The following is a 52,402-nucleotide window of genomic DNA, read 5'->3' as shown; positions in this document are numbered from 1 at the left end:
TTTTGAAGACGTTGGAAGCCCACGGACATGAGAATTGAAAATTCCAGGCTGTCGGGGACATGAGCTCGTGCCAAACTCGCACCAACGCAAGTAGGTTTTGTCGACTCAGATCATCTGCTGCATCGTTTTTCGTAGAATTGTCCCTGGCCTCCCAGTCGGAACCCAACGCCGGCGATGTAACTTCTCTCGAGAAAAATCGTCTTGACCGTGTTCCGCAGCGATACTCGATGCTCGATCCAGATGAAACGCATCGGAGCCTGAACGCTCGCGCGCTTCTAACCCATCTGCTTCCTAGCGGAGAGAATTCACGCACTCGTAATGAAAACTAGTCATGTACCAGTGTATCGATGGACATCACACATCCGGAAGTTGGAGAATCGCGGAGAACGGCGAGCTTGCTGCAGATATCTCTGTCGACAACGGACTCTGGACCCCGGCTCGAACTTCTCCGAGGATCCGTCGAGCTATACGGCGCTAATCTGTACTTGCTCATGAGAGACTCCCCAGAAAAACGCATCCCCGAAAATAAGCCTCTCCCATCCGCTTCTCCACGCCCACGAATTGATTTCACAGCGTAAATACTCAATGTTTCCCGCTCCATTACCCGATTTTCCTATGTTCGATGAATACGCAACGTAATTATTGCTTAGCGCTGACCAACACGCACAACGGATATCCGATCGACCCGAACAAAGCCGCGAGAGGCTCAGCCATCGACCCTCGAGCTCCATCGGCGACTACGAGAGGAAAGTAGGGAAAACGATAAGTAGCCGTTATTCCACATCTTCCGGGCTAGGAGAGCGTCTCTGAGGATTGAGCAAAGACAGGGAGCAGGAGTCTGGAAGGAGGCTCTTTCAGCCGCTCCGCTTCCGTCTCCGAGTCCGTTTTGAGCGAGTTCTATCCGGAATCGGTTCAAACCATTCACTTCACGGTTCTCGACCGAAATTCACGATTAGCATTCACTCGAATCTGAGTCGTTATTGGGAACCGCAGGGGATCCCGGGATATGCGAATATTCCGGGGGCGAGGATATTCGGGGCGCTTCCCTCAAGCAGCGACCGTTTTCCTCGGAGCACGCCCGCAGCGGTGCGTTCACCGAGTCGAAACGTCTCTAAGACCAGGCAACCTCAGATGGGAATCGCGTAGCTAATCTAGAACCCACATGCACGGTCCAATTCTGAGCATCGTACGATTCGAGGTCCGAATCTACACGATTGATTACAACAGGATCAATCGAGTTCCCCCACTGAGGCGTGGGGTTCGCGACGGATCGCAGAGAGCGGCCCTCGACGGCCAAGCAAACACATTTCATCAACTACTTTGATATATGATACTTGGATATATCCATGAAAACCCTAGTGTTTGGCTCTGCTGGTCGATGCTCGTTATCCAACATCGTCCAGCACACACTGTCTCGCTTCCCGGGATGCTCGACCGCTTGCCATAATGATGTTTCTAATCAGCGATGCACGGACCGGTTCCCGTGTCTGTGTCCGCGACTCAGCTCTGGTGACCGGCAACGAAGTCCGAGTATCGCACCGAAGTCACAAAAAAAAGTCGACTTCGGAGTCGCCTTCGAAGCTCCTCCTTCGCTTCAGCGCTCCGCCTACAAAACCTACTGTGGCTTCAATCTATCCGATGACAAAGAATCATAGTAGGGCGCACGGTAGTGATGTAGTCTAAAACCCCGTCAGCGTCAAGTGAAGTCAAGCTTTAGTGGAAACATTAGTGTAAGAGCAGAACATATTAAGCAAATTGTGTCGCCCGTTAAGTGACAACGAACACTCCGAGTAACAGTTCGAAAGAAATTACTGGGTGAGTCAATGAGCGACCTCCTGTGACAGTGTCAGTTTCGCCGATTGGAATGTTTCCATGCTCAGTTTTCGTGATCGGTCCCCGAAACTTAATGGATATCACTGCGTATTTCTCTCTAATTCTCTCCTTCCATCCAGCTTCCTCGTCCAGAGGAGAATGGAACCGTATCCACAATGTACTATACCATTATACGATGCACCGGCAGACGTCAAATTCCCGACATGGTCGAATCCTCCGATGGAGACATCTTCTGTTGCTGAGCATTCTCGTAGCTCGGGATCCGCGAAACGAAAGAAGCATGGTCCGTGTCCACGAAACGTGTTCTTCCTTTCTAGAGCAGTACTGTATGCGTACGGAAGATGTATTTCCTCTTACTACATGGGTTCCTCTGAGGACTCGGAGCGCTGCGATTTCGGAGGAAGTTTCCTCGACCCGAGTCGCGGGCAGTCGATTGTGACTAGAGGCGCGGGGACAGGGGAGGGAGGGAATGGCTTCGACTCAGTTTAATGGTAGATTCGAAATCTTCAAAACCATCCCGTTTCCATCTGGAGCGGCGTCTTTGATCCCCTCAAGAGGTTTGAATTTTCTAGCTGACTTGGGAGACTCAACCAGCGGTAAACGCCCCCGGACGGCATACACTTCTTCGCAACTGGTCGAGCTAGAAAAAGTAGGAAATGGATTTTTCAGAGATCTGAGCGTGTAAAATACCGCACCGTCATATATTGGATATCCGTGAAATGCGACGCGTGCCTTTTGCAGGAATTCCGCTTCAGTCGATATCTCTGTCGCCCTCGGCGTATAGAACTCGCGGCTTCGCTGAAACTCTCGGAGCGTCAAATCAAAATATGGTTCCAGAATAGACGCATGAAATACAAGAAAGAATTACGAGCGAAAGGTTAGCTTCCCGTCCAAAAGCCTCTGAAAATCATCTCGAGATCGAGGTTCCCCCTTTGACTGAAGAGCCTGGAAAAAATGCTCTCCCAATCCGCATTTCCAGGAATCACCGAGCCTAATAGTCCAATGCACATATCACCCCCGCTATCTCCGTCGGACGAGCGCAGACACAGATGTACCCACAAGCACACGCGTCCAGTGACGCCTCCGAGCTCGTCAACGCCTGCTCTGGAACCCTCGCATGCAGGCGGCCCGGGATCCGCCAATTGGTCGGTCGCGGCGCAAGATGAAGTTGCCGAGAAAGTCTCGGAAGATTTCGAGCCTGCATTGAACATCTGTAAGACTGACAATCTGGATTCATTCGCAAATGAAACCTTCTTCCCCAGGTACAAACCGCCCAACACTTCTGAGCTTCAGAGTGCTTTTACTACCGAAAGCAGTTTCCGACAACCGACCTCTGACAGCATTCGCCATGGTAGGATGATTGTAGTTTTACGTTAGTTTTGTGTTCTACGAGCTTGCGGTGGAACTCGATCCTTACCCGAAAAGAACAATTTTATTCCAGTGCTCCTCGAGAAAGAAATCCGGGATCGCGTTCTACAACGATCCTACGAACGGGATGAGCTCAACCTCTATGACAATCCACCCGAAGCAGCACCCTTCGAATATCCCGAAATGGCTGCGGCTAGTCAGCCATGGCTTCCACAACAGATTTCAGTATCACGATACCCGGGTTTTTACGAGACATCTCACGTGAATCATTGGGAGCAACAGCAACAGAATAATTTATGAACATCGCCTTCGTTGTCCAGGCGGGGGAGCTGCAAAAATAAATTCCCAGATTATGGCGAATTTGGTGTGCAGCACTTATTACTATCAGATCCCATCGAATTCTGTTGACTCGACTCTTGACGATTCAGGAGTGATTTCTGGCGTATATTTCTTCTTTCGGTGGATTCCAAGCGCGATCGAGTCGCAGTCGCTGTCCAAGATATGAGATACCTACATCTAATCAGTCGGCTCTGGATATACTAAGCGAAAGCCGAGCAGTAGCCATGATGAGCGGAAATCTCTAGGTTTTTAACAATTGACGCTCGACGCAAATGAGCAGCTTGATCGATTCAATACGGACAATCATCGTCACCGGGCATCTGATTCGCAGCATCTCGATCAAGACGACAAGATTCGTGTTGCCAAAACCACATATCGGCGCCTCGTTGCCGCCGAGCTCTAAGCGTCCGTCTGTAGACGCCTGGCAGTAGTAGCGGCGGACTCCCTGAAATGATGCTCCGATGAAGTTCCGGCCGGAGTTGAAGGCGGCAGAGAATGGATCTCAGACGACGATTTCTCAACGAGCATCGGATACGATTCAAGAGACGAAATATCCTCAGCTGTCGTGCATATACGCCGTCTTAGCTTCGCTCATATAGTTTTCCGATAGAGTCCGCTGGCCTCTCTGGTCTCCCGATGCTGGAACTCTCACTGTCTAGGACTGCTCTGATGTTTTGGCGTCGTGACCACTCCTTTTTTCCACCATGCTTTCTATGCTTTGCTGCGGTTCCGTGCGAGAAGAGCAACTCGGTCATTACCGAGTTCGGAAGAGCCCCGTAAAGAACAATCTTCTTTCGCGACCCTCCTGGACCGTCAGTTGTCCGTTTGCAGCGTGAACTATTCAGCCAAGCCTCTAACAGAGCCTCTCCTCGCATACTTGGGAGAACAAGGAGCAATAGGATCGGATAGACATGCTACGGCGAAATTCCGGCTTTTCGAATGTTCGACACTGGAGATGTCCGAGCTCCAAATGATACTCTCATCAGCCTCAAGTCTCAGACGGGAGTAGGACCGTCTCAGGACTCAAAAAGAACAAAGAAACCAAATTGGTAAGGGATTGTTTGCGATACATCATCGTCCTGCGATTTCCGGGCTCCGAAAACAACAGATGATCGAGCGCATGACGTCAAGCAGGGCGTTCGTAGTCAACCTTCTCGAACGTTCTAGAGCCCGTTCCCAGGGGACGGCGCGGCGCAGGAGGAGCCAGTGGAAATCTGCGTCATATTTTTCCACAGGGAGCTCGAAATATTCCATAGGGTATCGGCAGTACGCCTGTCTCCGACACTGATTGTGAGTACAGCGATTCTACGACGCTATCGGATCGTACTTCCTCGCTAGGCGACTACAGTGAAGAGTTCAATGATAATTTCTTTAATACGGTTGGATCTTTATTTTCTCTCTGATATTATAAAGTGTAAGCAACGAAGTAAGGAAAAAGATGATCAACTTTTCAAGTCGGTCGACTTAAGATCATGTCGGGTGTCATGAAACCAACTGTTCCATGGTGCTTGCAGAGTCGTCGTCGTCGTTATTGAAGATATGTCGTCTATCTGCACTACAAACATATCACTCCAATAGGATATTAGATTGAGGGAGATATTCCGTGTACAGATTCTGTTCCGGTTAAGAGTGGATGAGATTTTCAAGCTCTCTTGCAGTTATGAAGCATTCAGAGTCGCACAAAGGAAGCATCGTCGGGGAATTGAATTTCATCCTTGTCGAATACAAGTGTTGAATGGAGCGGCTACATGACGCCTAGCGGACAAATGATAGGAGGGTGGTTTTAAATCGAATAGCACATGAAGTAATGATTGGGATCCACAGTTTCCGGCGGAAGCAAGGGGCTGTCTGGTGCCAGAGCTTCGAAACCGAGATACATTAAGGTCCTGATGATGACCATGCGATCCTGGCGATCCTTCGCGAGAGACACGATTACTTCAGTCGCTTTGAGCTGCTCCTCTGCGAACTCCAACAGCTCGGTGACGGCCTCCTTTGAGCCTTCCGGTAGGCCTTCTTCTGGTAGCGGCAGCACCAGTTTACGGTCAAGCAGCATCGCTTCCAAAACATGGGCTGAGTTTCGTACACGGAACGTTATCCATAAAGGACCTGCAGAATTCTCCTTCTCAAGGTTCAGCGCTGATTGAGAGCCTGAAACGACGATCGGGTGTGCTGACTTCGCACTCCCCACGCACTGTCCACCCGACTGGTCATTAGCGGACCGCTTGATTGGTGCATGGGGGGCATCAGGAGCACCACAGAGGCCCCGCACCCAGCGAAACGCAGTAGTGGTTCGACAGGGTAGCGAGAGAGCGACCGAAGCACTGGGGCACGAATTCCCCTCCGTTTTCACCACTTGAAGTCGCACGTTGATCCAGACGATTCACACCGAAAGGGCTTCTAACGGAAGTCTCTTTGTTACTACTTAAAAGCACCATTTTCACGATCCCGAAGATTGAATCAACACTGGTGAACAAAGAACAGCAAAAATTATCCTCAGTCGAAGCTAGGATTGACGTTTCCTCTGTGGTAGGTCGCTTGCTTGGTTGGCTGCTAGCTGCTTTTGTTCGCTCTTCGTTCGTTCCTTCAAGGACGTCGGACACTGAGTGACTCGAGAACGACTTCGCGACGCTCTAAATAAGCCTCTCGATAAGGCCTACCGAGATGACGTCACCTCCCTCTCCTACTCTAACACGCCATCTAGCAGCGGAACGGGCTGAGTATACCACACACTCGCTCGAACTCGAGGCTCGAGTGTCTCATTAACTTTCGGGCTCAAACAGGATTCCGCTGATCTTTGGATGGAAAAGACTGGAAAGAGCCTTTCCGAATCATCGAGAACGAGCCGATGCGTCAGATACCGCGATGAGATTCCCTCGGATCGATGATGAGAGATTGTTTTGACTGGCGACTGCTCCGCTCTTTCGCCCGCGGGCAAAGGCCTCTCGCCCTCTATCCGCCTTTCTGAGTGATATGGTCAGCGTACTTGCATCCCTCCGGGATTCGGGTGCCCTCTATCGCGTCTCGCTTATTTTTGCGCTTGCGCGCTACTCGCTGATGATGATCGCAGCCTTCAGGGGCAGATCGCCATCGCTCGAACAGACTCTACGCTTTGGACTCTAGAATCAGGCGATTCCTGGCAATCCGCGTCTCTTCTATCGAGTTTCGCTTATGCACTGCCAATGGAATGTCTGACGCGGACTCCAAGATATCTCCGCTCCAGCTTCATTCTGCCAGTTCAATCAAGATTTATCAGGCTTGGACTTGGTCGAGTCGTCCCTTATCGAAAGACACGCGAGAGCGAAGTTGATTGATCTCCGGCTTATAATGGGGGGAGTTTGGAGGACACGACTGAGAACCAGGGGTCATTCGACAAAGACTTCAATATTGTGGGTTCCAATCAGGATGCTCATGTCGAGATCTTGAAATGACTTATCACGGGAGACTTTGGGATCTTAATCGACCAGTGGCCCTTTCAGTCTTAGGTTCGGAACAGGGTTGCTGACTTCTCACAGATTGAAATCTCAGGTGTCTCAATGTTGCGTCTCTGAAGCAGCAAATATATTCGGATACAGTTCGAATACGCGGAATCGTGCTCGCTTACCCGACTGCTCGCGTCAATCGCGCCCAACCGCGAGAGACAGACCGGTGCGATCTCCAGCAGCAGCGACCCAGAGAAAGGAGGGACCAATAGAATATATGCTGAATGCGATGGAGTCCCGCGGGTGATGTACTATGATGACGTACCGAGTACGTTGAGCTAGTCCCCCTTCCCATTAGGCCTCTGCCCCATTGGGACGAGATATCTTCCGACCCGGCCAGATTTCGAGCCCATCCGTCCCGACGGGATTCACAAAAGCAAATCAAATTGTGAGGACCAATTCTCATTGATTTTCGAGGGGACTCGGGAAGATTCCAGTGATACATGCTCCTCCACCACCGTTGAGAATACGGAGAAGGCTTCGGTCGGTGGAAGAGTCGTCCCCTTCAATTAGCACTGAATATCGATCATTGAGAATTTCCTCGTGATTCCGACGGACACGGGGGAAGGAGGTGCTCACTCACTCCAGGTTGCGGAGGTCGCGATGGAGTTCGACATAATTCATCATATAAATACTCAATGAGCTGCTTAAGTGAAGTGCGAAGAATACCAGTTTTCGGCGCCGTGAAATTCCGGGTCTCAAATCACGGCTCTCCGCGTCTACGCTCGGTGCTTCAGGCCTACCCCTTCGAGGACATGGGTAGTGTTTCATGAGTTTCGCAGCAGTGTCGAGATGGCTCGACTAGGTTCATGTAGAGGCGCTGCACCGTTGGGAGGCTGGCATCCGATATCAATAATGATTGCTATCTAACAACCTCAAATCAGGCTTCATGAGTCACGAGTGACCGGCTATCTCGCATCTCAAACTTGATTCGCTCATGTACCTTCTCTCGGTTTCTGCTCCTTGGTGCGCTAGATCTCTTGATCCGTTCATTGCTCTCGAAAATACCGAGAACACGTTCAGTTGAGGACTTCCTCCTTCGCTCGTCTACCCAACCCGGAACGGGTTGGCGACCATCCTCGAGGGTCCGATCGGTGAATTCAGGGGCTCCGTCGAGCCCTACTTCCCGCTCCTTGATCTGCGCATGAAACCCAACTGCATCAACGAGTTCCTCACCGCAGACGGTCATTCGAATCCTCAATGAGTAGACCTGATGAACCTCGGATGCGAGAGCGCACCTTACTCGGACGAATTATATTCTTGTGAACTTCGTAGTCGACAGCCCGGTATATTTCGCAGATGAGGACAATTTTTGAGAAAAAGGTTCTCCAGACGAGCTGCGTCAAAACCATTGAGAATCTCGATTCGGAAAGTAGGAAGCTCGCTACAATCACGATGCGTCGCATGCCCTTCGGGCGTAACATTCCCAATCAGACAGTACTTCTCCTTGGAACTTCCACAGTGCGTCTCCAAGTGGCTTCTCATCGCCAAGATTTCCACGTTTCTGCCTCAATCTTGGCCAGTTCAGCCGGCAATTCAGTTCGGATACACTCTAATTAAGGAGGATTCGGATGTTCAGTCCATTCCACCCGAATAGAAAATTAAGCAAGGAAACGTTGATCGACGAACGAAGAGTTCCCATGGGGCGAGGCGGAGTGAGCGCTCGAGGATGTAACTGCGATGATACGATCATATGGATGCCTCTCTATGAGCGTATAGCGATCGGTCTCGTATTCCGTGTTTTTCGTTTGAATATGACCGACGGGAGGGATCGTTCCTCGACGTAAAGAGCGGAAATACGTCGGGTCCATGCTGTGGAAAATCCACGCCTTCAAAGTCCTGACGGTGTGAGATACGAAAACACGTTCGGAGTCGCTCAAGGCCGTGGCCTTCGTCAGGGATGAACGACGTTCGCCTTCCACTGAATTTCCCGGGATTCGCAAATCTCTGGGATGCTAACGCTTTCACGCTGCTAGCCTTCTTTTTTCACACACGTGTCGTTGCGCGCACATCCTCAGCGTGACGCGGCACCTCACGTCGACTCTCCCTTCGGTAGGTCCCGGCATTTATCGATCATCCATACGCTTATATGAACAATTCATCGTCTTCCACTCACACTGATTTTCATTAATCATTATTCCATCGTCTCTTATATCTGTAGCATTTCTCTGGAGCCCGCGGGTTCACAGAGTTACCGCTTTGGAACATTCCGTTTGTTCGCCCTCTGGCGGAAGAGAGCGGCACTGCCCTGACAGCTCGCCAAGCTCGGCAGCGAACTCGATTCGTTACACATGCGTCTGATGGTGCTCTCGGACAGCTCCCGGGGCAAGCTAATGAGAAGGCGATCCGCGACGTTTAGCGGAATTCTCACATATATACAATGAAGGCCCCGGAGTGCCACGACATCGCGAAATCGCAATAAAAAATCTTCAGCCATAGCGTCATGGACTGCGGACTCCGTGCCGGTCCTCGAGAAGATACCGAGGGAGCATCTCCTCGTGAGCAATTGAATGACCAGACCTCCCACCTGATATCAAGACGGATGAATGCGCGTATTGATTTACTACATTCCGGGGTGTCAGACTACGAGTATTCCAAGGAGATGAAGTCCAGTAGGCCTTACAGAGATCGACTCCAGAGACAGCAATCGATGACTGGAGGGGGCTTTATTCTCTAATCGGAAACCTTCCATTCATGACTAGGTTGGGATTTCAAAAGGGAGCTCTCGTATGGCCGAGAAGCAGCGGAGTACAAAGTAAACGATACCCAGTTTGGCAGAGATCACTCAGCTCAGCTCACAGGTCCTCCAGTTTCGATGGCCGGGGTGGGTGAGAACTCCCCTGATAATTCTTCTGTTCCATGGAGGCGATTCGGAGTTCGTGAGACTTTCGGTGGCGGCGCCCTTCCCAGATTTCGGATGAATGGAATACCGCCCCCCATAGATGCTGCTGTCCATCAGTCTCCTTTCCACCATACGTGCAGTTCCGCCTCAACGTTCCTCATAGGTTATCTCCCCGATCCCTGGTGTCGACTCCTTCGACGCGCACAACTGGAATCTAATACGGTGAACGCATTCACGTGGCCTTCGACTTCCGGGACTCGAGATTCCACACAGTATTCTTCCCCAGGTCCTTGCCGCTACCTGCGCAATTATCCGTGAAGCACTCACCCAGAACCTCAACACCAGGCAAGAGGTTCGTCTCGAGCCCGCCAAAATATCCTCTCCCCGGAGGAGATTCCATGGGCTAGGCTCCGGATTTGCTCTCGATCGCGAAATACTATTGGCCCATCACTAAGATCTTCATGAATCACGGCTGTCTATGAAAAAGAGGGGATTTCGAAGAGGCGAATTGTGAGAGGGCAGCATTTTCATCTCCTTGATTTCATCATTGAATCCGGGAGAAAGCCCACGGAATGCAATCGATTCCTCATCGAGGAGGAGAAGGAGGGTCCCAAGAGCATCTCAGGAACTTCGACGTGAGAGGGGACCGAGCCAGAAGATCCATTCCAGGCAGCGCCAGCGTTCCGGCTAGGGAGCGAGCGTTCCATCGCGCCGAATCTGATGAAATCATCATTCTGCACCGGCACAGCACGATGAATCAGATTCGCTCTCCACTCCTTCAGGACAATCGATTCAGAATATTCATGCGAAGGAAAACTTCCCGGATCGCCTGTCATCGGAATCAGTCTCCTTTCACTCAGTGAGCGAGAACTACTGACCAATTCTACTGCAAGACGTGACTTAAGCGAAGAATATTGGGGCTGGAGGTTCTGCCGATCACGATCCGCGACCCTTTTCCAGTTGATCAACTTATCGTTATCTCGAATCCGGGAGATCCGTCTGCCGGCGACAATGCCGGATGCGGCGTTGACGGCATGAGACCCTAGAGACTTCCAGGTGCAAACCCTGATGGCAAGCTGTCGCCTCGGACACATCATGGTGGAAAAAGGAACCACGCGATTGACAGCTATACACGCGAAGTCTCGGCCACGACTGAATCCATGAGAAGAATGTCTCCAAAGCATCCATGATTTTCGTGATGAGTGATGAGATCTCTGCACGATCTAGCAGCGAACAGCCCTGATCGTACTCATGAGTAAGTAAGAAAAATGTCGGCGGATACCGGAATAATTTTCCATTTCGATTAGGGAACTCCATTGAGAGAGCACTTCTCACCGAGCATCCGACGGTAATGCGCTAATCATTCAAGTGGCAAGTAACGCAACTCTCTCAAAAACCCGCGTAGTTCTTTATTTTCATCATCTTTGTAATCTGAGAATACTTTGCTCTCTTGGAAAACAGAATAGAAATAAAACGAACATTGTGTTAGAATGTACAAGATGTGGACGTCGGAACTTGATAGATCTACTTTCGACTTGATTTCGACACGGTGGTCAGGGAGTACGCTACCCGCAGAAGACTATTGCATTACTGTATCATCGATCGCGAAAAGAGCCGATTGCCGAATTGCGCTGAGAATCGAGTTCCACTGAAATGATAAGAAATCATCAACAACGAGCTAAGAGCGACGGAGGCGGTAGACGTGGATGCGAGATATCTCTCAACATACCCCGAAACTTACACCGTACACGATCAACTTAGAAGCCCGCTCGAATGCTCTGGATTATTTGGAAGATGGCAGAACCGCACACGACGAAGATGAAAAGTCCCAACAGCCAAGGACCCACAGGCGGTCTCTCCTCCACTGCCTTGGATGACTTCTGAACGTTGCCTCTTTGCGTGATATTCTTAGCGTGCTTTTCAGAAGCAGCTCGCATGCGGGGAGTAGCCACCATCTGCGGAAAAAGAATAAGTAGGATTTTGGAAGACCGACTGATCTCCGCACCGCGGGAGCCGTTCAGCACTTATTCTGAGACAAGCCGGGGTCTCGAGTTGAGCTTCCGGATCTGCGAAATGAACGAGGACAATGGGGCATCCGGAGCTATCTCTCGACGACAATCAATCCGCATCGCATTACGACTTCCGATTCGAAGATTCTCCAAGCTCAATGAAAGTGGTGTCTTCTATCTGAGCACCAAGTACGGAAATCGGCTTGCCGTACAATATTTCGCATCAGGAAGGACTCCGATAGGAATGATTCTCTATCTACTAATCTACGGATTCCAGCAGCATAGACCATATGTCAAAGATTAAGCCGAGCGGAAAAAGTGGAACATCTGTCCCGATGGCACACTTGCCGCCTGCGGCGATCTGGAGCCTCTCCTCAGCGAGAGCGAGAACTCAGTACTTACTGTAAAGCTAAAGTAGAGTTTGGCCCCAAGTGAGACAGTGAGCGACTAGTCGTAGCTGTTCGTGTTCCGCACTGGTTCTGCCGCCGCAGTGACCAACTACGTTCCGATGGACAATGTGGATGCTGAGGCGGCAGACACGTCAACGGTGAGCCGGCACCTCAATGAACGCATCGTCGTTCGGCTTGTGGCGCTGAAATTCGAAATCGCTGCGGAAGCGGCTCCGAGCCACAACGATGATGGAACCGTGCCGAATTTCCCTTGAAAGCCAGATCGTGAGCAAGCGTCGGGGGTCGAGACTAAGAACTCTCCTGACAATGTGAATCGTCATGCGTGAGTTGGTGCTGGAAGACATGCTAGCGAAATCCGTGAATCCCCGCTCTCAAGAAAGTCGCGCGACTCGCGGGAACCGGTCGGGGAGACCTGGACCACCTTCGAGCCCTGGGAATCATGGGAATCATCATATTCTTCAGAGAATTCACGTCATCGGAGCGCCCCAAGCTCTGCCGGAAGTACGTGAAAGTACGTGCATCTTCCATGCGGTCCGTATTCTTGGCAGCGGTACACGATGACTGATAACTCAACGCCAGATGGACTAGAGCCTGCGACTCTACGCCGACTTCGAAAAGCCGGACAACTCGCTGCCGAGAGCCCATCTAGGCAACTTGATGCCAGCTCCGGAAGTTCGCCGCGCGAAGATTATTAATTAGTTCGGAGTTCGAGGTCTCATGATCAGGCCCCAGGCCCCTAGGCTTCCCCCTCTCTCGAGTTTTCCTCCGATTCCGTCAATAGAGCGGCTTGGAATCAGCCCCTAAGTATAATTCAGCAGGGGAGCTGGCCTCTGAGTGTTTTATTTCTCCGCAAGCAAAACCATAGATTTCAACACGCCCCTTCAATGCGCCGCTCCTGTGCTCGAAATTCACGAGAATCGGTCACCGGAGAGCGTCGCGAGTTTTTACCGCATTCCGTTCCTTCAGATGAGTCACCAAGGAGCTCGACCATTGAGAAGAGAGATCTTCAGATCGACTCCTAGCGGGAGCTTACATCTCGAAAAACTCAATGTACTACTCTGGATGAGCTCCAGAACGCGTGGAACTCAATCGGACCCGTGGCCCAAGGCAGTGGCGGATAAAGGAGAGGGGGGGCGATCGGGCCGTGTCCCCTCTTCCGTGTCAGCGAATCCCCCCATACTCCCCTTTTTGGAGAAGTACGCGGAGTCCTTAGTCCACCTCCAGAAAAAACAATGACCGCCTTTCCCGTTGAATACCCTGGCTACCCTACTGGCCCAAGGTTGTGATTGAATCTAGTGAATCGCGATGTCGTGTCTAACTAAGAACGGAGTCGACCTGACGACGTTCACCTCTATGAGTTACCGATCTGCTCGGCTATCCGCTAACCCTCTGAAGTTCAGGGCGACCAGAATAGATATGGCCCCCTGATCTCATGAGGAGTTTCCCACACTCCGTCCTCCTCAGTAGGTCCCGACCATAGATTTGTGTATACCAATATGAGTACATGCTTCGTGTATAATTTGGGTGCTAGTTTTTCCGGATAAGAACCACTTCAGAACGATCCTCCCAGTTTCGTGGGTCGCTTGGAGACCTCTCGCCCCCCGAAAAACGGATTTCGCTATCCAATACGGAACTTTTCGATCACTTACTCAGGAGGTCAGGGCTAGAGGGTGCCTTTCGTACGACAGAGAAAAGGATTTGGCTTTCAGCAGACGAGATTCCGTCATGATATCATCTAGGGACAAGGTTAGCGCACGCTAAACGAAGTCAAGCTCAATAGACTCCACCTCGAACCGCCCCCTCTCTCTTATTCAGAAATCCTTGCTTTCGAATTCGAAGGCGATTGTTCCTACCGAAGTGTCCGGTACGGCCAATTCAGTGTAGTCCTGAATGCGGAAGACCCGAGAGAAGTTTCACCGAAATTATGTCCTGGAGCCTCGCAAACGGAGCACCTTCACGCTAGCGAGCACTCTCTCTTAATCTCTCGAGAAATCCAGAATTCGCGTTTTTTTTTCTTCGTATTCTAGCTTCGTTTCCGGAGTTCCAGTGGCTTGTGCTCGTTTGCAAACGACTCGTTCCTCCGACCATCGGGGTCGAAGTAAGGGGAAGCTCCTCGTGAGGAACCCCAAGCCTCTAAGGGACCTGTCGAAAAGCTCCGTCGCCTCTGAAGCTCGTTGTGTCCGGAAATCGCTCCGGAGTCAGAATGGTGCGCGGCAAACCTCGGAAACATCGCTGCGGCCGTCATTACGACGTGCAAACGTGCGAGGAGCCTCGCGAGTCACTCGATAGGCTATCGCCTCCAACCTCACGACTCGCAAGAATAGGTTCGTTATGTAGTTATGACCGATTCGATCAGCAAGGGAGGGGGCAGGACCAGGATAGAGGAATCCAACTATTTTTTCCGGAAGTCCATTATCGGGTCCGCCGAAGCCCAGTCGGTTAGTAAAGGAGATGCGATAGGCCTGGCCGGGACTAAGATCAGAGTTCCTTATGAAAGAGTTTCCGCCACATTCGGGTCCGTCGACAACGAGGCTCTACTGTGATTGGGATGAGCAAATGAATAGTCCCGCTACAGACATGGAAAAAATAAGTCAATCTATTGGCGGTCCTTCCATAGCTATGTGTTTCGGGACAGGCAGCGGCGTTACTGGGGGGAGAGCCGGGGGGAGCGGGGGCCGACCGCCCCATGCACCACATTCCGGGCCGGTTCTGGGGGCGCCATTTTCGGTAGGAGATGGGAGCGCGATTTCCGGGAGATGTCCTCAGGTGTCAGCTAGAGTTGCAAGGTTTGCGACTCGTAAGTGAGATGTTTGACGTATGCGAGGAAAACACTTGCTGGTCACGTGTCGGAGGGGACGAATCGACACCCTTGCCCTTCCCGATTCGAACAGTTTCCTCGAAAATAAACAGTGTCCAAACAACTTCTGAGTTTGTTCGGTCTCTTCCTTTCCATCTCCGCCTTGTGTAGCTTAAACGTAATGTGAGTGAGGGTTCTCCACGTTAGTTTAGACTCGTTCCCATCGGGGATGAACTCCGCTCTCTGAAGCGATTCTGAAAGATCATTTGTCGTTTTCAAGATCATAAGTGAGCCTTAAGTGGACCCATCATCAATTATTTTGAGCAAGAAGTAAAGGACCTTGTCTTAAGCCTGACCTTCACGTGAATCGAATTTCATGCCTCTTGAATGAGCTAAGACAACTTTCGATAGGCAAGGGGGCGCCATCTCGGATCACCGCCCCGGGCGCTAACTTCCCTAGTTACACCACTGGGGACAGATAAGCGTAGCTGCAAGAGGTGATCCCCACAGCTCTTTCGAATGACAACTCACTCTTGAATGGCCAAGATTCAGGATACCGTTCGGATGGAGGGGAAAACTGGTTTTAATAAATCCAGATGGTCCATCTTCACGGATCAGTTTTCTGTCACAGTCATAGGAGCGAGGGGACAGAGGGTCCACCATTGAAGTTACATGCAGTTATATTCACGATATCATGACGTTAGACAAGACAAACGACTCTCTGCTATTTCCCGCAGTACCTTCGCAGAAACTGATTGATTTTATATCGGGGAAAATCAGAGTCTCAGCCAGCATAAAAATCTTAGATCAGCTCGGAGTTCGCGGACCGATTAGCCGACGTGAGAGTCTCTGTTGCACTCAATCCTCAAGTTCAGTCTCGAGTAAACTTCCTCGTGGAATCCCTCGTGATTTCGTTGAGTTCAAGGGGGACGATGAGAATGTCTCTAGCGTTGAGCACAAGATGCAACGGTGATAGCCCTTGGAGCACAATGAACACCAGAGACATGTTCTCTAACACTCGTAATCAAAGCCTGTCTCTCCAAAAATGCGGAAGTACCCCCTTCCGCCTCATCGCAAAATCGGAATCGGCACAGAACATCGGGTTGACGAGTGGAATGCTGACAACGGAATAGTTTCCAAATGAAGAGGATTGTCCCTCGAACTGTTCATGTCTCCGCATGGTGAGACAAACCCGTGGTATCGACGATAACATTTTCCGGAAGAACAATAACACTCAGTCAGCATAAACTATTACCACGTGGTTCCAGGTCATGACTCTCCTTACCGGAGCCCAAATACCCGACGTCGAATAACAAGGATGTATGATAACATGGATAAACTTCATAGCGAGAGAACAAGATAAGAGACATCTCTAGAAGATGATAAAACAACAACAAGTCGAGATCGGGTAGAATCCGATTCCCCCCTCGTTGTGTTTGGATGCGAGGCGAGGAGCTGATGCGCGAGCCGGAGTCTCCCTGGTCTCATTCCTGTCGTTCCAATCTCCCTGGTATACAAAGTTTCGTCATCTGCTCAATGATCTTGATCCACACAAATCTCTCGACAGCCTCAGGTGCTGGTCCGGGAAGGAGTTCGAGCGGATAGATGAGAGCTTGAACGAGCCGGATGGTCCAGCGACGACGACATTCAGAAATGAGATGGTCTGGGAATTCAAGAAGATGGGAGTGGGTTAGAGCGAGCACCGAAGCCGAGACTTTTGGGACGAGGCATGCAGAATAGTCAAGTTGAAAACTTCAATGCCTACCTTGCGTAGCAGAGGTCGTTCTGGCCCTCGCCTTGACATTCTCGTGAAATGTGGCCGCCCTGACCACACACGTAGCATCTCCGGTCTAGCGGACATTCCCGGGAGAAGTGTCCGAATCGTCCGCAAGTGTAACATTTTTGACCACTACGATTCATTGACCCGCCGACGCGGAGTTTCATGCTCTGGAAGGGTTTTGATCAATGATGAGCCACAAATCGCACACGGAGAGATCTGACTCAACGAATCACTGTACGGCGCTCAGGAAACGATCAGGGGCCGGACGCCCCCGAAGCATCTGGAAAGTCAGATTCTGCCGGAAGATTAGACTGTCACCGACTTCAACTTGACCGACTCTCGCATCGGAACCTCTAGGTTAGCCGTACGCGACGGTCCATGCCTCGGTCATTTCCGAGAGGCTCGGAGCAGGCGTTGGAGACTTCATGGAGGCAGACATTCGCGAAGCTTTTTCTCGCAGGGAGAGTTGGGGTAGGGAAGAATCCGATCCGAGGGTTTCGAAAGACGGAAAGATTGCGCGTTGTCTCGGGAATATAGGAATGGGGCTCCGCATCAGTAACAGCTCGCACAACGAACGTCCCTCATGAGGATATTCGGAATCGTCCCCAAGAAGAATGGATGCTTCACTGAATGCACAGCTTGCTATAATTCCGCGAAAGTTCGACTATCAAGAGCGAGTAAAACTCTGAAATAATAATTGATTATTGCTCCATTTTGTTCGAGTGACATACATATTATCCGAGGGAGCAAATGACGGAAAATGTGGGGGACCCGCTAACCCGAGTTCCTGGTTTCCCGGCGAACGATCCGAACCTGATGGCGAGACGAATTATCCAAGCCCCATCCAATTATCCATATTCGGAAGCGCTCTTCGGGGGAAGAGGAGGCAGTCCCCGTTTTCGGGCGAGTCAGCAAAATAAATGGAATCTTCAAGATTAGCTCCTTTTCAAACTAGAATTCCTAGTTGAAATCCTGGGGGAGGGCTACGATTCGGGCGTGGAACGCCGGGGAGGGGCGAGATCCACTCCAGCGCCATCCTCACCCAAGGAAGACGACGGGAACCCACTCTACCTCGTTGAGTCGTCGCGACGTCGAGCCTTGATACGGGAGCTTCAAATCAACTGCCATCAGCATCTTCTTGCCGACTGCAGCATGGATCCGCACATGTGATTGGAGTATCTCAAGGAAGAACTCCAGAAGGAAATCTGACGGCGATCGTATCATGCGGCTGAAGCTCCACATTAGATTTGAAGAAAACGAATAGTGGAGCAGGTCTCGGATCTTAACGAACTCTTTATTGGATTTGGGTATTTTTCGGGGCCACCATCATAGTGGCAATAATCATATTAATTGTCAGGAGGTGTGTCGTCTCAAAGAACTTTTATCAACAGGGGGATGCTAGAAGATAGATAACATCATGGACTGACAGCGCCTCCACCACCACAGCTATCTGAGTCGTAAACATCGGCATCGTCGTCGGTAGAATAAATTCCATTGTCGGTTGGTTTAAATTCGTCTAAGTAAGTCGCCAGCTCAGTTTCCTTTGTAACTAATGCTATTGCGTTCGCTCCGACTACAGCTGAATTTAACCCCACCAAGACCTTCTCCAACAAGCGCGACAAACAAACAGCAGCCCCAGGGACTCGAATATGTGTCTCATGTCAATAGCGACTACCGATTGAGGTCTATACTGAGAAAACAAGTAACAATGCAATAATGTTAGTATCGCAGGCGAACGACATTGTTTGAGGAAGTGCTCGCTCCGGAATGAGTTCGGATCTCGGAGCTGATTGAAGCCGCTGATCTGAAGATGCATATCAATAACCTCATTGAGAATTCAAGATCGCTATAAGATTCGGATCGTGCACTACGTTCTCACTTGCGACTGGCGTCAGTGTAGGGTCGCAACTTTCCAATCGGCTGGAGGGCTCGGCCGCTCGCGATCTTAAGCATCGCTCCGAGAGTGAGAGGTCATATAGCTGTTCGACTCGACTGCTTGATTTGACAAAGTCGCTGCTGCACTTATACCGTGCAGCACACTGTACGGCGGAGTAGACTTCCGAATCTCGGAAATATCTCCCTCAGTCCTGACTGTCCAGTTGAACACGAACCGATATCAGGAGCTTTTGCAATTTCATCTTGGATCTCATCGGAATTCTTCAACCCTTCACGGTGATCATCGGAGCAGCTTACGGATTTGCGAACTCAGCAGAGCGGGGAGTCGTGAGGTGAATAAGGGGAGATCAAAAAAATTCCGACTCGAGGAATTCAGTCCCCAACTCTGTCAGTCGTTCAGAATTCGGATCCGAAAAAAGCTGTCGTACGGCCTTGAGTGCGATGGACGAGCACCGAAGGTACGGCGCGACGTCTGAGTCTTCCCACGCCGGGATCACTCAGATTTCGCTGCTTCAATTTCCGAATGCGGATACATGTATGTTCGCCAGGTTTACAGAATGAGTTTCCCGACTTCCAGTATTTGCCGCACTGACTCACAGCTCAAGCATTCATTTTCTCGAATATAGTAGTATATGTATTTATATATATTAGGTCCATAATATATAATATGCAGCTGCTAAAACAAGTAACAAGCCGTTCCGATGCTTGTTATCCTGCTCGGTACTTATCCGGCGTGCTCGCTGCTTGCTGCCTACCTCCTCGTCTGCCCGCCCACTCCACGGCTCAAGGCTGGATAAGCTCCGTCGTTTGCAGGGAGGGGGGTCGCGGACCGGAGCCTCCAATAGGCGAAATTCTGTATCCTCTCAAATCTCCGTGAAATCATAGATTACCTCTGAGTAACATCTCCGAAGATGTCCGCGTTACCCCCCCCCCCTCCTGTGAGATTGTTCACAGTAACAATGAGCGACAAGGAAGGAAAAACTCCGATGGAGTTGAATTCTCAGCGGCAGGCAGCAGAAAGGGAGACGAGCGAGCTCGCCGGAAAAGTCGAAGCCTGTTGCTCGGAGCAGCCTCCTCGATTCTCGGTACCTTCTCTCAAGTTGTCAAATTGTCTGTGCTGAATGGTTGTTGATCGATAAAACAATATCTCAATGACCGATCGCTTCACCGTTAGCCAGATTGATTGAATCTCGAATCACTCGCTGGTTGGCTGATTGCTTGAATTCTCGAATAAAAGATTGCTTGTTGTGTTCGAATGAGGAGAGAGGGGGTGTATGAGTATGCTGTTGACTCCGGTCTTCCTCCTTCTCCTCGGACGCGGTGATTCGTTTTATTCGTGACTCTAAAAAACAAAAAGAAACGAAACAAATTAATTTCCAATAATCTCACACAGATAATGATGATATGGCCAAGATAATGATGATCTTTGCGAGGATATGCAACAATCAAAACTCTCGAGAGGGTGGGTTATAGACCGTGCAACCTCGCAGGCATGGTGTCACGGTCAAGCCGGTGCCCCGATGGACTGAGTGAAAAGTCTGGCTCACGAAGAAAACTAGAGCTGAATTAAGTTCCCCGAAGAATAGAATACGATACATGAAAGTCCCGAGATCAAAGGAGACGCTCCGTGGAGAGAAGCGGAAGCATGATCTCAGCCGCGGATGCTCGATTAGAATATTCGAGAGCTCGGCGAAAGAAAGTCCCGAATGAATCGGTAATTCAGAATGTCGTGGATTCGGGATCTCGGATCCCCGCTCCGCGTATCATGTTATGGTCTAGACGGAACTGCTAGGAGTGTTCCTTCCGTGATTCCAAAGGGTAACAATAATCTCCTGAGTTCAGGCGGGTTAGAGATCTCGGATGCTGGAAGCGTTCGCCCGATGGCTCGTTCATTACGAGAAATGATCTCCCTTGTCTTCGGGGGGGAACTTCCGATTTCAGCCCGATGCGCTGCTTGACTAGCTCAGGATGCGTGGCGTCAGCGTAAATGGTGACCGGTGACCAAGTTCGAATTAATGTTCCATCTTCAGCTCTCGGGATATCCCGGACAAAGGTTGGCGAACATGTACAGATGAAATTTTCGAGCTCGCTTCCCGGAAACGCTTAGACTCGGCGCTGGCTTCCTCTCAGTGGGAATTCCCTCTGTCCACCTCCAAACTCGACACGGACGATTCAAGATCAGCGTCACAGTACGCAGTGATTGAGCAAGACTCAGATTCATCAGCGTCAGAGCCAACAAAAGTTCACTTTCAGAGCAACGACTTCAATGAGCTGACGTTAGGTAGAAACGAGCGGACTTATGACAGCATTGATCGACTGGGAGCTTCCCCCGCCACTCGGTCGGATCTCCTCAGCGCTTTCCGAGGGACTCGCTTCGCTTTCCAGGAACGCTCATCTCTTGATTGACCGGATCCAGGAAAGGTTCAGAGCGAACTCAAATTCCAAGGGTGGCATTTAGATCGGGAACGAGTGATTTCCAAATGCGCTTAGCGTAAATGGGCGGTGTTTCAGTACAGCGGGTCTAAGCGGCACTATTGACTAGCGCCTATGACCTGGGGAAGGCGTCGCGACTCACCTCAGATTGGTTGCGGTTCTGGCCTTCTTCAGGGCAATCCCTAAAGATGTGACCTGGTTTTCCGCAGCGGTAGCAGCTCTTGTCTACTTCAGGACATTCGCGAGCGATGTGCCCAGTCTTGCCGCAGTTGTAACACGACATTTCGCCTGTTGGAAGAGAGAGATTCCTGGGTGAACATTAGAGCTTTAAAATCTGATCGAAGTAGAGCTTGCTTTGAGTCGTATCCATCTGGAGTGCGTTCTCCTAGGCGGGAAGGTCGAGCTCGAGGCAAGAAAATGGGTTAATGCACCCGAACTCATATAAATCTCCTCACCTTGTTGGCAATCCTTTGCAATGTGTCCAGTTCCGTTGCAACGGTAGCAGCGGTCTTCGGTTTCCTTGCAGTCCCTCGCGAAGTGTCCTAGCCGGTTGCATTTGTAGCACTTTTCGCGGAACCCGCCACGAAAACCTCCTCTGCCGCCGCCGCGTCCGCCTCGACCACCTCCTCGGGGTCCTCTACGTTCGCCGTCATCGGGCAGCGAGCATTCGCGGGCGAAATGGCCCGTGCGATGGCACCTATAGCATTCGCTTCCGCTGCTCATACTGAATGTATGGATATTTTTATGCCGTTCTTCGCGTGTATTCTCTCCTTCGCTGGCTCGCTCGTGTTCTTCTTCTACTTGCGGCTTTTATTCACCGACGGTGATTTCAGGTGCTGCCACTCCTGCCGCAGGCAACTCCTCTCCAACACCTGCTCCTCCGCCTGCCTGCCTGTCCTCCCTCAACAACTCCACACGCCTGAAAGGGGTAGACGTCAATCATCCATGCCGATGAAAGTAACTAACCCAACGCTTCGTTGTGGGCTGCGCCGAACCGCCTCGAAGAGCCTCCGAATCCGATCGGGAGAATTTCGAGAGCGTGATTATCCGGACTATCCTCGGCAGGAACACGCCCTTACGGAGCGTCTAGTGAACGGGACCGCATCAGTTGTACCCAATGAGCCAAAGAATATGCACTTCTACGAGTGAAGGCGGAAGTGATGTGCTAAATATGGTTGAAGCCTCTCAGCAGGCCGTAAATGGGGCCGAGCCTTTCGACGCGGATCTTGCGGCCTAATGACACGGTCTCGATCATATGGTTGCTTCAGGGATAGCTTGATGCTGTCACAAGTCGTATGCGAATCTCTGACCTCGAACGTGCTCCGAACTCTGACCCTTCGGCCCTCAGTATTCCGCCATGGTGGAATGGGGACTGGGACGATCTCTTTGAAATTCGACAATTTTCTTATCAACACACCACAAGCACTGAGCGCCTTGAGCGTCAGATCACAACAGCAACAACACCGGTGACGTCACGGCATCCAACGACTGCGGTTGACGCGCGCCGCTATTATCCAACAAGAAGCAGGAGGAGCAGCGCTAGCGGTCGAGGTAGCAACCCAAACTTCTGTCAAGCTGATGACAACGATGGAATATGGAATTGGGTCTGCGAGGCGCTCTCCGAGCTCTAAAACTCTCCCGAAGTGGTTCCCGAAGCACGGAATGTGCTGTCGCCCCTTGAGGGAGTAGTGTATGAAGCCGCTCGCATATAGAGCGGGGTCAAAGAATCAAGGGAAAGAACACCAAAAGGAGCAGTGATTCTAGGCAACTCTCCGCAAGGTTCCTTCGGCAACAGATAGAGAGCTCAGTTCTGGTTGTCGTTTGATCAGATTCGTTTCCGGAGAAACTCGTTACCTTCTCACGGCGACTACTCGCTACGCCGTTCAGCGATATGGCAATATGGGAATCTCACTCACCGAGGTAGACCCTACGAGAGTGTCCGCAGCCAGAGCGTACCACGTGGTCACAGCCAAAGTCTGGCCATTCGGATCACAATGTGGTACCAACTCGGAACCGTCGAGCGCGGTAAATATACCAAATGCTCGGGAATTTGCAAGAACCCAATGGCTGGATAAATCTTCAGCACCGGGGTTGGGCGAGAGTCAGGCGCGGAGAGAGCAGCTTCGAGGAGCTCTACTTCAAAGCTTGATCCCAGATACCTCTTCAGGGCCATTCCGACGCATGGGGTCTCTTGGGAGATCGAGACTATTTCACTCGGAAGATTTCCCTCGACTTCTTCCATGTATACGGAGTTTGTATCGAGCGTCCAGAGGGGACGCTCATTTCAGTTCTGTCTCCCTCAGAGGGCAGCCGGGTCTCTTGCTTCCGTCCATTGAGCCAGTTGTGAGCGCTCGAGCATAATTTCGACATTTCGCTTCTACGAAATCGTTCTCAGACATGACGTGGGCACACTCCGCACCCCGGGTCGCGCGAACCGTCATTTCTGAGCGAAAACTCAATCGACCTATCGAACCACGGAAGAGGCTTCTGAGGTTATGAGTACCACAACTTGGTGTCTTTCGAAGAGTCGGCAACACTGATCGTCTTGCAGGTAAGATATGGAGGCTTGCGATTGGTCGTACCTCGGCCAATCAGAAGACTGCAGACAGCCCTCACTGTCCACACTGCTCAGATGGAAAGGTCATGCCAGACCGAAAGTTGGGCCCGTGAGGGTGTACACACCATTGTTTCTGTATGTTTTTTCTTGGTCGGAATACAGTCAAGTTTGAGGCATGAATGCTTTCGGGGGAAGGAATGCAGAAGGCCCGCGAGACGAGGTTCAGAGAAAATTGAACCTGTCGACGAGGGAGTGAAGAAAATGATGCCGATGATCTCTGCCGGAGATTCGCGCGCAACGCGGCGACCGCTACCATTTTCCCCGCTTCGCTTTCCCTGCTTCCGTGGGCTGCGATCAGACTGAATGGAGCTGAATCCTTCTTGATCACGGCTTCGGGGAGCTCCACTCTGACTTTCGCGGACCCGTCCACGAGACAGCTGAAGAATGCTCGCGTGCCACCGATTTACCTATGCAGAACTGACTTGGCTCCGGAGGGTTTTCGAGCCGTTCCTCCCGCTTCCTGTCCCACAGAGTGCGATTCCATGAGAAAATTCCGAGATGCTGACGAGTCAGGCCGATTGGAGCTGCATGTGAGAGGATGTAGTGTCCTTGCCGGCCGAGGAGGTTTCAGATAGACAGTTGAGCGCTGAGAGACGATGCCGGTTTTGAAAGTGATTTGTGACTACGCCTCTCCCGATCTCGTCGACGTCGACCGCATGTACAAACTCGAAGAATGCACTGCGGGGAGTCATGCATACGTCTGAGCCGCCGTCGACGTCTGGGCTGCTGCCGTTTTAGGTCATGTTATGGGGTCATGTCGTGAGTCTATCGTCTATGCTAAAGAGAAGCTCGCATTCCATCATGTATAGCGTCCCCCGTCGCTTCTTGGCGACGACTTGAGAGCGCTGGGCTCTCACCAGCCCATGCGCTCGCTATGAGTGCGCTCGCTGAGAATCAGCTCGCGCTCACTGTAGCCTCAGTGAGTTTCTCTTCCCTCGTTTCGATAATCATTCCCCGTTCTCCCTCCTTCACCCCGTCGTCCTCAGTCTCCCGTTCTCCCTTCTTCGCCCCGTCGTCCTTAGTCTCCCGTTTCCCCGTTACCCAGCTTCACCCTCATCCCTTTTCCCGCTTACCGGTTTCTTGTTCCTGCACTCTCCAATTTCCCCTCGAGCCGGATTCCTATACTCCGGCTCCTGTTTCCCCAATCCCCTGATTCCACAGGCCCCACACTCTCTCGTTTTTCCATTTCCACCGTTCCCCTATTTCCCGATTTCATCTTTTCCCGTTCCACCTGTTCTCCGCTGCCCCTATCTCCCAAGTCCCGTTCTCCATTCCCTGCTTCCTGGCTCCCCTGTCCTTCCGAAATTCCTGTTACCCCCGGTTCTTCTTTTTCCCAGTTCCCCACTTTCCTGCTTCAATTTTCCCGTTCCTCCGCCCCCCTGGCTTCCTCTTTTCCCCTTCTCTGCCTTCCGCTTCCCCGCTCGTCTCCCATACCAGTGTCCTGCTCGGCGCTCTACGGCGATCGTGGGTGTCGCACCTGCTGCTGCATGCGTCTGCTTTCCCATCAAGTGCCTCTTCATAGCATACGTAGTACATACAATGAGCCGAGGAAATAATCCTCTCCCGTATTCCCTTCCCGCCTTCTCCGTGTCCTTCCCGTTTGCTCATTTCTAGTGAACCCGCTTTTTCCCTGCACTTCTAGTTTCCCGCTCCCCGTTCTCTCTCCGTCGCTCGGTATCCCTTCTCCTATTTTCCAAGTTTTCCCGCTCCTCTTCCTTGGTCTCCTGAAGCTGGGAACCCGCTTGACCAGAAAGACCCACAGACGTTTCCAAAATTATTGACTAGGAATGATGATACTACCACGACCAATACATCCAATTTAGATCGTTTGAGATGATCCATTTCTCTTTCTAAGTGTTTTCGAATACACCCATCGAGTAAAGATATGATCACGGCTTGTGACAGCACAGCCCGCTATATTTAGACTTTCAGCTTCAAGCTCCCCGGAAAGCAAATTCATGATCAGATGCAAAAAGCATCGAGCTTTATTCAATGACCGAGTGGATCCGACCTTCCCGTAGCGCCGCCTCAACAACATCGATCATATTCTTCAATCAATGAAGTAGGCGCTTCATTTTCGCACACCGAACTCTTTGAGAGCTCGGGATGAGTGGGCGCGGGAGTTCTGGAGAGGGAACGATCGCATCGGTGAGAGACCAATGAGTCTAGGCTGACCAGTACCCAAAGATCTCTTTGGAAAAATCAAGTCGTCACTAAAATTCCTTAACGGAGCAGGCGCGAATATCCATTCTTCCAGCATCGCTACGTTCGACAAAGTGTCGCTGCCTTTCGATATTAGGAGCATATTCCAGTCACTTAGCGATATTGCGTCATGCAGCGCACTCCTCGATATGTTGAATAAGTGGAGTTGCTGACTGTCCGTGAACATCATCGAAAACGATGGCTCTCATGTTACTATGCGCTGAGAAGTATGGGAGACTCTGATCGTTTCAATTCCCGAGGGAAGCAGAGCCCGTTCGGGCCTTCCCACCCGAGCATCCTTGGAGTTTATCTTCGGGAGATAGAACTACATACATGTATGTACATGTCTACATGTTACAACTCTGGAGTTTCAAAAACTGCGCCGAGCTCGACTTCGACCGCCATTTGCCAATATGGCGACCCCCGTGCCGGAGGAAGAGACCACCTACCGAAAAAAAACAAGCGACGGACGATATACATGAAGGCTCGGTGGTGGGGATTTCCTTCTGAAAGGGCTCATAAGGGCGGTAGGAACTCGAAACCTTGTCCATTACGTCAGGGAGCGGGCTGCTAGTCGCCCTCCGAAGGAGCAGAAAATGTCTAATTTCGAATGCTGGTTGAGCGATCGACTGGATGCTCTGAGAGTCGACTCCGAAGTCTTCAGCAGCTACATACAAGGGATCCTTGAAGGAGATGAGAAACACGATGAGAAAACTGAGTCGATCCAAGGTAATCTCCGGAGGACATGAGACGCGTTCCCTGGCGCCGTGATTCGAGAAGTCCACTGCCCGAATCGACAGAATGCGAGTATCTTTCTTTCAGACATACTCGAGAGTGCCTCCACGGAGAGCGTTGACATAGCTGGAGTCACGCAGGAGATTATCCGCATGTACAACGAACAATCAGGTATTCTTGAAGGCTCCACAAAAATGCAAGAAACTACGGGGTAGCTCTACCAGAATGACGTGCCTTAGAAATCGTATTCCCGCCGATGGTAGCCCTCGAGGAATTTAATCGAGCGAGGGCCTAAGATTGAGAGTGGCTCACGATTGCGGGAGCTTCTCATTCTTTGACGTCTGATCTCGCGGAGGAGACCGGCTTCCGAAAAACCCCCTCCCCTGGCCGAGGAGCTCGATTCGTGTCAGTCTCTCAACCAGCGGAGGCATGCGCATTGCCCACGTGCACATAGGTGTCTCCGATGCTCAATAGAGAACGAGCTCATGTGACAGCGACTGCTGTTCTACGGGGGCTCCGGCTGGAGACAGGCTTCACCGATTCCACGCTCCGAGGTCAGCCCGGAGAGGCTTTGAACCGAGAGGAGGCTTTTAAAAAAGAGAGGCTTTCATCTTTCTGAAATCCGTTCCTGGATGGCTTGTATCAGAAAGCGGTCTGTATATCAGGGGAGCATCTGTAGGAAAGTACGATGGAGACGGTGGGTGGGCGGTAGGACCTTCAGCCCATACGCTCGATTCGAGAAGACCGCTGAATGATGTCATTCTCTCTGACGATATAAGTCTGCTCCTCGAAGGTCTCGAAAGCTCGATCGGAACTTCACAAGCTCTGGACGCAGCCACCGAGGACGGTCAAGAAGGTACTTTCGAAGACAAAGTGCGAACGATTTTTTCAAAGCAAAACGCGAAAGCGAGCGAGTCAGCCAATAAGCGGAAGGTTAGTCAGTAACATATTCCAGAGCGGAGCGGGAGGAATTGCGATCTTCTGTGCTAACTTCGGCCTATGCTCAGCTCCCAAGTTCAATTTTCACACAGTCTTATCCCGCAGGCGTCTAGCACTGAGGAAAGGGAGAAATTGAGATCCTCGATATTGAGTCAGTACGCTGAGGTTGAAGTGGCGAGCGCTGAAAATGCAGAAGAAGACATAATCAGTGAGATCTACGTTGCCTTGTTGTAAATATTTAGTTGACAGAACGGTCGAAGGCGGAACCAGAATGGATACATACCATGCTCTCAAGCCTCAGAGAAGTATACAATGATGTAATGTCCCCGCAGAAGCCTCAGCGGGTCAGCTCGCGACTCCGGCATTGAACCCCAAAGACAAACGGAAGAACCCTCCATCGAGTTCAGACCCCCTGCTCATGAAGAACACGAATGCTCAACAGGTTCTGGATGCGGAGAAGTTGAAAAGAGAGAGAAGCAAGCAAGAATCCGAAGCCAAGAAAGTGAGTTTGTCATGAGTCTCCAGTCATTACATTCTCCGGAACTCCCATGCGCCGCAGGGCTTCTCCCTGATGTGCTTTCCCATCGAGGAATCTTAAAGAGCCTCATCTCTCTCTCCTGTGAAAGGTAAAAGACAAAACGGATCGTGAGAATCAAAAGAAGAAAGAAGCCGAGCGGAGAGAGAAAGAGAAGCAACGCACGCAGAAAGGAGAGCGCAGAAGATAATCGCAAGAGATTGGAACCGCGCCATTCCTGGCCCCCTTGGGCACGATTTAGTGAGATGACTTCTTCGGAAGGGGGGAGTTTTGAGTTTGGAATAAATACATAATTTATTGAAAGTACTGTGCTCATCAGAGAGTTGCGTGGCTTCGAGCCCACTTTATATCCGAACAGACTGACTATCTAGAGTTTGAAGGAAGAAGCACTATTGGCATGTTCGTCAACGAGGTGGGGAGCTCTCTTTGGAGGCGGGTATCCCCCTATTTGATAAAAGCGCTATGTCTCTCTGACGCCGGACCAATTTTTACTCCACCTCCGAACAGACCTCAAATTTTCCCGATCGATTCGCAATCGCTCCAGTGGTGTCGAGATATAATTTTCGAACTGCTTAGCCGCATGTTTTCCGCGAAAACGTGTTTCTCCAGTAATCGTTATTTTTCACGAAATGTAGAGCCGCTCCACTATGATGTCATCATCACGCTCATTTCGAGGGAACTTTCGATGATGATAATAAGTGGAGGAAACTTCGTCCTGTTGCATAAACTTTTTGGCTCTCGAGTTGTATGATTTTGAGATGGAGGGAGAGCGGGTTTCCAATGAATCCTAATCCAGTGCACAGAACACACACCTTGCACCTCTTGATCGAATTCCATACACTCCTCTTGAAAGTGGTCTCCCCCAGGGGCCCTACAATCGCCGCTAAATCGATGCTGACGGAAACCAACTTCCGACCACCCGTACCGTTTGCTTTCGGCTCCAATCTCATGACTCTTTCGCGTATCTTTTCTCCGACGGGAATCGTTGTCAATGACTTGACCTCTACGTGACGATTTAACAAATTCTCGATGAGTTTTTGCCCAATACGGCGCTTCCTGCGTGGCCAAAAATAGAGCTGGCAAAGACGAGCGAACCAGTCCGCTTCTTCGTAGCCGGCGTGAAGAGCCTGCGAGGTGTCGGCTTCCGTCAAACTCTCCATTTCAACCCGGATACTCCCTTTGAACCGAGCAGGTAGATTCGAAAAACAACGCCGAGCCGTGGCTTAACGCATTGATTTAGCACCTCTGAAGACAAGCTTCTATATTTTCTGTATTTGGAATTATTCCCCGCTATAAACCACAAGCATACTTTTTCCTTTCTCGAACCTGGAAAAATATACTCCAGGGAAGCTAACCCTTCCTTGCAATCCATTTGATGAAACTTTGTCCAGACTCAATGAAATTAAATCTCTATTGCTTGCCTACGCTTCTCCTCAAGCAACGAAAAGAAACGCATGATGTGCTCCCGGCTAGTGGAGCATAAAAGCACTGGACTCCAAGGAGGGTCCAAGGGAATCACTTTGACGTCGATGGGGGTCGGCTTCCCTTCGACTTACACATGGGAAAGCGAATTCCCGCGGAAACCGGTTGCTGTCGCTGATCATGGGCGATGCTCCGGCTGTGGTACAATGACAGTCGGGAGTGCGGACGACATCGTGGCCGAGCAGGATCTCCTCGCAGAAAATCCCAGGCTGCCGACCAAGCTATTTCGTATTGGGCTCGTTTATGGCGTTATTCATGGGGTAATCCCCCGAATCCCCGATTTTTGATTCCCCGATTTTCGAATCCCCGATTTTCGATTCCCCGATTTCCGATTTCCCGATTTTTGATTCCCCGACTTTCTTGGCCGCTGATTCGGAGGAGTCTTCGAGCGGCCTCTAGAGATATCATCACCGACGCACAAATGAAGATGCGCGCTGATCGGTCACTCTTGCTTTACATCGCGCGTCTCACGAGAACGTCACACCCTCTCCAGCGGGAGCTACCGACGATCGAACGGGATAGAGAATCAGCTGTCAGGAGGAACATCAGGAGATGACAGCGTAACACGGAAAATGAGCTCGAATCCAATGAGATCTCGCTCATCGAATACGTCCACCGAGTGGGTTTCAATTTGTTCTCGCAGGCATGAGATACGGTAGCGGAGACTTTGTGACAGGAGTATAGCATGACAATTCGAGTAATTTAAAAACCATTGAGATGAGGAATAAATTAAATCCTGTTGGTCGAGGATGTCTCCAAAGGTCGGAGACACCCAAGTCCATGGCACGGATCGAATTCATGTAATATAGAGAGACCGATCAGCGCAGTCATTTGTGCGACGGTGATGATATCTCTTGACGCTTGAAAACTCCGCCAAATCAGCGGCCAAGAAAGTCGGGGAATCGAGAATCGGGGAATCGAAAACCGGGGAATCGAAAATCGGGGAATCGGGGTAGAACAGATCGGCGAGCGATCCCCGTCCCGGCGGCCCCCAAAGGAGCTCCCGCTTGAGCTTCGGAAGCGAGAACCTGGTCAAAAATTTATTATGAAGAGACTCCGATCCAAAGGATAATCTGTTACGTTCCACCTACTTCGTCGTGATCGTGATTTCCGAATCGACAGGTGCTTTTCCCGATCGATGGTCTCAGGCTCTACCGACAAGATCATTCTGAAGAAACTCAATGCTTTATTGATCGAATCGTATGCTGCAATTCGTTCATAGGGTGCGCTTGAATTACGGAATCTCCCCGGAGCCGATAGAACTCAATAAATTCAAGTATCAGAGGTCGCGAGAGAGCCCTCGGATATTCCCGTAGAGCTTGAGGTTGACTCAGTCGCGGTTTCGCTTGACTCTTCCGAAGCATCGGTGGTGTTCGCGACCCAAGATGCGCATGGCAACCTATAATGAATGCTCAAAAAATATTCTACTCACATAGCAGTGGTGAGCGGTCTCCGAGCTTTAGTTCTCGACCCGCCGCCTCAGGCTCTCCGTTCTACTATTGAATTTTGTCGATACCAAAGAACTTAATCTTTCTGAATCTAATTGAGGACTCGGGCGGATGCCGCATGCCGCGTGATGAGCGACGGTGTTCGAGACAGTATTTACCATTTGAAAACGGCACTGTCCGGAACGGGGTCGGGGCCGCGAATTTCGATTTCTCGAATCGCCATCGCCAGAGTCTTACAGGTCGTCCGACGGATCCTGAATATTGAAGGTTTCTCGAGGCATGAGCCGGGTGTCATCTTATTCGGGACGGTCAATCAGTCGACAAAGTTTCTCCACTCACACTATGAGGCTCAGATCCAGCAACAATGCTGCGGCGGGAACGAAAGGACAGCCGAACCAAAACAATGTGGAGGAGCATACCATCACATCCTGGAAAACGCGCCGAATCGCTTTAGCTCGTAGGAAAGCTACTCGATCGCCGCAACATACCGCCTCGAAATTATCAGAACCTACCATTCCAGCCATTTCTGCTCCGATGGGAGACCAAGGCCAAAGGTTCGAATAAATGCGGAGGACCAAAAACCATAGACCAATCGATCCCCATATCGCTGCATAAACTGGCCATGACCACGTATTGATTTCAAGACCAGCTTTGAAACAAACTGTGATTACGACATAGGTGTAGCACATGTTCCCCAACATCAGATAGCCTCCATCCTTGCCGTTGTCCCAAGCAACGTCTTGCGTCATCATGAACATGGAGAGGAAATACAGCACCAACTGCAATCATTGAGAACAGAGACCTCGAGCTCGGCTTCGTCGGACTCAAATACGCAATGGCAGGTACCGGGAGTTCCTCGCGATCCGCCTATCGAGAGCTGAAGCTCCGAATCGTGCAATTCGAAGATGATCGGCCTTTCTCGAGTGTGCGGGTTTTGTGGAAACCTCGGAGGCTCGACTTGGGAGGATCATTATCAGCCTGGATGGTCGTAATCGAATCCGCAGAAGATAAGATCAGAGCTTACTGAATGATAAACGGAATTCCCGATCCAAACCCAGAAGGTTTTCTTATTGAAGTCAATTTCATGCTGCTCCCGGCGATATAACTCTGGAAAGTCCATCATTGATACGGCACTACACGTTCTGTCGAATAATCCGATCGCCAGTGGAGGCAGTGCCGTGAAAAGAACGTTGTACATAGCGATCGTCCATCTCTCGAACAGCGTCTGACCAGACCATCCCGAGTAGAGGGCGAACCACATCTCGATTAGGTACAGGCAAACGTTCTTGTGGAACGAGAACAGTATCAATTTGCAGAGTCGGGCATTATTCCAGGCACCGTGCACGAAAAGAAGTCGGCGCAGGAAACGGAACTGGAACGGATCGAGAAAGGCTCAGAGTGGTAGAGGGAACGAATAACGGCTGCGGCGCATTCAGGAGCGACCAGGCCCCGAGCGATCGCGCCTCCCCAGACTCTATTCGATGGCTCTCTTTCTTCCGAAAGAGGTTCAAGTCTTGGAATGGTTGAATTCGGAACCGGGAACTCGGCGCTCACCTGGGCAATCGAATAGTCTGACGAGCAGGCTGCTTGGAGACCTTCGATGCCAGAAATACCAACGCCGACATGAGCTGCTTGTATCATGGCCACATCGTTCGCTCCATCCCCAATCGCCAGCGTTATAGCATCCGTTTCCCGTCGGACCATGTTTACGATTTCGGCCTTCTGTATGGGCGATACGCGACAGCAGATGAGGCACTTGACAGCCAGGGAGAGTTCCACGAAATCCGCGAGCACGTCCTCATGCAATGCATGGGTAAGCGTTTTCCCATCGATCACCACGCCGATGGGGTGTCCGTGACGCAGCGGATCTCTCCGTTCCGTCAAACAATTGCGAATTTCCTCCCGAGTGGCTTCTAAGGTGTCCTCATTGATGAGCACCAAATCGATATCGTTCGTCAACAGTCGCATGGAGTATCCAATGTTGATCGCGGTCTCCTGCTTGTCTCCAGTCAGGACCCAGACTTTAATGTGAGCGCGGAGAAGATCGGCTATAGTTTCAGGAACGCCGTCCTGTAAACGGTCCTCGATGGCCGACGCGCCGAACAGAATCAGGTTTTGCTCGATGCGGTCGGCTATGACGGCGACCTTTTCTTCCCGGTTTAAGATGGCTGCGCTTGCCTTGTTGTATTCGTGCCTCCACGTTTCGTATGCTTCGCTGTCGACTTCCGTCGCGGCGAAACATAGGGTGCGCAGTCCTTGCGTCGCAAACATTCCGAGATCGGACAATACGGCGTCAGTCAACGATGAGTCATTGCGATCCGATAATCGCTCGAAGATCATTGTCTCGGCTCCTTTGCACATCAGGATGATGCGACCCTCGGGCGTGCGAACAACTATGCTCATTCGTTTCCTGCTCGATGTGAAATCTATTACGTTCAAAATTTCGTACGTGCTCTTTTCGCCGAGAATTTCCACCGTGCACTCAGCGGGCTTCCGAGTGGTGAAGACGAAACCCACTTCCGCCGCACCCTTCACCAGTGCAGCCTCATCCGGAGACGACGCTTGGTATGCGAGTTCGCCTGTGCTCGAGTCGGTCTCCGGGACCACCACCGTGTGACATAGTGCCATTATGGTGAAGAAGCTTCTGACCTGTTCGGAGAGCTGGTCCTTTCTCTGGAGAATCGATTCTATCTCCTTCGGATCCATGCCGGTTTCAATGTCTCCGAAAATCTGACCACCGATGGAGCAACGCTTGAACTTCATAACGTTGCAGGTCAGAGTACCGGTTTTGTCCGAGAAGACGTATCTGACCGCTCCGAGTTCCTCGTTGAGGTTGGAGGTCCTCGCTTTTGCCGGAGTGTCGGTTGCTTCATGATACATCTCGATATCTTGATTTATGTAGCCAGCTTGAAGGTAACGCACACCTTCTAACGTGACTTGTAACGATATTGGAATGAGATTGTTGTATAGAATGGTGAATGTCAGAAAGTTGAAACCGAAGTTCACTGGCGTCCCGTCCCTCCACGGTATGAAAGAGAGGAACTCATTTCCCCTGATCCAAATTTCAGCTGCGATCGCCGATATCAGAGATATAGTGATGAGAATAATGAACATCATGATAATCTGCTCATTTGTCAATTTATCCACCGTCGATCGTTTCAACGGCGGTGCCATCGAGTTCTGCGAAGCAACGAAAAGTTCTGATCAAGCTCCCGACAGGCGCGATTCGTCTCGGTGAAGTGACGCGAAGCCCGGAAGAGATTATTAAAGTCAGAGATTTTGATGTCGAATCTACACTCCCAAATGTCGGATATGGTGCTCAAGCAAAGCAGAGATTCTTCCGGACTCACCATCATCAGTTTTGACTCGTGTCCAGTGTAGATCACGAAACCAAAAACCCAGCTCGTATTCTTGAGCGTGGCTCCCCGCAAGAGGATGGCATCATTATCGACAGGTACCGCTCTCTCGGTGAATTCGTCGTCCAATTGGAAATTTCCACTGAATTCATATAGATGTCGATTGGGCTTTTCGCAATTAACGACTCCGCTGACTTCTCCGAGGTCTCGAGTGTCCATCCAGATCGGGAGATCTTTCGGTGCCTGCCGGACTTTCAGGTTGGTTTCACCGTCGAGATTCGCTGTTTCCACATAGCACATGCGGTCGGGTTCGCTCGATGATAGCAAGATCTGGAAGATTCGATTGTCGCCGAGATCATGCTCTCTCGTCGACGACAACAAGCCGGCAGGACCAAGCTACCGGCCACGTACCATGTCTGCGGGGAAAGTATTCCCTGAGGTGATTTTCAGAAAGTCTCCGACGGCGACCTTCATCCACATGATGTCAACCCATACTGCTGGCCCATCCTTGGTTGCGCGTCTCAGAGCTTTGACCTCGCTCCGATTGACTCCACGATCTTCTAAATGTCGCTTGAAATCTTCGAAAATCTCCCTGATTGCAGAAACGATCAAGATGATGACGAGGGGCACAGCTGTTGCGAATCGACCCGTGGGAGAGACGCCAGGGATTTGCTTGAAACAGATACTCGTTCAGTGACAATGAGGGGTATTCAGAATGATTCAGCACTCCCAACACGGTCGTTTTTAGAAGGTCTCGCAATATGGAGCCGATGCCGAAGTACTCACTTGCATCAGAGCGACGAACAGGAAGAACACGTTCGCGTATCGCCGGAACTGCTCGTATAGGAACTTTGGTAGGAACGTGTAGATCGAGTACTTTGCTCTTGATATCGCATTACTTTTGAAGCCGCGTCTCTTCCTTGTCGCATTGATAGGGATGGTGCGGAACTGAGCATCGCACCTCTCTGAGCTGGGTTTCTCTTTGTCTAGGACGCGGGAAGCATTTTTTACCTTCATTCCCTCGGCGGAAGTCCGGGGTCATGTGCCCCTAATGAGGGAAGGAAGTCTCCTTTTCGATCCCCCCTGACTTTCACGGAACCAAGCTCCATCTACCTACACCCGACCTCCAAGCGGCCGAATATCATGAGGAATACCAGACTACCCAAAAAAGTTCTCCATCATTAGAGTATGCGATCGCACGTGTCCGATCGTCACGAAGAGCGACAAACCAGATTTGGCATCGCTAGATCATCCCTCTCAGCAAAGGGCGGGGAGGCAAAGGTGATGGAGTTGATGAGGGCTTCCTTGCCTCATTCCAAATACCGCGCTTTTCAGTCTGAATGAGACTCCGCATCGTGACGGGCTGTTTGTGTGTATGAGACAAAAAACTGAGCGCGAAGACTCTGGTCGATCTGTCCAATCGCTCCTTCCAGAGAGAGTGATAATTTTAAGGTTTTCTGAACTCATTTGATTCCTAGCTAGAGCGACGGACGCAATGTCCCGATCGGTGGCCAGGCCGTGGAACTTAAGTGTGTCGTGGAGCTAGATAAATCATTCCAACCACGTCAGACGGGGAAGCGTCTGAGGGTCGTTTGCTGTGCGGGAGCTTGGAGACTCGGCTTCGGAGCAAAAGAAGCTCCGCAGAAGTCTGGGCGGAATCTGGGTATTATAGAGGCGCGATCCGTTCACTGATTTCAATCATGCCCATCGCCTCGCTTGTGAAGCGGGACGAATATGCATGGGACGATCTCGTCTCCCGGCTCAGTCGCCTGACCGCAGAGAGCTTCTCCTGGGAGAATATGCCTCGCTCCGTGACAGAAGATTCTCTCGGAAATCCATCGATTCTCAGACGCTACGATCGAAGGCTCTGACGCGTTGGGTCCGGATTCGAGCGGCAAGCACACCGATGGAAGGATCAATCGATCGGTCTCCCGATAGAACCAGGGTATCCACTATCCACGTCGGAAAAAGTGAATCATTGAGGTCATCGCCCTCCGCCCTCGAGATATCGTGATTGAGAGAGCCTCTGTTCACCTGAGTGATAAGCGACTCCTTTCATGACTTCGAGCAAACAGTGCGATGCTCCACTTCCAGCCACCGGAGAACTCGCGACACGTAGGATTCTAGATCTCGACCGTTTTTGAAGAACTCGTCTCTGCATGAGTCCGATCGCCGTCAACAATAATGAGTTCTTTCCAACCACGACACGCTTCAGCCTAATATGGTCCCCGAAAAATCACGCTTACCGCTCATCTTTTTCGTCGACAAGAAGCGAGCTTCTCGCGATCGAGGCCGGAAATCCCAATTCTCATGTTGAGAGAGGGACAGGGAGCTCAGTTTATCACTCACAATCAGTCACACGCCGGCGCCGATATCGCGTCCTCGTACGGAGGATCTACCATGTAAGACCGCGTTTCTAGGGGAATTGAGCCCCAGTATCGGGAATGAGGCCGTAGATGTGCTCTCCGGATCTTCCCTCGGGTACGCCGTACATTCATGCCGTTATATCGGCTTGACGACTCCGTTATCACGGCCCCGTTAACGGTCGTTAAATGACGGATGCTACTATGTAATGAAAGATTTCGATTGGTCAAGTGCAATATCGCTGGGTGAATGATCGAGATTTTGATTTTCTATTCCACAGTAATGCGTCGCAGAGCCCGGAAGTTGCCTTGGGTCTCGGTTGCTCATTCTGAATTTGCTCTCCTCTTATTCATAGACAAGAGAAATGCGTCATTTTACCATCGCCATTGCCATTCAGCCCGCAAGATTGGCTTGCCGGCCCCCCTATCGCGGCTTCACAAAGTCCACATCAATTCAGGTGCGCAAGACGCGGAAGGTGGCCCGCAAGGTGACTGTTGCCCCCGACGAGGTCGGAGCGGAGTGTCAGATCGATCTTCCAGGTTGAGAATTGTCGTACGGCCAAGATTCGGGGGCTCTTCCTCGGAGCTACATTGGTGGCAGCTCGCGGCATTGCGGCGTCGCGGTTTGCGGCTCGCTCCAATCGTCTAGGTCTAGGTCTAGTCACTCGAGTAATTTCCAAAGGCGGAGGAATCCTCTCTGGCGCACTCTACGGCCCGCCCGCCAGGGATCGAGTCCACCCCAAAGTGGCCCGTCGAACTCATGACCTGGTACACCCCTCATCTGTGATCTGGGTGACGGGTGACTGATTGGAAAAAATTAAGGGAGTTTCTTCTTGCTGTTTATTTCTCTGCCCATGTCCGGGGCACCCTATAGACTTGAAAACGGCCGAACCGATCGACTTTGGAAGCGCGTTCTGGGGGATCCATCTTTATGGTTACCTTGGTGGTTATAGAGGGGTCGGTTTTTAGAAGCGATGGGTCCTCCTACCTAAAAAAAATTATTTGAAAGGTCCACCCACGAAAAATTACAAATTTGGAAAAAAGTGGAGAATCGGGAATTCGCGAAATTCCCGAACGCGTGAACCGATCGCCGTGAAAAGTTAGGGGTGGGTTCTCGGAAGCTGTGAGAAGGTCATAAGAGGATTGGTTTCCTGATTCGAAGCGTTCTCCTACCTCAAAAAAGTTGTTCAAGTGGTCCACCCTGACAAAATCAAACATATGGAAAAAAAGAAAAGACCGATCGGGAATCGGCAGGACCGATCACCATAAAAATTCGGGGGTGGATTCTTGAGAGCTCCTAATCAGGTTATCAGGGGTCGCCGCCATCATGAGCTGGTGTCTTCTATCAATAAACAAACCTCGATGAAAGTTGCTGTAGCCGTTAGTAGGCCTTCCAGGCCAGGGTCCATATAGAATGAAACAGGAGAACGGGTGTCTAGGGAACGGAAAATCGGGAGAACAGGGAAGTGAGGAACAGGGGGAAAGGGGGAGCGGGGTAGTGGTGAGTGGTGAAGCGCACCCGGAGCGAGCGCACTCAGAGCGAGCGCATCCGGAGCAAGCGCACGCAGAGCAAGCGTTCAGAAAGTCCGTTACGATTATCCCCCAACGACCGCCGTTATTTTTTTTTAAACCTAGTTCGGCTCTGTTTCCACGATCCACGCGCCTACTGAGGTTTGATCTCGTGTCGCTGGGGATAAATTCCGCGTTCAGAATTCAGGGCGCGAAGCGCCCTCACGGCTGGTGTAGATATATTAATGGAATTCCCATCCAGCTCTCGCTTAGTCTGTTCCAGGTTGGTTCCAGTTCCAGGTGGATTGCTCGTACCATGGGAGCTCGTCTAACGGGGCCTCTTTACAACGAACGATTCCAGTCTAATACATTTGGTGCAGCGAATTATGATTGCGGATCGCGATTTGCGACGAAGGAATTCCCCCGCTCCCACGCGGCTCCAGCTCCATGCTCCATTTTACTGTAATGTAGGCTGTAGGTTATTCCCCTCCGAAAGAGATGCGGAAGAATGTCCCTATTCCCTATGCCGATTCATCGCGGCTCGCGGCTAGACGGTGGACGGTGGGGCGGCGGGGCACTATGGGTGCCGCGTGCCGCGTGCCGCACCATGTACTATGTAGTATGTACCATCTCCGAATTCCCATTAACTATGTGAAAGATTAAGGGAGTTCCATTTGTCGGGAAATTGCATGGCTCCCGAAATTCGTCTCGGTCGGCTGTCAGTTGGTCTGTGCCTAAATCGGGAATAATCATGGGTCGTCAGTCGTCAGTTCGTCAGTCGTCATTCGTCTTAAATCATGAATGAAGGATATATTTATTTTGAGCATGTGGTTCGTAGTTCGTAGTGTGGTGCTGTGGTAACGTGCGGCGTGCGGCCATCAGGATCAGCTAATGATGACTACATTAACATAACGCTAGACGGTAGTACAGTAAAAGCTCGTTATAACGACCCCCATTACAACGAATTTCTCGGTACAAGGAACAAGGAATTTCTCCTCCTTTGGCCAGCCCGCCATAGGGAAAGTTTTGAGCGGCATTCGTCACAGCGAAAACTCGGTACAACGAACCAGTGTCGTCGGTCCCTCCGTGTTCGTAGTAACGAGCTTTTACTGTAATCGCCGACGTCGACAGCAACGTCGTTTTCTTCCATCGGGGCTATCGAGTATCACACAGTCACACGACACACAGCACGCGTCGAGTCTGCTGAGCAGACTCTGCTCGCACTGGCACATCTAGAATACAGCATACAGCATACACAGCCCCTCGGCACTCGAAAGTCGGCATCTCGACCTCGGCAATTCACCCTGGAGACCTGGGTCGTGAATCGTGAAGACAGGGGGAGGTGAGTTCTCAACTCATACGTCAGGCGTCAAGTCTCGCGTCATTCATTCGAACATATTGATTCGTTAGCCCATTAGCTAAGCTGAGTACGTGCATTGTGTGTGCGTGGTAGTTGCCTTGCCGATCGTCAACAACCAAAAAGCAACCAGTAGCTGCGATAGGTGGTTGTATGTTGTATATTGTATGTAGCTGGTATTCGGTACTTTGACTTTGAGGCTTTGAGGTGGGAGGCTGGTGCCTGGTGCCTGGGGCTGGGGCATTAGAGACGTGCTGGGGCAGAGTCCGCTACTGACTGAGCAGACGGAAAGGAGAAATTCGACAACACAGGGCACACTTTCCATTTCCATTGGACTTTCCTTTGTCCACCTACATTTAGGTTTAGGCACCTGCCCTTCACGAGAGTAGAGCTTTTCGCCCCTCCACCAATCATTCCCGTATTGATAGTCCAAAGCAGATTATACCTCATTGAGCAGATCACAAAAAGGAGTAACGTAACATGGACATGGACCCGAATCCGTCGCTCGAGGGGACCTTGCACTGTCTCTCACCATCTTCACTTCGAGGTAGGCTGATCTCGACTGGCTGCCCGCCGGTAGATAGTCTCGTGTTCCTACCCGATTCTGAGGGGAAAATCCTAGGGAGTGGCGCGGGCGAGTTCAGGTCATTATTGATTGAGAAGTTGTTATGCCGTTCCAGAGGAATTGGAGGATCGATCCGCCAATGGTGAGCTGCACATTCCAGAATTCCCCGCGAAATCGTCGTTCGTGATAGTTTTATCCAGAAGCATCTGAATATGAGATTTTTGAAAATTCCATACGATACCGAATCGTCGAATGCAGGCCTCGAGATCCGGGACGGGAGCGATACGGAGTTCGAGGGAAGTTTACTCACCTACAGTGAGTTCCTGGTCTTCGAGAAACCATGGTGTTCTTACATACGTCGAATACTACTCATTGTAGGCTATGCGGACGACCTGAGTTATCCTTTACTATAGTTCATAGATATTTTTTCGTAGCCGCCTCGAACTCCGAGTCTGAGTCGGACTCCGAAGAGAGCCAGAGTTCACCACGGCAGAGTGAGTCTCCCGTCTCCCTGACCAACAAGTTTTCTTGTTGAGCGATTTGCTTCGTTCCCGCCGTCAAACACCCGCATTTACGCCTTTCAGGATCATTTTCACTGTTTAGCTTTTCGGAAGAATCCGTCAGCTCCGCTCGGGAAGTGGAGTCCGTTCCTGGTGAGCTACTCTCGATCCTAAGCTACTGTGCGGGAGCTCAGAACACAAAACTTGTCCATTAAAGACAGAATCCGTTATTCAATTCTCTCAGATACGATGTTTACAGCCTTCGAAGTCCGCACCGTCGAGATGAATGAGAGCCCCAAAGTCCTCCGAATGAAAGTGTGCAAAAAGATCACGGTCGGCGTAGTCAGACCCCCAGATTCTGGCAGCAGCCAGGACCAAGACGGTAAGCTTGAGTTTCGACTCTCCGTGCCAATAGGTGGTCATTGCGCGTTCAATGATTATCAGAATTTTTTCGCTCTTTCGCGAAATTTGATCGCCCGTAGCCCTTCCAATCTATCTCAAACCTAATCTCCTCACAATTCCACGATATATGCGGCCTTTGCCTGCGTTTGGTTTATTTGGTAAATTAATAAATTCATTCTCAACGCTAAAAGAAAGAACGTGTCCCATATGCGCGCTTCGTCAGGAGCATACTAAAGATTCCACTCAGCTGTTTCTTGGCGTCGGACTGGCTCTCATGTTCTTGGTATGGGACGAAAACCAGGTCGTGATCGTGGTTGAACATGAAGATGTAATCGATAATAATCGAACACCGTGGGATCCGGACACTCTGGAGAAACTCCGCAGGAGTTTCCAGTGAGAATTTTCGCCGCACCGACCTCCGTCACGAGCAGTCGATTCCTCCACGATCCACGAACCTCCAGGCCTCCAGCTGGGGGAGGGACGACTCCTCAATTTGGAAAGGTTGACCGCAGGGCGCAGGGATTGTCGAAAAGGAATGAGTGCCTGTTGTCTCGCAGTATCGCTCTATACTGCGAGAAAGTACGCTCAACTTCACATGATACTAGAGGCGCGAACTTCAGGCATATCAGATCCTCGACTGGTAGCTCCGGGCCATCTTCGCTCGCCCGTCCTCGGAGGAGATCGCGAACACGACACAACTCAGCAAAACCGGTGTTCTTGCCGAAAACTTCCTCAAATTCACGGTATATGGGCTGGAGTTCCCGCGGCAGTGTCTGGAGACTCTCTCGAACATTTTCGATCACTCTCGTAGCTTCCTCTACGGGCAGTCCGTGCGCTTCGAGAGCTGTGATGGCGTCCGGAATCCCGGAGAAATGCGATGCGATTGCAGCAAGTCCAGTCTGCACAGAGGCGTCGACGAATAGACGCTGAGCTTCTCCGATAGCGGCTGCATCCTCCTCACGGAGCTCGTCACAAACGAAGCTCTTCAGACGCTGGAAATTCTCTGCGTAGTATTAAACCGCTCTCAGACAGGTTCCCCAGCGAGGGAGATGCGGGAGGGACTCTTCAAAAGTACCATCTTCATGCTCGCCATCAATCGATCTACTTTCGGAAAAAGCAAGCGGACCTGTTCGGACACTCTATGCAGGCCGTGTGTCACGCAGGTAACATGTAACCGAGGGAATAGCACTTCCGAACCGACTGCAGCTTTGGTCATGTACCGAGCAGCGTCGGTCACGAAGACCAGTAAGTTCTCGTAGAGAACGCCGTCTGTCCACAGTAGTTCAAGGGATTTCACGAACAATTGCGGAATCTCCGCGGCATTGGTTTTCTCCAAGGCCTCGCACACGAGAAGATAACGTCGACCGAAGCTCATCTTGTCTAGTTTACCCACAACCACGTTGGCTACGCTACGGCCAGCTTTATCCGAAGCTTCGTCAATAGAGATCCAAATCTTAGATGATCCAATTGATTCGCGGATTTCCCGGACAACGCCGTCATACACCACTGGCATGTACGATCGCTGTAGTGTGAAGCGGTCCTGCACTTTCACTCCGATATACTTCTCGAGAAAGTTTTTCAACACAGGATGAGAGACTTTATGTAGTGGAATGTCCGCAGCCATGAATGCAGAGCAAAGATCCATGCTGAATTGATTTTTCGGACCTCCGCTCATCATCTCAGTCGGGAGCTGCTGCTGCGTTTCGATCATGGGAACCGCTTCAGCCTGACGACTCAGGGCGTCCCAGTGCTTCGTTGTCTTTATATGCTGCTCAATCGTAAATTTCCGCGCATCTGGGAATGATTTTGAACACAGCTTGCAGAACATGAGGTCGTTATCGGCTGAGAATGCAGGCGCTCCGAAGATACGGATGAGATCGGTATAGGAGGGCTTCACTTTCGGCATCTTGAGGTATGAAGAGGTTGAGCAGACAAAACATCAAGGTACACTGTGAGTTGCAGATCACAGGGATTCCGACTGTGACACTCAATTGGATCACGATTGCTGCGGACTTTGGCGATTTTCGGTTCATGAGAAGACAATCATCCGACGATAAGCCACAACGTGCACAAATGATTTCTCTGGAATGTTTTGCGTCAGTCGACATCACAGGTGAGAGGTTGCACGGCTGCGTCGACGATAGCACGTCGCACACCAACTCCGGCAGTCGGAGCGGAGGGAGGCCCGTGATGAGTCCGAACATCATCAGAAAGTACTGCATTTGCGTCGTTTTCGACAGATTCCCCCCCGGCTCGTGATAAGGAGTCGATATACTCTCAATTCGAGATAGAAAACTAACTTATGGGGGCTCATATGAAGGAATTATGAGAATATGCATGAAAATTCGGAAATCGACGAAATATGCAGCATGCATAAAAATATGCGGTATGCACAATGCACAGTCCTACTCATAACTCATAATTAATGGAGTCTCCTTGTGATGATTGATGATTCTTCTTCATACTAGATCCCAGACATAGGTCAGTGGAGGTACCCGGCACTCTGGAGCAGGATCTGCAGGACCTTGAGAAGGATGTCCGTGCCCATCCCCTCTTAACGATTGACATCGAGCCCGTTCGTTGATGAATGTCATTTGCTCCTCATATATCCCTCTCATTCTACAGGGTGGGGCAAGAAATATCCACCGATTCCAGGAGCTCGTAGAAATCGAACGAGGCGAGATAACGGAATTCTGTTTGCGTCAGAAGTTGCGCCTTAAAATGGATTTTTTTTTAGACTTAAAAAAAAAAAGGAAAAAAAAACAATTCCACTGATTTGAACGTGGTTTCGATCAATCCGTTCCAATAGCACTGCGCGAGGATATACGGAAGAGGTTCAATCCCAGTGGCATTCGACATTAGACACATTGTCTCACTGGACAATTTTTTTTTTTCAAGTCTCAAAAAAAATCAATTTTAAGGCGCAACTTCTGACGCGAACAGAATTTCGTTATCTCGCCTCGTTCGATTTCTACGAGCTCCTGGAATCGGTGGATATTTCTTGCCCCACCCTGTATAATTTAGTTTATTCGAAATGTATGCAAGGAACGTCAGCGAGTATATATAGTGATTGAATGAAACCATGAAACCATGAAGTTTCGGCCGAGAACGACGAAGTGCATAAATCGCTTTCGATAGTCGGCGGCGTCCAGTGTCGAAAGCTCGTCGGGATTCGTACGAGTTTTCATTCGCATTCTCGAGATCGACGTCGTTCACCGGTTTATTGTGTACCGGTCGCTGAAGTAGAATCTGGTGCAGGATCTGCAGGACCTTGAAAAGGATGTCCCTGCCCATCCCCTCTCAACGATTGACATCGAGCCCATTCGTTGATGAATGATGAATGTCATTTGCTCCTCATATATCCCTCTCATTCTATACTTTGGTTCATTCCAAATGTATGCAAGGAACGTCAGCGAGTATATATAGTGATTGAAACCATCGCCATTGCCATTCAGCCCGCGAGATTGGCTTGCCGGCCCCCCTATCGCGGCTTCACAAAGTCCACATCAATTCAGGTGCGCAACACGCGGAACGTGGCCCGCAAGGTGTCTGTTGCCCCCGACCAGGTCGGAGCGGAGTGTCAGGTCGATCTTCCAGGTTGAGAATTGTCGTACGGCCGAGATTCGGGGGCTCTTCCTCGGAGCTTCATACATCGGTGGCAGCTTGCAGCTTTGCGGCGATGCGGTTTGCGGCTCGTTCCAATCGTCTAGGTCTAGAACCTTACTCTTTTAGTCGATTTCCAACACTCGAGTGATTTCCAAAGGCGGAGGAATCCTCTCCGGCGCACTCTACGGCCCGCAAGGGGTCGAGTCCACCCCAAAGTGGCCCGTCGAGCTCATGACGTTGTGCACCCCTCATCTGTGATCTGGGATCTGGGTGAGGGGTGACTGATAGGAAAAAATTAAGGGAGTTTCTTCTGGCTGTTTATTTCACTGCCTATTTCCGGGGCACCCTATAGACTTGAAAACGGCCGAACCGATCGACTTCGGAAGCGTGTTCTGGGGGTCCATATTTATGGTTACCTTGGTGGTTATAGAGGGTTCGGTTTTTAGAAGCGATGGGTCCTTCTAACCCGAGAAAATTATTCCGGGGAAAACTCCGCGTCGGAAAAATTCTCTCCGAAATCGGTTCGGCGTACGAGGTTTTCGTGAATAATTTCGTCCGGCCCAAACCCCTTCCGGAAAGCCTTGCCTCGTACCTCCCCCTCACTCTTCCTTTTCAACGCGAATACCCATTTAAAGGTGATGAGTGATGACGTTTCTGTTCAACGGTCGATCCAACCGAGCTCATGTACAGTTCTTCTTGTAAGCAGCCATAACCGTCTCCATCGCCTCCCTCTAGCTCTCGGCATCCCCTCTCGACATTGCTCCTCGTACCGTCGACGGGGAGTCAAAGCTCGATATTGTTAATTTCATTGTGCCCATAACCTATGAGCGGAGTTAGAATTATGTCGGGTGATTTGGCAGATGCACCGAGAACGAACCAAAAGCTTGGACGGTCCACGGAAGAACACGGTCACTTGGGCGGAGAGTCCGTGAAATGCCGCGCAATGCCCCGAAAAGACTATGAAGAACTTGAGATATATATAGATATATGTGTATGGTTCTCGCAAAGCTCAGTCTCAGCTAGGCTTGTACCTCCTATTACTGAGTACAGTCGTGATGGGATATACGCTTCGTAACGCCCCGTCACAGTGCCGAGCGCCCCGTTACGGACCGTAAAACTCGGGACTCGAATCTTGATACGGCCTGCGTGGTATTCCTATGAAACCTCGGTTATATCAATCCTCGATTATATCAATCGTTATTGGCAGTTGGCAGTCATCAGTTGAAATAATCGAGGTCCTACAGATTCGGATTGCACTTCAGGAGTACTCGAGCAGTCTCCATGTGAAAACCGTTGCGATTCAAATTCGAAGAGCTCGAGTGAGGTGTCACGTATCATATATCATCACCAGCCCGTCACAGTGCCGAGCGCGTGCGTGGATCGTGTGCGCTGCTGGCGAATGCATTGCTGATGGAACATATTGTTCTTTTCGTGTCTTCCTCGGACCACTGGATATGACTTTTAGTAACTCTTGTACCCACCGGCGGCATCGATTGATTTAGGAACCGAGACATGCGTTGGATGTTCTATCTCAAGGGGAATGAAAGCCATGCAAGGAGAAGACGAAACTATATTTCATCAATCAAGCATCAAGTTTCATAAAAGCGAACTATCTGGAGAGCTTCTCTCATCAGAGTGTCCCAGTCGTGTTCTTCAGGCATGGGTATCACACTGCCATAAACGTCCCGTATGTGGTTGAGAACACAGCATTTGTAAGAGATTGGCCTTTTCATGGTGAGGTACAGCTTATAGACATCGACGGACAGCGGCTCGGCAGCGTCATCGTGACTCCAATCGACATAGTCCCTCGACAGAACTGAGAGTGTTTTTCGTATGGCGGTGTCACCTCGTATGCTCCATGAGTGGAGGAGGCATTCCAAACGGTAGACATCAATTTCAGATTTTTGGAAGAGCTCGATTATATAGTTGTGGTAGGTGTTTGCGGCTGCCCGGGATAGGGTTTCGTTAGGCAAATCGTAGGCATATTCAAGAGGTAGGTAAGAAACCAACGTTGATGAATCATAGATGGATAATCGTTGGTTAATGTGAAATGAGGGGCTCACGATTCATTGGTCAGCAATGACGTGCAAAGGGCTGCTAGGAATTGATGAATCGTTATCGTCCGTGGGGAAGTTCTGAGTTTAGAGTCACCCTTCAGATGAATGATCATTAGACGGACTTTCGCACATCAAAAGTATCTTCCTACTTCATTGCAAGTCGTATGATAGAAGAAGGAATGATTCAGCGATGGTATGGATTATGTATGTTGTACATGCATATATATGAGGCATGAGAGATCCAATCCTCACAGTTCACAAACCATCTCTGAGCATCGACTGTGTGCTTTGCGCACCTGCGGAAGTCTTTCGTAGAATCGAAGAGCGCTCGAGAACCCCGGACGGCTAGTACAATGGCGGAGCCGGGCGCATCAACTTCAGCGGTCGGCTGGCAGTATGAGCCAGATCTCGCGACACGATGCTGTGTTTTACGCTTTTGGGTCAAGAAGTTCAAAACGATCAAGGCACCGAGCATCGCTTTCGTTCTCCAACAACATCGTGCTGTGAAATCGATGACTGTTGTTTGAATGGAGTTCTAGTTCAGATATGAAGTTAGGTTATAGGGACATGAGAGCATTGAAGAGTGGGGAGATCGAATATATTGGGACGAAGTGAAGCCGACTCGGATGGAAGTGACCGAGGTATACGGATACATCGGAAGAGAGGCTCGAGAGATTCTTGCTCCTTAAGAAGCTGATAGATTACTTGAAAACTTCATCGTAGACGATATTACGCATGCGATTTTCCGGGGAGGAGATGACCACGCCGCTGCGGCTTCTTGCTCGGGACAATGCAACATAAAGCTGTCCGTGAGAGAAAATCATGTCGCTCAGATCAATCCCGACCCGCGAGAAAGATTGACCCTGTGATTTGTTAATGGTCATAGAAAAACTGAGGCGGATTGGGAATTGTCTGCGGCGGAGTCGGAATGGCAGCGTATGATGAGAATGGTAGCAATCGATGCGAGGTAGAATCACAGAAGAGTCCTTTTTCGGCCCTGTGGCGAATTTGCAAACGATTATTCGTTGGTGAAGTTCGGTAACGATGAGTCGCGTACCATTGCAGAGACCGTTCCGCACATTCAAATTCCTTAGCAGCATGACGATACTTCCAGCCTTTAGATGAAGCTCATGTGGAGGGAGAGTGGTTGGAGTAAGTCGGTTCAAGAACTCAGTAGGGAAATTCAGGGCGTCGCTGGGGTCGTCAATCATCGCCTCGTCTTCGCTCAGATATGTTCTTCTGAGGCCAGGAAGTTTATCGAGAATGTATTCGTTGAGTTTGCGAGCTGTCGCATTGAGAGGAGTGAGGATGGTAACTTCAGTGAAGTCTATATCGTGATTCTGGTCAGAAATTCCCTCGAAGATGTCGTCGGCCAAGTTCCCTCGGCATCGCATATCGACTGGAACCGGCATATCGGGGGGTGAGCGTCCATCGCCTATGTCCAGTAGCCATTCACGGAAGGATAAGTCGTCACCTCGGGCACGCATGTTTTGTCGTAGTTGGAACGGTTGGAAAAGTCGCCATAAAGGGCTGCTTTTCAAGCAAGCATCCACAATCTGAGCACGTGAGCCTCTCTCTACAACGGGCAAAATTTGGCGGAAGTCTCCGCCGAGAATCAGAATCTTGCCTCCAAACACCTCCGTGCTCTGCATTATGTCCTGGAGTAATTGGTCGACAGATTCGAGAGCTGTTCTCGGGGCCATCGCTGCTTCGTCCCAGACTGATGATGTCGACGGAGCGGAGCGCCTGAGCTTCTTTCGATTGACGTTTCATGTTGGATGACTTGCTGTTGTCTGGACATTCAAACGGAACGTTGAAGTTACTGTTCGACCGTCGGGCAGAAGATTCGCAGCAATTCCTGTCCAAGCTACATTCATGACGGTCAAACCGTTGGCTGTCGCCAAGTGATAGATGGTTGTGTAAACGAAAGTTTTGCCGCTCCCAGCAGGACCGTCGATGAAATAACACTGACCTCGTGGAGACTCAGAGGCGCGCAGTATGTCATCGACCACTACCCTCTGCTCTGGATTCAGGAGAGCGTAGTTGATATCCCCCTGAGTGCGATGAGATTGCAGATCGACGGGAATGGTCACGTCGTCGAAACGGGGAAGATCAAGAGGGAGGCTAAGGCGATAATCTTTTCCGAAGTCAGATAAGCGTTGTGCTATGTCGTAGAAGGCTTTTGATTCCGCGACTTGTTCAGTCAGTCCTGCATGAAGATAATCTTCCATGAAATGAAGTTTGAATTCGTGCCAAAGCTCCAGCGAGCGAGGTGGATGGAGTTCGGCAAACATTATCAGGGCCACGAAGAACCCCCTCAATTGTGAAGGCATGCTGAGACCGGCAGCTTCTTGCAGGCTACTTCTGAAGAACGAATCGTCTTGCAAATAACCATTGGCTCTGGCGGCTTCGACGAAGGTTGGGTGAAGGACGCCGCCGACAGTTCGTACATCGAGGAAGGATGTGAAGCCAGTGCCGTACAACAGAAGAAGACGTAGAGCGAAACGCTCGTGATCTTGCGGGCTCACAAAGTACATGCGTCCGATTGTACGATCTCCTGCGCGTTTACGCGGATGCCAACATTGATGTCTGAAAGTGTACTTTTCGGGCATCTCGTTGTAGCGAAATCGGCGGGAATCGAGTAGGTTGGCAGGAAAGGTTCCTTGGTCATTCTCAATGTCTTGACACCTTTTGTTCTCCTTGAAAAAAGCTGTCAAGGTTGACAGCCTATTCACGGCATCTTGGAGTGCTTGTCCTTCGGAGCCTGGCTCAAACCGGACGGTTTCGAAACCTGGGAGGTGAACCTGCAGTCTCATCACACAGTCGCTTCGATCACTCATAGAGAAGCCGAGTATCCGATGCGCTGCTTCTGGTGCGCACACATAACGTGTGTCCCACTAAGAATTGATTTCGTCGTGAGGTCCTTGATCGGTGGCACTATTCAGACGGATCCGCGCTCTATCAGGACCTTTATATACGTATTTGAACAGGTATTTGATAGCATGTATGAGGGCGCAAACCTCGACATTAATGTGAGCGTTGTAGAGCAATGAGAGGTAGGGTAAGTAAGGTACCACAGACCGGTTGTCCATCTCCTGGCCTTGACAAACAATCTTTCGTCCGTCCTGTCGGCGTCGATATTCCGGATAGCCTGTGGTGTATATCGAGGTGTCGTTCCGAAAGGCTTTGGGATAATGCTTCGAGCACATCCCATTGACCATACAGGGAGAACTTGGGTTAGCTCTACCAAATGGACGATGGATCATGCAAGAAGAAATGATATTGTGGAGCACAGGAGATTCGTGAGGATCAGGAAATTCCGCGCTTATGATTGAATCGACATCGGCACCTGTACGAAGCTTGAAATCATTTTCCAGAGTGAGCAACATGTGCATGTGCGGGAGCCCACGCTTCTGGAATTCGATGACATAGATGAAGGCCGCGACGGAACCGAATACCTGTTTCTTAATCACCTCATGGCATAGGCTCTTCACTTTTAAGTTGAACACCCGGGCTATCAGATCGGGTCTATCCGAGGCGCGTTGGCCCGGACAGAGGTTGTCTCGATCTCGGGCCACTTCGGGTTGCAGGTGAACGTTATGAATAAATCGGGTTCACCGTATCTGGCACAATGCTCATTGCATCCTGGTATTGAGCAATCATGTATCGAGGACTGCCGGTGAACGACGCAGCCAAAATCACTCGGCGGCCTGGCGGGCCGTCGTTGACGTTGTCACTCAGCATGTAATCTTCTAGACCTTGAACGGTATCGAGCCGAAGTTGACGTTGGTTTTGTCGTATGTAGTTGATGCGGTTCATCTCGATTTTCAACCAACTATCGACAATAAATTGCTGGAATAATTTTCCGGCGTGGTGTAGGGGGTTGAAGAAGGTATCTCTTGTAAACAGAAGATAGGAGTAATATTCCTTCTGAGTTAGGCGGGTCCGGCCAGTCGGATTGGCATTGTGCTTATTCAAGAGAGGATGCCACCCTTCTCCTCCCGACGGGAACAGCAGCGGATAAGTCAGAGGATCGCACAACTTGTCGAGATAACTAATAACGCGTAAATTGCCTGTGGTTTCGTGCACCACCAAGAGCCGATTTCCTGGTATATCCTCCTCATCCCCGACGTAAACGATAGCGACCTCGTTCGCTGTCGCTATGTTGTAGCGTCGCTGATCATCTTTCGGATCCTGTTGAAAAGCCATTCGCACGGATCTGGATGGGCAACCATTGGCTTGGGCTCGGACACTTTCCTCTTCGCCGACTTGTGCCATTAGGCGAAATGCCTGCGCATAGGGATTCGATGCTTTCAAGATGACATGTAACAACTTGAAGATCGATTCACTACAATCTCGGTTCATCGGTCGCGCGGTGAGCTCATTCGCCGCCTCTTCAGTGTCCATTATGAGCACTTGGGCGCACTGAGGGGCTTCACCGGTTCGTGGTCGTAGACCGCCAATCGTATGATACACCTGCCCGTGGACACGGAAACAGTATGGTCCCGTTCCGCGTGGTGTTTCAATGTTGGCCGCCATCGAGGCCATCGCGAGTGAATTATTGTAGTTGCGTATGTGTTGACGGAAAGCTTTTCCCTCAGCCTGCTGAGTGATGTAGAGATTCTGTAAAGCTGGTGGAAAATCCTCGAAAGCTTTAATTTCGACAGATCCGGCCGCGCAGCACATCGTGAAAGCTCGGCTGGCAGACGCAGTCCTCTCAGATTCGAAGTGTAAAGCGCCGCAACCAACGCAGCGATAGTTCATGCAACCAAGATCATGGGCTTCCCGGGGTCGTTTCTGATAGTCTCGAGCGATGTTAAGCGTTTGTTGCGAGCGTTGTGGTCGAGCTGACCCACGAGCTGGGTTGGCTCTTGGGATCACGACATTCTCCAGAGTAGAATCAGTTTGCTGTCCATCATTAATGCTAATCATTGGGATCATATCATTCTGCGGTGATTGGGATGTGTACTGTAGATCTGGCCGTCCGTAGACGTCTGTGCTCGGAGATGTTTCGGGGCTGTGGTCATCATCAATGGATATAGTTATGGAATTCCGAATATGTCGCGTATCTGCCACATCAAGATCCGGAATCGGGTTGTTCTCCGGAAGCCGAGAACGTCTTTTCCGCAACCGTTCCTGCTGTCGCCGGAGGCGGTCGGATCTGCGAGGATGGGCCTGTCGGTCACGAGAGAAGCGGGAATGTCTCAACCTGGGCATCTCGACCGGAGGGAGATGAGCAAGGTTTTGAGAATGCAACGTTGTTCTCAATAGAAGTATCATATTATCCTGCTATATATCGAGGGATAATTTTGATTGTCTGTGTGTATGTGTGTGTGTGTGCTATGTGGGAAAATTACCATCCCTCCTGAAAACGATGTAGAGGTTTTCGGGGATTCCTGGGGCGTTGGTGCATTCGATTGATAATCTGGAGCATACTTGCACATCTTCGAATCACAACGCGTCATCTCAACGCTCTTTGCATCGATTTTGGTTCGGTAAGGACACCGATCAAGAGCGGACAAAGTTTCCCGCCTAAATAGCTC

At 50.6% G+C, this 52,402-nt stretch overlaps 5 protein-coding genes, 1 non-coding gene and 1 pseudogene across 6 annotated transcripts; 2 read left to right on the top strand and 5 right to left on the bottom strand.

The window, feature by feature from the left end:
- The first annotated feature begins 1,971 nt into the window (after positions 1 to 1,971).
- Positions 1,972 to 3,501, top strand: LOC114828257 (homeobox protein HOX3-like). The gene is made up of 5 exons (XM_029111637.1): positions 1,972 to 2,116; positions 2,406 to 2,482; positions 2,575 to 2,710; positions 2,813 to 3,046; positions 3,275 to 3,501. Exons 1-5 carry the CDS (start codon positions 1,972 to 1,974, stop codon positions 3,499 to 3,501), a joined length of 819 nt encoding a protein of 272 aa, XP_028967470.1.
- Positions 3,502 to 4,906: 1,405 nt separating this feature from the next.
- On the bottom strand, positions 4,907 to 5,920 carry Oda (Ornithine decarboxylase antizyme; the record flags this gene model as incomplete). The annotated part of the gene is made up of 1 exon (XM_003743982.2): positions 4,907 to 5,920. A coding segment is annotated over one exon (597 nt), but the record flags the coding sequence as incomplete, so codon positions are not given.
- Positions 5,921 to 11,252: 5,332 nt separating this feature from the next.
- Positions 11,253 to 12,401, bottom strand: LOC100900029 (uncharacterized). The gene is made up of 3 exons (XR_001951191.1): positions 12,273 to 12,401; positions 11,603 to 11,816; positions 11,253 to 11,509 (listed from the first exon to the last, which is right to left on the bottom strand). It is a non-coding gene; the product is annotated as an uncharacterized LOC100900029 (transcript).
- Positions 12,402 to 15,671: 3,270 nt separating this feature from the next.
- Positions 15,672 to 23,153, bottom strand: LOC100901690 (CCHC-type zinc finger protein CG3800). The gene is made up of 6 exons (XM_018639780.1): positions 23,103 to 23,153; positions 21,642 to 22,105; positions 21,329 to 21,474; positions 19,351 to 19,352; positions 16,843 to 16,986; positions 15,672 to 16,740 (listed from the first exon to the last, which is right to left on the bottom strand). The coding sequence occupies exons 2-6, from the start codon at positions 21,907 to 21,909 to the stop codon at positions 16,725 to 16,727; spliced, it is 576 nt and encodes a 191-aa protein (XP_018495296.1). The 5' UTR covers positions 21,910 to 22,105; positions 23,103 to 23,153; the 3' UTR covers positions 15,672 to 16,724.
- Positions 23,154 to 26,448: 3,295 nt separating this feature from the next.
- On the top strand, positions 26,449 to 28,517 carry LOC100899613 (coiled-coil domain-containing protein 43). Its single transcript, XM_003743981.1, has 6 exons — positions 26,449 to 26,734; positions 26,828 to 26,911; positions 27,534 to 27,673; positions 27,785 to 27,887; positions 28,012 to 28,181; positions 28,306 to 28,517. The coding sequence occupies exons 1-6, from the start codon at positions 26,602 to 26,604 to the stop codon at positions 28,402 to 28,404; spliced, it is 729 nt and encodes a 242-aa protein (XP_003744029.1). The 5' UTR covers positions 26,449 to 26,601; the 3' UTR covers positions 28,405 to 28,517.
- Positions 28,518 to 31,298: 2,781 nt separating this feature from the next.
- On the bottom strand, positions 31,299 to 35,481 carry LOC100901548 (phospholipid-transporting ATPase IA-like). The gene is made up of 8 exons (XM_018639772.1): positions 35,287 to 35,481; positions 34,912 to 35,172; positions 34,495 to 34,830; positions 32,699 to 34,324; positions 32,169 to 32,516; positions 31,657 to 31,923; positions 31,484 to 31,572; positions 31,299 to 31,398 (listed from the first exon to the last, which is right to left on the bottom strand). Exons 1-8 carry the CDS (start codon positions 35,290 to 35,292, stop codon positions 31,299 to 31,301), a joined length of 3,033 nt encoding a protein of 1,010 aa, XP_018495288.1. The 5' UTR covers positions 35,293 to 35,481.
- Positions 35,482 to 47,560: 12,079 nt separating this feature from the next.
- LOC100901404 (uncharacterized) lies at positions 47,561 to 51,545 on the bottom strand (annotated as a pseudogene).
- Between the last annotated feature and the right edge of the window lie 857 nt (positions 51,546 to 52,402).

Source organism: Galendromus occidentalis, unplaced genomic scaffold (genome assembly GCF_000255335.2).
Source record: "Galendromus occidentalis unplaced genomic scaffold, Mocc_1.1 scf7180000077456, whole genome shotgun sequence".
Taxonomy (NCBI): domain Eukaryota; kingdom Metazoa; phylum Arthropoda; class Arachnida; order Mesostigmata; family Phytoseiidae; genus Galendromus; species Galendromus occidentalis.
The sequence above is the reverse complement of the archived record's forward strand: the minus strand, read 5'-3'. Positions and strand labels throughout refer to the sequence as shown.

Coding starts and splice junctions, on each gene's coding strand:
- LOC114828257 (XM_029111637.1), top strand. CDS start 1,972: ATGGAACCGTATCCACAATGTACTATACCATTATACGATGCACCGGCA. Junction 2,117..2,405: donor CGCGAAACGAAAGAAGCATG/GTCCGTGTCCAC, acceptor TGAATTTTCTAG/CTGACTTGGGAGACTCAACC. Junction 3,047..3,274: donor CGAGCCTGCATTGAACATCT/GTAAGACTGACA, acceptor ATTTTATTCCAG/TGCTCCTCGAGAAAGAAATC.
- LOC100901690 (XM_018639780.1), bottom strand. CDS start 21,909: ATGAGCAGCGGAAGCGAATGCTATAGGTGCCATCGCACGGGCCATTTC. Junction 21,475..21,641: donor TGCAAAGGATTGCCAACAAG/GTGAGGAGATTT, acceptor CTCTTCCAACAG/GCGAAATGTCGTGTTACAAC.
- LOC100899613 (XM_003743981.1), top strand. CDS start 26,602: ATGTCTAATTTCGAATGCTGGTTGAGCGATCGACTGGATGCTCTGAGA. Junction 27,674..27,784: donor AGTCAGCCAATAAGCGGAAG/GTTAGTCAGTAA, acceptor CTTATCCCGCAG/GCGTCTAGCACTGAGGAAAG. Junction 27,888..28,011: donor TGCAGAAGAAGACATAATCA/GTGAGATCTACG, acceptor ATGTCCCCGCAG/AAGCCTCAGCGGGTCAGCTC.
- LOC100901548 (XM_018639772.1), bottom strand. Junction 34,831..34,911: donor ATACTTTCCCCGCAGACATG/GTACGTGGCCGG, acceptor CGAATCTTCCAG/ATCTTGCTATCATCGAGCGA. Junction 32,517..32,698: donor CAGACTATTCGATTGCCCAG/GTGAGCGCCGAG, acceptor GATCCGTTCCAG/TTCCGTTTCCTGCGCCGACT.